Source organism: Centroberyx affinis, unplaced genomic scaffold (genome assembly GCF_046629955.1).
Source record: "Centroberyx affinis isolate AG114_WGS23_722 - 3 ecotype Tasmania unplaced genomic scaffold, CSIRO-AGI_Caff_v1 ptg002144l_1, whole genome shotgun sequence".
NCBI lineage: Eukaryota > Metazoa > Chordata > Actinopteri > Beryciformes > Berycidae > Centroberyx > Centroberyx affinis.
The window spans coordinates 43777-115865 of NW_027280462.1; the positions used below are offsets into that span (position 1 = coordinate 43777).

Genomic DNA, 72089 nt, shown 5'->3' on the forward strand with positions numbered 1-72089 from the left:
ATGGATGAAGGAGAGGAGACATATTAAAGAAAGATTGTTGGACTTTGAGACAAATTATACATGGCTTAGGTGTTTCTAATAATTTGTATGCTGAGTGTATGTCTATTATATTTATTGATTTTCCTTTGTGTCTGGTTACTAATAAAGACAAATGGTGGAAATCATGCTCTGTGTCTGTTATTGTGTCTGAAAGACCTCTTAACACTTGAATCTTGAAACAATCTTGAAACAACTCTGTGGTTTTTGTTCTTTTTAAAATGGTTTCCCTGAGCAATTTGAAGTAATAAAACAAGAAATCTCATCTGCGACTTGTCATATACCATTTCTTTGCATGTGAAGTACTTTTTGCATCGGTCAGTGGCCATATACTCTGTAATCTACACTCCACATGTGTCGACTAATTTAAAGTGAAAGTCATCAAGAAACTAATTGGCAAAGAGCAAAGAGGGGTTTGAGCTGAAAGAAGCTTATATATTATATACTAAGTAATATTACTTTTAATGACTTTAGTGACCATGAACTCCATCTTCCACATTAAGAGCCAGTTGACTAATGAATCACAAGGATGCACCACCACCACACTATTCCATGATGAACAAAGCATCTATATTCATACTCATTCAATACTCAAAGGTATAGCAAATTTACTTTACATGTGTGTAATTATAGGCCTGTTTCAAACATACTTGTAAAAGGATATGTAGAATTTTGTATAAATATGATTTTAAAAGAAAGCAAATGTGATTAGCAGATTGATTTTTTATTCACTATGTATTTAGAAACCAAGGTTTTTGCTGAGCATAGCTGCTCTTTTTCAGCACTGTCCTGCTTCATAATCCTGCAGTTATACACATTATACCTGCCCGTTGTCCAGTACAACCACTGTCTTCCACTGAGCAACTCCCCTGGAGCAATTTAAGGTTATGTGCCTTGCTCAAGGGCACTATAATGGTACTTGTTGAATGGGGGAGTTAATCATTATGGATGTTAATCATTCATTTTCCCTGCCCAGATTCTATTCAGGAAGTAAACTGCATGAGAACCTACACCATGCTGCTCAAAGGAGAGCTGATATGCCAATCAAAAACTAACCTTAACTATAAGAATAATAATATATCTTGAGTATCCAACTTCAAGAGTCAATTGATTAAATGTTGATGACAATTTGCATTTCAAATCATGCTAAATAACCTTTTTTTTTTTAGAGCACACTATTACCATGAGGTTATTGATGTAGATCTGTACATGCTGTCTCAGTTTTTCCTACCTGTCTCCTCTGAATCTCCTGGGCCCAGTTGTTCAAAAAGTTTAATCTGGATCAGAATGATCCGGATTTGGAAATCCCATGTTTTGCTATCCAGGATCAGGTAATCCATCTTACTTTTGTGCCGGTTTTTCAAAGCAGCATTGGATTGGATCACCCTGATCCAGATACAGACTTTTCAAGATTACCAAATCCGGATTACCAGTGCTCTAAATCGGACTACATATCACAATGTAGGCTACTAGCTATGTAAAGAGCAACAGGTAGAATAGCCAGCGTGGGGTCACATGAAGTGTTTTTATTTGAAGAGACAGAAAACAGCACAATAAAACAATACAAACATCCCCTTCCATTTTGAATTTCTTTTAAAAAGTCAGACCCCTCATCTGACCCACAAGAAATTAATAAAAACAAACAAATATACATTATTCACAACTACATTGTGGATATTTTGAACACGCGTTTTAAATCATAAAAAGGCTAAATGTCCAATAGTTAACAAAATAAAGAACGTTCGGAGTTCTTTTGTGGAGAGACCAGCTTTTTGAAGGGATTCAATTGTTAGAAACTACTTTTGACTGGTTCATCTCTGATGATTGTGTCACTGTAATTAATATAGAGTGATAAATGACAGTTAAAATTAAATATATTATTTTTGTTTGATATTGTCAGCTGTTTGGGGGATTATTTTATGGGGATAAAATCCTTTTTTTAGCTTAATAAGTAGCCTAATGTCTACTTTATCCACTTTATCACTGTAACGGTTAAACAAATCAAGTGCAAAATATAAATAAATGTATATATACTACATGATACAAATGTTGTATTATTTGACCAATTTTAAAGTTTTATTACATTTTGTTCCTGCAATCCACCCTGAATCCACCCTTCTGCTGGGATCAGGATAATCCTGATTTTTTGGATCAAAGGTATCCCAATCCTACTAAAAAGTTTTGAACACCACATACTGAAGGTTTGATCCAGATCAAAACCAAGACTGGATTACGTGACCTAATCCGATTTCAGAATCCTTTTTTTCTTTTGAACAACCCATTTTGAAGATTTGATCCAATCTGATAGCCGAAATCCAATGAGATTACTTCTGAACAACTGGGCCCTGGTGTCATTTCCTGGTAGCTGGATAGAGAAAAGGAAATCAGTAGCTTTGTCACATGAGCCTGTTCTCCTTGCTAAATATTAAAGAGCTGAACAAACTCAGTAGCAAACGCTGTAACCATATGTTTAAACATTTAAGATTGAATGAATTTGTATCTGGCCACTATCATTGTATTATGCATGCCATTCTCAGGGTTGTGTACTCTCAATAAATCTGGGCCCTTGCTCTTTTGCAGACTTCTGTCCTTATCTTAAGTGAGAGGTCCATCTAGTGGCAATTTGTAGTGAATGCAGACAACCTAAAAAAACACAAAACAACAGGGGACAATAGCCTCCAAGTTCCAGTCTTCTGAATATTAGATTCATTCTTAATTCAGATTGGCATGGAGCAGAGCTACACTGGTTTATACTATATTATACTATATATACTAGGCTATATTAGATTTACAACCATCACAAATGCCTCATTTCATTCAGAACTACTATCTTTGCCTTTTTTCATAATTCTATCATTCAGTTTGAGTTTTGATTTTTTGATATTGAAATTAAGTGGTACATAACTCTATTTCCTTATGCCTAATATAGTCTATTTGACTATATAAATGTCATGTAAGTCTTTCTCCACTGTCTCGCTTCACTTATGATTCGAGAAACATTATGCATATGTCGTTACACTCAATGTTCCTTGATGCTGCTCATTATTTGACACTTGACTACATTCTAATAGGCGAGACTGATTTGACCAAAATAAACCTAAAACGAGTATGTTTTTGAGTTACTACATTTTTCAAAGCGTTGGATTATTTGGCCGCTTCGTGAACTCCGACAACCACCACTACTATTTCTGTAATGGTGATCGGCTTCATCCTTGCTTCGTTTCACGAACCTCATTGCAATATGATTAACGTTGAGCTTGATGCTAAGAAAATGGCATTATGATAATTTTATAATATATGATTTGGGTGATAATGTCTGTCAGCTAGTGCACGTTATTATGGTGCAAACCCAAGTTTTTAAGAATAAGACACCTTATAATGCGGTTTATATAAACATTGGTTTGCTTAAAATGTTAACATTATGTATGAACAATATATGTCTACGTCTCTACGTGTCTAAATCTCCACCCAGTGATTAAAGGCCAAATGCTTCTTTCTTTAAAGTAGAATATCCTTTTCAGTCAAGTCCCGTTAGTTTGATCAGCAGGCTCCGTACTGCAGGTTTCAGCCCTGGATCTTTACTTTTAAGGCTGACATATAGAAGCTTATTGAGGCATCTTGTGGAAAACGACCCTAGGACTTGGTTAATACCAGGGAGGCTGCAAATCCGACAAATGTCCCAGGTAAAATGATTTGCCTAATTTAATTTTTCTACCAACCTGATTTTGTTTATTTCGAATAATTCCGTTTCCATCTGCTTGTCAAAATCCCCGCAGCTTTTAGCGAAACAAAGTTTCAATTTCACTGTTTCAAGGCTCTTCCAACTTAATTGAACAGTGTAGCGCACAAATTCAAGAATAAGTTTAAACAAGCGACATCAAGCTCAATACTTGGACCTGAAAACATGACTACTAATTTTAACTTCAACTCAATAATTAAGATTAGTCTATAAGAATGTCCTATAGCCTAATACTTTTCGATAGGTGAAAAAGGATTACCCTAACACAAGGAGGTTCAAATGTTTTCATGCCACTGACCCCCAAATAGACATAATTAGGGTACAGACTCCCATTTGATGATTTTCTTGTCCTAGGGACCATACGAGAAGATTTTTGTAGTTTTGGATTGAATTAGCCTAACCGTCTATTGTACGTGGGGAGATAGTGAAACTTATGACCAGAATATTCAGTCTTAAATATTTTCTAACTGCGATGACCTCTAGTGAATTCAATTATAGTGGAATTAAAATGTTCCTAAACTTGCTGTAATCCCAGGACCCCACTTTGAAACCCACTACCCTAATAAACCAGTGGGGTTTTTAACACTTGGAAGAAGCTACCCAACATTTCCTTCAGCCCAGAGAACTTGAACGAGGGTAAAGCAGCAAGTTTATTACCAAGGACAAAAGACGGCGGATAGCTTCCTTCAAAGGGCCTGAAAACAGCCAGACTGTCGCTTCTCTGATCAACAATTTGGCTCCAGCCACCGTGTCAAACCTGGAAGAGGAAGAACAGTAAATGACACTAAAACTGGCACTTCTCTTAATTTTAAAATTCTCACCCAAGGTTGGCGTCAAATCCTTTGACTATATTTTTTATTCTTTAGTCAGTCAGATCTAGTAGCATAGGCCTAACTTCAAAATGCAAAATTTAAATTTTACGTCAAACCTGTCTCGATAGTTAACATTTTAAAAAATAAAATGTATTCTGATTTGAAGAGTGCAATCCATGGCCTTTATTCGCGACCAATTTGTTGTTGGCCTACAATTGCTTTGCACAATTTGTAATGAAAGGAGAACTTTTGGGGGGAACTTGAAAGGTATTGAAAAGCTCAAACACAGACTAAAGTGAGTATATTCTTGGTTTGCAAGATTGGCTTGGGAACGCTGTGGAAAGTTGCATTTGCAATTTACACGCTAGCCTGAGCCCCTTAAAGAAATTCAGGTTATTCAAAAATATTTGAGTTAAGGGATACTCTATTCACTGTTTTGAGAAAATTGATCGTGCATGTTCTTTTCTTATTTCTTAATGCTGCTCACTCTTGCCAGTTAAATGGCGTTTCTTAAGAGGTACAGAATGCAACTAATGCGATTTTTGCCATGTTGTTGTCTTTGGGTAAAAAAAATCGTATTTGATTAGCCCGAATTTCAGTGAACAGACACATCAACTTTATAGGAGAAGCTTTCGAACATCATATGATTAAAAGCGCAGGCTTCCGTCCTAAGCCAAAACAAATGCATCTAAAGCCAAACATTTTTGCAACCAAAGCCTCTGTACTTTACTATAGCTACTGCCTCGTAGACCATTTTAAATACTGATTTCATAAGCGTGCACTTTATAGTAGTTGTTAATGTGTAGGCTAGCTGTCGCTGTTATAGGCTATAATGTGTTTGTGCTAATTTCGGATTCACCTCATCGTATAGGCCTATTATAGCATTATAGACTAGGCTACTTAATATTTGAAATCTTGCTTTAGTTTATCATTTTCTTTTCTAGGAGCCTTCTTTTGAATATTTTGATAATATCAATGTGTATAGCTGAAACACTATGAATGGAAGATTTAAATGTTTGCTTATCTTGTTTGATTCACTATAACATTCTTTGTGACAGTGCGTTACAATAAATAAAGCATATGGGACTTTTTATTTCCATAAACCTTGACTGGGCCATGCTACAACAGGCCTATATGACACAGGCATAGGTCACATTAGGATACTTTGGTTCATCATTATGTCCCAAACACATTTTAATGAGCCAAGTCAACACAGTTCAGATTGGATATGATCATTGTAATTACTGATGATGACCATTGGTACAATTAGTTCGTGCTCTTCCAGAAAGCTGCTCAGTGGAAAGACACTGGACTGCAACATCAGACAGCTGCTATATGTGGATTTGTACCGCCACCTACTGGATTATTGGCGCAACAACTCAAACTGTAAGATAATATCACTAAAATGTTTTTGAGAAACGCAACTGTAATGCGTTTTATTGTACATAATTTCTTATGAACTACTATTAGCAGTCTAGTTGAAATGTCAAGATAAGAGTCATTAGGCTGATGGTTTATTCTATGCTAGACGTTCCCAAACTTTGTCCTTGTAGAGAAAAATTATACGTATTTGACCACGGACAGGATTTTGTCCTTAGAACAAAAATTGGCAAGATTTGTGTTGTTAGTTATGATTTAGTGTAGAATTACGTCACTGTCTATGTTGTAGGTGGGGAGGTAACAGGGATTGCAGTGAAACCTGTAACCAAAGCAGTCATCCTCATATATACATTTACATATAGGCCACATTATCCAACTGTAGGCCAACTAATTTCTAGTTAACGAAATAGTAAAAGTAAACTACACCCCTCCTTTTGCTGGAGATCCCCTGAAACACTAACTGCTCCAAGTCCTCAGTGACAATTTAGGCTATTATTTTTGAAAGGGCTACCTTTAGAAAAAAAGAAAGTAAAATAGCCTATAAAAAAACTTATAGTAATCCTATAGCCTATAATAAATTTTAGAAGGATAATATACAAACGCCACAGAAAAAATATAAGTCCCTAAAGATTCAGAGGAATATTACAGTGATACCATACGAGAGGAAAATACCATAGAGTATTAAAGTCACGATAAACTTACAGCGTATGCTACCACAGACACACTGTAAATCCCCATAAGAATATTATGGGAATATTATAGGAATTTTATAGAGATACCGTAGGAGATTTAAAAAATACCATAAAGCAGTAAGGTCACTATAAACTCACCACTGACTACCAGAGACACACTGAAAGTCCCTATAGGAATGTTATACAGTGTATACAGTATTACAGTGATTCTATTCATTTTTCATTAGGATAGCGATTATCATCTTTGATAGGAAACGTATACACATTTTTGATAATATGCACTTGGACTTGGTTCACTAAATGTAGGCACAATAGGTTTTGACCTTGAACTACAATGGATTTGACTTGGTTTAAAATGCGCACGATATTTCTTGCCTTTTTGTAGGCTATGGAGAACTTTATTTTTTTCTAGTAGGCTACGGATGATTCTAACGTCCTAACATTTGGCTGGAGATTCACGAATGTAGCCTAATTGTGCAACAGGGAGGCCATGCGGGAGCTTTTATGGCGCGCAGAGTGTTTGTAATGGTCTTTTTGTTTTACTCCAGAAACGAGGAAAGTTACTTTTTATCCACAATGCCATAAACTGAGATTGTAGGTCAGGTTTAGTTTTAGGTACACTGCAGAAATTACGAGGAAAATTGGCCTTTCTAGAATAGAAGCCTGCAGGCGGTAAACACGAGGCTGTGAAAACAAATGTTTGCAAATTGAATTTAATGCTACAGGATTGCCCTGTGAGCTTTTAATTGGTTTGTGGTGAAGTTCATTTAGAGAAGGGAGAAGGACAAGGATAAACTGTATCATCTTGGCGGAGGAATTACTCTTAACAATGGAAGAAATGTTTATTTAAATAACCAAGAGCTACAAAATGTGGGACAGAAACTGGAACTGGTTTGCTATAAAAGCCAAATTGAATTGTAAAAATATGGATATGGGTCATGTGTTTCCCAAAGTTGTTTTCAGTCTATTATATGTAGCATTGAGGCCGAGTTTCATAGTTTATCCATAAGGTATACAACATTACATAAAAACTTTGTAAGCCTAAGGTCTCAGCTCATTGCGACATTTGCTGTTTTTTCTTTCTAATTTTCACAATTCATTGAGAATTGTTTGGTATAGGCTAACGTTATTATAAGGATGTTTTTTTGAATATTCTAAGAGCAATGTACTTTGATGGACGTGTCTTGTATTCCAAAGGAATAACTTTGTCGTAACTATTTTAGCTACATAATTATGTTTGTGATTTGTTTATAAACCATATATTTGTGAATTGGGAGTATTTTATGTAGGTGTGGGTCTACTTTGTAAAGCGTATGTATGACGTGCAGAAATACATGTTGCAGAAATAAATGTCTACTTGAGGTCCTGTATTTTCCTTTGTGCCATATGGGTCAGACAGCATCACCTTATTTGTTGTCATGTCACAGCACCATGATACCAAAACAAATTCCCTGCGCATGTGTATTTTCTAATAAAAAGCCCCTGACTCTGGAATAGATATAATTTTCAGCAATTTCTGACGAATCTCTGAACTAGATGAATGAATAAGGCATAACACCATCAGCAGCTTAAGGTTTTGAGCCACGAAATAAATTGTTAGAATTAACCTCCATCCCCCACCCCCATCCAGCAGCCCAATATTTCCTTATATATTTTGCTTTGCAGTATTGGGAGCAAGGGTGGGACGAACAACATAGTTTGCATATCACGTGACGCTGTATTAACAAATCAACAATTACCTACCCTTTATTCTTTAGGAGTTGCTAAAAGGCTTGCAAGAAGCGTTTGAGGAAAGCTCCATGGAAATGTGTGAACGGAATCCTTTAAATGCTGGCTATGTTGGTTCGCTGCTGAATTTTGCTCCATCAGAGTCGCTGTATTTCTCCAACTTGCGGGGCAATGGAGCCCATATACCCGGGCTTCATCAGATCCCATACAATAGGAGAGAGGTGTGCACGCTCCCGTGGACTTCCTCAAGTTCGTGCACGTCGCCACCGCCAGCACCACCACAGAGCCGCGCCTTTGGAGGCTACTGTCCGCCGTTTCTGTCCAACTCGGTGTCTATAAATACTAATCCCTCCGTCAGCCATGGTAAGGCGCATTTGGAGGAGTCGGCTCGATACTGTTTTCAGGACGCAAACCACAAGACGGAAGACTCTGGTAAACAAGCTCAAGTTTACGCTGGAGAGCATGGAGCCAACGGCGCCCGCAGCTCGAAATATGAATACTCAAATCTGGAAAGTCGGTCGCACGGTTCTGCAGCCCAACTGGATCCCAATGCAGCAGGTCCACCCGGTGTGAACGGCACCAAACAGGCGCAGAACCCCGTCCGGCCATCATCCAGTAACACATGTTCCAGGACGACTTTTGCTGACGGTTAAGTAACCTACAGTACTGCATTTTGAACAATGTATAATACTTGTAATCAGAATCAGCCTTTTCCATGGTTTATGCTTTGTTTTCAGCCCTATAAAAATCACTATAATGTTCCTATAGAGACTTTTAGTGGATCTCTAGTACTCAGTTGTGGGGTTTATAATAACATTATCGTATTTTATGGTGTTTCCATCTCCTATGGTAATGTTCCTATAACATTCCCATAACATTCCCATAATGTTCTTATAGGGACTTATAGTTTGTCTGTGGGACTCAATAATGAGTTTATACGGACCTTGTCGTATTTTATGGTCTTTTTCTATCTCCTGTTGCATCTCTATAATATTCTTATGATATCCCCATACTATTCTTATAGGGGCTCCTAGTGTGTCTGTGTTACAGGGTAGCCTACTTTAACCCTAATTTTACTGTGATATTTGTATGCCTATAGTAGTCTTCTAAAATGCATTATAGGGTAGCTATAGTCCAATTTTTTTTTTCTTAAACGGTGTGAGGCATCGTGAGGCATCGTGAGGCATTGTGAGCAGCTATTTCATTTATTTAAGTTGTGGTTTTTGGTGTTAATTTGATGTATAAAACTAGTTTCTACGTATTTTCCCTCCAGGTGTCCCATGGTGCTCGTCACAAGTGAAAACCAGAAAGAAGAGAAAACCTTACTCGAAGCCACAGCTTGCTGAACTTGAAAATGAATTCATGATGAATGAATTCATAAACAGACAGAAAAGGAAAGAGTTGTCAGATAGACTGGACCTGAGTGACCAACAAGTGAAAATATGGTTTCAGAACCGCAGGATGAAGAAAAAACGACTGATGATGCGCGAACAAGCATTCTCCACATACTGATGGCCTTGATCTCCACCACGTTACCTACACTGCGCAGAGCAGCGCAACCCTTAGAAGATGCTGTGTTTTATCAAAAATCTTGCAGCACATCTCGTCCTTTTGCACGAATCGGGTTTCTGGCATTGAAATGTATTTATAGATTTGTGTAAAATGTTGATATTCCTGTTAAACCCTGTTAAAGTGATACGTTATTGATTCGTTGCCCAGCCATGAGACACGAAAGAATAAAGCAAATTAAACAGTGCAACTCAGATAAAATTAAACCTGTAGGCCTGCTAGCCTGTATATAATGAGTTTGACACATGCAGTTGGTCGTTTCTGAAACTCAAATACAGCAGGCCTTGGCTGTTTGTAGGCCTTGGCTGCGGGAAATTATAAACGTGTGGGCATATTTCTTTCTTTTCCATACCAACATGAATGATGGACCTATTTAAACTGACAGTATGGTTGTATACGTTTTTGTATATTCTGTATGATGGCCTGCCCATGTATAACGTAGGCCTAATTTGTTTGTGTGGAAACAGCCAGTCTGAGCTCAAGTTCATGTTTATCGACGGAAGAATTAAACATTGACAAAAATCAATATTATAAAAATGATAATGATAATTGCATGCCTATTGCCTGACTGCTGTAGTTCAATAAAATGTCCGACGCTATTTTTTTCCAAGTTATTTTGCATCTTAATTAAAAAGGTAAAGTTACCTTGCCTTGCTATATCGGTCTGCGGAAGAAGATATTTGCGCCGCAGCCAGTGTGTCCAACGCTACAACATGTTAATTTCAAATGTTTCCAAAAGTAGACCTATTAGTATGTGGATATGAAACATTCAGATGACATTAGATAGGCCTATAACTAAATGGAGTGTGGATTAGCCAAACCTTGTGCTGTGTCTACAAATATCACACATGAAATTAGTTGCATCAGACTACAGTCTATTTTGGCCTGTAGATCCAGTCTCTACATGTACATACATGATTAAAGAATACTTCAATTCGGATTTGATTAATTTTAAGTTTATTACAGAAAACAGGTTACGTTATTGGGAAATGAGAGGACGCCCAATGCTTTGGCACAGCCATCCTTTTACGCACAGACAATAAGGAGTTTTGTAACGTGGACGAAACCTGCAAATCTACATTTGTAAATAAAAATCATTTATAAATAATATATAGCTGAGTTACTGTGCATCATTTGAGTCAGTTTAATTTTTGTTTTCAGACATTCAGACAGGCCGTGGAATAAGTAATAACAAATTGTTTGTGTAGAAACTGACAATTAGCCTACGTTGTAGGTCAGACGTTGTTAGTCTGCACTACGAACTCCTCAACACACCAAAGTCTACTGATGATTTTAAGGGAGACGTAAACTGAGAGGATTGGTGGAAAAAACGTCAGAAACTGATTTTTGTTACCTTCCAATTAAGATGAATTGGATAGTTTCAAATTTTTATAGGCTACTTAGGCGTTGATGGAGAATAATTATTTCTATTTTATGCAGATTATAGGCGCTTTAGTAACGTTATTCTTAGCGACTATTCCCCACTATTTTCGAAACAGCCTACTCTTCATTCACCTATATTAATCTGGCAATTTTTTTTACTTTGCCTTTAACAAACAGCTACAAATGAGGGAATTTAAACAGTAGGCATTCACAGCCAGCATAACAGGACCACCAACCCCTTTAGTGCTACATCGCTGCAATATTATATAGAACAATCTGAACATCCACTTTTACTTCCTCAGCACATTCAATTGCAAATACTGTCAAATGTAATTTTGAACAGTCTGCTTTTAATCGTAAGTTTTATTGTTACTTAGGAAGAGGATTTGTGCACTCCCTCCACCTTTGGCCAAATGTGGGATCTCCTACCCAGCAGAGGCATGACAGGCCTAACTCCTGGCTCCATAATAAATATTCACAGGACAGCAGCAGTTTACACCCTAAGGAAAAGTCCACAGAGCCATTGGAGGTTTCTGTGGTTGTAACCAAAAGGTTTGGTCCAATTTAGACCCCATATAAGTAATCACTCATTTCATAGTGATACATGATACATGTATGAATTCTATGAATGATCGTATACCAAATAGAGAATCATCTGTGCATATAAGAGAATTGTTGTTGGTGTTATACATGTTATATACACATGTTATCCACATGCGCACTGCATAGCACCATCTAGCATCCAAAAGGTTCACTGTTCATATTTACCAGAAACATGGAATTGCTGTTTTGACATTTTTGTGGAGAGTGTAAGGTTCAAGCCTAGGTCATAACGTGTGAGCATGATTCTAAAGGCAGATCCTTTGACCTCTTCACCCACACATGCTGCACAGTTTCTTGGCCTGGTGGGGTTAAACACTATCAAAGAATCCTCAAAGCACCATAGCAGATGATTGCAAGCAGTAGTGGTTACACATGAAGCATTACAGAAGAGGATCTATTCATGGTTCCTCTCATTACATCATCACATCCTCATCACATCACATCATTACTACTAACTACTGATGTTTCTCTTTATATCTATTTGTGAAGAGCAATGAAGAACCATAAACAATAAAGAACCATGTTGAGGTTTCTCAAAACAAACCAATCAGTTTCACTATTTTGTGAGCTTGAGGTTCTATCTGAGTAGAGTGCAGTTGTGAGATACTGAGCATGGACAAATTGACACACATATTGTTATTTACTTTCTATCTGTTTTAAATATGTAACCCCAAAAGGTTCTTTAAGAAAATAAAATAACACCACACAAGCATAGGGTAGCATTCAAAGATCATGAATGTGTGTGGAAAACTTAATTTTGATCAAAAAAGTCAGATAGAACCTTCAAGCTCACAATTTGTGTTGAAGAAACGTTTAGAGTTGTAAGTGGTTCCTCCATTATTAATGGCCATAGGAAACACAATTTTCCCAACCTTTGGGTAGTGACAGTATAGATCTAGCTGGGTTTTGAATAGGGATGATTAGGCTACATGTGCCATTTCATACATATACCTATGATGTAGGCCTATTGCAGTTCACCACAAGGTTTGTCTGGTTTTACTCATCTTAAAACCCTTACCACGCAGCATGTTTCACCTACTCTTAGTTTTTATTGGGTATAGACCATTTGGAATGGCTACTTCGAGTTCTCAACGTGCAATAAGCAACATTTTTCCCCTCAGTATTTATGTTTCTTTTTTGCCCAAAGTCCTTTCTGCCAAATTCTCTTTCTCAAACCAGACAGCGTTATAGCTCAGGCTCTCCCAGATAGTGGGGGCGCCAAAACAAAGTTAAGGTCAAGTTAGTAGGCTATGTAATGCTGCTTCCCAAAATATTAGCACAAGGCTACTCCGTTATGAGTATATAACATTTCCATCATTACCTTAAATGTCTGTTTTTCTGTCTTCCCATTTTAAGAACTTTAAAATAGCTAATAGTCATTTAGACTTGGCAAAATGGTAAGGTATAATTACGCACAACAAAACAATCTCAGCAACGCGCCAATTAAAGTTTAGTTCCTCAAAACCTCTTGCCTGCGGACTAAAGTAGTTAGCTTTTATCCTGGGAAAATGTACCTCAGACTCACCAGACACAACTTTATTTGCCAAACACGTCGCATGAGCAAAGAATGTGACAGTTAATATGCTCAACACCTTACAACAGTGCACATTACACAAGTTTTCATATGCAACATTCACATGGATGCTAAAGTGCAACCAAAAACGGTTGGACAGGTGATCGCAGACGTAGTATAAACGATTTGCAATGATGATGATAATAATAATAATAATAATAATAATAATAATAATAATAATAATAATAATAATAATGGAAGAAAAAGCATTATATCAGTTAGCTAGGATCCTGTTGACTTTTAAGAGTGAATACAATGAGCAACAGGTCTGCCAATGAGCGCATCTATTCGAGAAGTGAAGAAGTTTATGTCCACCGTATTCTACGAAAATGCAATATTGTTGGTAATAGATGAAGTAATAGTTAAATTTGCAACCTTTATATGGGCAAATGCTTCGCATGAATCAGAGTGGTTTGTTTTTATTTCCCTAGTTTTTTTTTTAGTAGCAGCCTAGTTAGTTTTATAAATCAAGACTAAATTTTCTTTGCGTCTAGCTTTGTTCACTGCCTGACGTGTTTCAACTTCAAGGGTGAAGAAACTAGTTTTAGACAGAGAACACGAGTTAACCATAGTTCCAATAATAATAAGCTTAGTCGACGTTGAGACACTTTTCATGACAGTACTTTTGCAATGCCTATGGCCTACAAGCTTGCGTGAATAGACAATTGACTTAATCCTCGAAATGAACCATTCACAAATGTTGCATTTAATGGATTTATTGGATTTAATGCATAATTTGCAGTGATGCTTTCAGATAGCTGTGTCTAGTGTAGTCAGGCCTTAAAGCCTATGCGTTCCCATTTTTCTTTAAATGTAAGCTTTTGAGTTTTTCTTCTACTTGGATGCGAATAATAAACAACAAAAAACATACTCACGGAGGCAAACAAAAATATTGCTCAAGGCTTGAAGACATGAGGTATCCTTTCACCAGTGTTTTAACTCCGTTTTTCCCCGCCGAGGAAGGCCCACACACTACAGGCGTACACTTCAGCCGGATGGCTGCCTTTGTTTGTGCAATAAAATGATTTGGGTGCAGAGGCTTGTTGGTGAATGCTTGGTGGACATCACCTAGACCACAGACGGTCAAAGCCAGTTGTTTTGTACTTGGCAATGCAGTGCATCGGTTTGCTTAGTCAATCATATGTGCAGCTGATTTTTAGACTATATTTTTGTGAAGATTATGTGCCATCTAAAATCAACGATGCTGCAACACCGTGGGCTGTTTTATTTGGATATTTTAAAACCCGTGCTTCTGCAGGGGATATTAAGGTAGGTCAAATTACAAGTTGGAACACGCAGCAATTAAGATTTACATTTCTAATCCAAATTGCCACGAGTTTCTATTTTGCTAGGTTTCTAATCCAAAAGTGAATTAGTTTGGATGCTTTTTAGTATACAGAGTTTCTTATAGCTTGGGTTACCTAAACTGGAGCTTTTTACGCAGGCTGTAGGCCTCGAGGCTTGTCTGGCAGTGAATTCAAGCATCTTCCACACTGGCTTTTGTTTGCATAGGTTTAATTCTCTCCACCCTCAATTTTCTATCTAGTGATTATAGGCAGTGATGATCTAAATTTAATTTGCATCCAAAACTGATTCAAATGTTTATTAATCGCCTGTGAATGAGATTAGATTGATGTAAAGTTATGATCAACTGCCCAAATGTGCAAGCTGCCCATTTAACCGGGTAGTAGCAGTGCAGGCACGGTGGCCTTGGTGGCCATTCCTCCAAGTTCTGTTTTAAGTGTGGAGGTCAACTTCAATGCTTCCAACCTAACTGTTGCTACAAACTCACGATGCTTATACTCCAAACAGAGCAAAATACACGGATGAATACATATGAGCGTGTGTGGCTGCCACTGCATGATGAAGATTATGTTGCAGTAAACCTTTCAATGATAAATATTCCAGCGGTGGTTCACAAATTTCTTTTCCGTGAGCTATAGGACAAGACGACTAGAGAGGAGTTGCCTCTGCAGCCTGAGAACCAATGAAGTCTCTTGCATGCGCCCACATGAGTTTCTCTGGACAGTTTTTAATGACTGATATTGATGTATGGTAATTTCTTTGCCGGATCACATGACACAATTACCTCAAGAATCGATCAAGATGAATTGCAGGTCTGCCTACGTTTCCGATTTTTTCTCCCTGGCGGGGTCTTTCCACACGCCTATGGTGCAATAGATGGACAAAGTTTAACACAGTCAAGCTGCCAATTCCTTTCCTCTATTGCTAAGGGGAAAAGGGGAGAGATATGACGGAATACGATGATCGCAGCAACTGTGCGTCAAATATGTATTTACCGAGTTGTACTTATTACGTTTCGGCGCCTGATTTTACATCAGTCTCCTCCTTTTTACCGCAGACTACTTCGTGTCAGATAAATTTCCCTTATTCTCCCAACATAGCCCAAGTCCAACCTGTTCGAGAAGTCGCTTTCAGGGATTATGGACTGGACCATCCCAGCAAATGGCACTACAGGGGCAATTACGCGTCTTACTACTCAGCGGACGAGATAATGCATCGGGACTTAATCCAGTCCTCGAGCAGCAGGGCGGATGTGATATTCAAAAACGAGTCCTTGTACGGCCACCACGGAGGGACGAGCTCGCCGTGCAATTTCTTCACCAATGTTGGCCGAAATGGAGTTCTTCCTCAGGGCTTCGACCAGTTTTTTGAGACTATCAACACGGACAAGCCCAACCCTGAGCTCCCCAAACAAAAGACAGACTCTGCTGTCCCGGGAGATGCTGCAAATAACAATCAGACTTCAACCAAACCAGAAGAGTCCAAACCAGACCCAACCGAGAGCATCGACGAGGATTCATCCTCCAACTGCGGCGACAAGAACAACCAACAGAGTAGGTGTTTTTCTCATTGTACAGGGCATAAGGTGTGTAAGGTAAACCATTATAGACAATGGAGTGGCTGGATAGCACTATATGTCCACTAGCATGTCCGTCTAGGTTTATATGCCTCTTTATAAGCATGCAAAAGCTTTTATATCCCTATAAGATTTACTTTACGGTTGTAAAGGTATTTACAATGGGAAACAGTTTAAGTAACCCGAACTTGTTGTGTTCCTTGTGTGTTAATAGTATTGATAGTTTGTTTAATCACGGGAATTGATAGCTATTGATAGGTTTCTTGAGCTACACTGGCAAAGACGCAGACAGTTAAAGAGAATCACAGAATCAGGTTTTAGCTATTAGAGAAACTTATATAGGCTATTGTAGTGCATTCTATACGAATAGACTATATCAGCATTGTGAAAGAAAAATATGTAATTTGATAACCTACCTTCAAACCCTACCTTATTCATAAAAATCAGTTCAGTGAAGTTCATTTCAATGCAAATCTCTCAGTTGTTGCATTGTTGGGCGCGCGTGTGCGTGTGTGTGTGTGTGTGTGTGTGTGTGTGTGTGTGTGTGTGTGTGTGTGTGTGTGTGTGTGTGTGTGTGTGTGTGTGTGTGTGTGACAGAGAGCCTTTGTGCTGGAAAAAATCAGTTTATTTGTCAACCTGTTAACTGTATCATACTTTTTACCACAACAACTGTTATCACCTGGTGTTCCTTTCAATTAAAAACCTTTTCATATTGTTTCCTTTGCAGGTTCAACAACAAAGTCCAGAAAGAAGAGGTGCCCCTACTCCAAATACCAGATCCGAGAACTTGAACGAGAGTTTTTCTTCAACGTTTACATTAACAAGGAGAAGCGACTTCAGCTGTCCAGGATGTTAAATCTGTCTGATCGGCAGGTGAAGATTTGGTTTCAAAATAGAAGAATGAAAGAGAAAAAGCTCAACCGCGACCGCCTACAGTATTTCACTGGGAATCCCTTATTCTGATATAGCCAATCTGACATGGTGGAACAGATAGACACACACACGATGTGCGAGTAAAATGGGAGCTAAACCCAATATTTTTTACAGACTGGACCCTTCAGCATTTTTTGAACCCTGTCAAGCATTTTTTGAACCCTGTCAAGCATTTTTATCATTCATTTGAAACAATTTAATTTACAAAGATCTCTTGCGTTTGTATAATCAACGTGCCATATTTTTGTGAACAATATACAAGTCTGCTTTTATTTATTTGTGTTCATACCTCTTCGCGTTATTGGCAACACGTATTTCAGCACAGTACAAGCTATGCTATGGAATTATTTATAAAAGTAGGCTGCCTTGTGTATGTGCATTTATAAGACGCATGTGATGTACATTGTGGTGTGAAATAAAGTAGACACGACAAATGGTGTATCATTTTAGTCACGAAACCTTTATCTTACAGGAGCTCGTCAAAGTCTGTTAGGCCGCAAATGTTGCCTGTCCACAGAAAACTGAAATTATATTGGAAATTGTGCGAGGATTCATCAGTAGGGAAGTTTGGCGCATACAGGCCTATATGTTCCCGTTATTTTCTTTGCTTTCTAACACTGGATTGTTTACTAAACCTTGAACCGTCTAGACAGTATAATAAAAGTAGCTGTAAATGTCTAAATAGGGGGCTATTGGACCTTTGGTGTCCCATCCCCCAGACTACAAGAGGACTGAGTCTTTTTCCTGTCTGAAAGTAGTTGACTCCAGGCTACAAATGTTTTGGAGAATTGTACTCATTTCAACGCATTCCCTCTCTATTTAGCTCTATCTGACATCATTTGTAACGCTGCCAGTGTCAGCTGGAAAACAATGGGAGATATAATTTCATATCAGGCCTACAAGCCAGGACCGTCACCTCTCATCTAATTGAATAAGTAAGTCTTTCAGGTAGATCTGCTGCAGTACTACGCGCCCTTATGTTAACCTTAGACGCCCTCTAAATCTGCAAGGACAAAGGTTTCTAAAAAGGCAGTGAAAAAGTTGGTTTTCTTTGTTGAATTAAAGCACGTGAAAAGTTTCCATTGCTGTCTAGCGGGGATTAAAGCCCCAAACTGGTACCGCAAAAAGTGAAATAATCAGTGCGCGATGCTTTAATTTCAATACTCTGTTTTCCTCTCTCTTAATTTTGTAAGCAATTGTTGGATCAAGAAAAAAGACAGATTAAATGCATCGGTTCCACTAAACTAGTTACTTTATTGATAATTCATGTGACGACTAGATGATTATTTTCACTTTGGGCCTGTGCAGTTCACCCCTCGTTTCGATGTCCTTTATGAAAAACAGGAGGGGGGGCGGGTTAATTACGTTAATTTGATTCGTGAGCAATCAAATGTACAATTATTCCCCTACCCCAAAAAACGATTACAAAACTGAGATTTCATTAAGCAACCGTTTAAATGTGTTGTCAATAATGGAATATATCAGGCCCATAGAGAAATTACAGAGTCGTTTCCTTCTCATTCTATCCACATGAGGGCAGACTTGTAGCTTTGGTTAACAGGGTAAAAATGCATACTTCAGCCAAATTTAACATGTATCCTTGTCTTGAAAATCAGTCAGTGGGTGTAGGGATAATCCGTTTAACAGAAGTTTTGTTCTTTTATTTTTTTATTTTATTTTAATGGTAACTCCATCTACTAGCCTGAATTCTGTTGTCTTAAACGTGGCAACTTTTTGAAATCTTTAAAAATGTCCCAAACTATCTCAGGGTGGTTTTATATCAAACCACTCAGTAAACAGTTCCTCTGATGAGTTTGTCGCTATTGGTTTTCTGCAGTATCTCATATTTCATTATACTTCCAAGGTAGGCCTATATAGCCTACATGGGATATTGCCTAATTTAAAAGCATGTAATGGGCGGTTTGTTTTATTTGACAGTACAAACACAGGCAATAGCCAACTGAACATAAACATTATTTTTCAGCGTTGAGGACTACATGGTTTTCAGTTGAACTGATATAATAGGCTAGTTGTTTTTTCTGGTGTCCTGTAGTTGCAGCATCCTAGTTGCAGGCAGTAAATGGGTTTGAAAGTCATGTTTAAATGATTTCGACGTGACTTGGGAAATTGACATAACCCAATTTTAGTCTTTATTCATAAGACCCTTTAGATGAGGCGATGGAATAACATGTAAACAGTTTTGTCATCTGAACCTTTAATTTCCAGACTGCGATCTTTACCTGTAGGCCACACAAGCTTACATTTCTTTCTTTGTGTTCAAGATATGACGCAGGAGACTGTTATTATTGGCAAAGATCTGCTTCGTATTTCACCTGTTTTTTAACCTGTTTCATTTTTACCTGTTTTAATCATTTTTTCTATGCAGTGCATAATTATTATTATTATTATTATTATTATTATTATTATTATTATCGAAACCATTTGCCGCTCTCTCAAGAGTTGTACCCGGTAGTAGTTAATTTTATAGCCATTCCGCAATCTGTTTGTTTTCCTGTTTTAGACTATTTCATTTGGCAAAATATCAGACACAACATCTCACAATCTGAGCCAGGATTTGCAGGATTTGTTGAATTGTGCAGCCTTTTTTTTTTGAATGTGTGTGTGTGTGTGTGTGTGTGTGTGTGTGTGTGTGTGTGTGTGTGTGTGTGTGTGTGTGTGTGACTGGTTAATTACACCTGATTAATAAAATATATTAAGGATTTTGTTTTTTTCATAAATTTCATACGTCACAGGCTATTCAGAATACTGAGAATATTTTGTAACCAATTATTCATATAGAAAGTAAAATTTGATGTCGCATGCCTTTTAGTTAAATGTTATTTTTCTGCATTTAAATAATGAGATGTGGATAATCGACAAGCGTAATTTCCACGTTATTTAGCTATTTCTGCCATAACCAAAACTAGGTTATTGTAATATATTTTAGTCTTTGTAAATCATGTGTCATTGAGAGAATCTGTATATATGTTTACTTACAGCCAGTTGTAAATATTTGATCTGACAACCATGAAAACATTCAATAACTATATACACATGCTCTCAAATTGTATTATTTTAAGCTTGTCGCCTAAATACCAAAGATATAATGATTGCAAACTGCGTTTTTCTGTATTTAATTGTTTGTTTGTAAAGACCTGTAAAGACCCAGATCTCTGCCACAGCAATTATTGGCTCTGATTGTGGGCCTCTGATTTTGGGTCGATTGATATTTTGAGGCACAAAGTGTTTTTGTTCCTGGGTTTAGCAGGCACAGTAGGTGTTTCCCTTGCACACATTTCCATACCTTGCAGGCTAACACAATGGAGCCCCGAGCAAAATAACCCCTGCTAAAAAAGGCATTATTTTGAACTTTACACTTGAACATCTTATCTGAAATACACCAGTGACTACAACATGCAAATAAAGATATTGTGCTTTATGATTTGTGCAAATAATAAAGGACGATTTTCTATATGTCTGTCTTAAGGTGAATTTATTTGACAAAAGAAGTCTTGCAAGAACAATACATTTTAGCCTATATACATACACAGAGTTTATGGCAAATCCTGTTCATTTAGATTTGTGAAATGTTGACCCACATTTTACTTTCTACAGTTGCCTTATTTGATTGTTGATATCTTTCAGGAAATCTAAATAGGCCTAGGTGTTGTCTGGCTATCGACTGGTTTGGTCCTGTATAATTACGACAATGAAGCTTAGTTCAGCTAAATTCCTATGCAAATTGTAAAAAACGGAAATGCAATCAGTGCAGAATTAATAGTGAAACCAATAGGCTACATTTAAATATAGGCCTAATCATCAGTAGGCTAATTCTTTTTTTATTCAAAGATATTTGGGAGAGTACTTACAAAATACAGTTCATATGGGCATAAAGTCATGTGAATAGTTCATTTCATCATCAAAAACTAAATAAAGAAATGGCATTAAATTAAATAGAGCTGGTTACATTCTTTTAAATAGGCTGCAGTTGTCGCCTATGCGCAATGTAGGCTGCACACACGCGCGCGCCCATGCACACAGACACACACACATATACACACTCTCTCACACACACACACACACACACACACACACACACACACGAAAGGCATGTTGTGCGGATACATTTCACAGTTTTGGCTGTTGAATAGCCCTTCTGTGAAAGGTGCAGTTGAAAGTGAACTATTTTCGGATATGTTGGGTGTCATTTAGATCTGATTCCTTTTATTTTGGGAAACTCTAAGTATAGCCTATATGTGCTCGCGATGCCTCTTTGTGAGTCTCTAAACCAATTTCAAGTCCGTGTTGTAGGTGTCGCTGTTGACCACGTCTGCATCCGAGGTATGAGTCAGTGAGTCTGTGTGTGCAGGGAGAGGAGGCTGCGTCTCAAGGCCATTTTCAAATCTCATTGGTGGGCTTGTCATGTGGTCGGGAGGCATCCTGACTTACACGGAGATTGTTTTTCCTAGATATGTCAGCTTACAAAGGACATCTCTCTCCTCTATAGAACTTAACCCCAAAAAATGTCCTTTCCCAGTAGCTCTCCTGCGGCAAACACCTTTTTAGTGGACTCTTTAATTGGTGCTTGCAGGACGGACAGCTTTTACTCCAACAGCAACATGTACATGCCGTCTGGCTCAGAAATGGGAACTTACGGAATGCAAACCTGTGGACTCCTGCCGTCTTTCGGCAAAAGAGGGGAGGTCAACCACCAAAATATGGGCATGAATGTCCACTCGTACATACCTCAAATAGATAACTGGACTGATCCGAATAGACCCTGCAGAATAGAGCCGCCCAGCCAGATGTCAAATTGTACATTTTCACAGAGCATTAAGGAAGAGAGTAACTGCTGCATGTACTCCGATAAGAGAGTACAAAAAGTCAGCTCGTCAGAAGTCCCCGCATATCCTAACATTATTCCTGAGTCTTGTCCAGTTGATGGCCCTGAGATCCCTGTTCCGGGCTATTTCAGACTGAGTCAAACGTATGCGAGTGGGAAGCATCAGGAAAACTACTGCCATGAGACGCCGAGCCCAAACCCAACACTGATGCAGCTCAACCGGGTCACTCCCAAATCGCAGTCGTCGTCATCTTCTACTTTTGCAGAGGTGGATAAGAAAGCTGAAGATGTTCCGCAAAACCCCGAGACCTCAAGGACACCCGTGCCCATAGAAAGTCCAGATCCCAAGTCCAGCTCGGAGGAGAAAATCTGCTCCATTGAAGCCTCTGTCTCCAGCCCAGAGTTGCCACAGAAGGAAGGGAAAGGTGGGTTGCCTACAATAAAAGGTTTTTATCGTGTGGCGCTGTAATGCGAAGGCTCCAGCATCATAAAACCCAGTATAAAACACAAACAACCCTAAAGTCGTAATGTTTAATGAGAGCCTTTCTCAGGTTGCAGTAATAGGCAATAGAGAATGGTTTTACCACGCAACAGACATTAGGTGTCTTTTTTCCCTGATATTTTTTAATTAGAATAATTTGCCTTTCTTGAAATTATATTCTTCTATTGCTTTATTTTTAGCAAAGTATTACACCGTTTTCAGACTCCAAAAAGTTAATATAAGTAGCTCAAATTATTCTAAAATTTTGCAAATTGTTGCAGAAATACAAATTGCAATCTCTCTAATGTTCCTTACATTTAGCCTACATTTGAAGCTGCCCTTTATACCTGATGGCCACCGTGTAACACTGGATAGTTTGGTCTGCATGTTAACAAGTTAGGGAACGCTGTAAGCTATAATATGACATAGGTAACTACATTTCAGCTTAAAATTAACATTGGCAACGTAAGCAACTAAACTAGGCTTCATAATTCCTTTAAAAGCCATTGTTATCTGCCATAAAGATAAGTAGAATTCATATAAGGTTTCAAGCTGCATAAAGGTTTCGTCCTGGTGTGCGGTTTGGCTGTTTGGGGCCTAATTTCAATTTTATTTTCCTGCTGATTGCATGTAACCCGTGTAATAACACCCCCTGTATAGCATTTATTTTGGGGAAGCATTTAGTAGCCTATATTGTGTGTTATTTCCCAAAGGTGAAATCCATAGCACCAGGTGAGATGTGTTCACACTGATGCTCACTGCCATTCTGAAAATGTATCTGCTCTGAATTTTACAGACTGCAAGACTGACACGCCAACAAGCAACTGGTTAACTGCAAAAAGTGGGAGAAAGAAAAGATGCCCTTACACAAAACACCAAACCTTAGAGTTGGAGAAGGAGTTTCTGTTCAATATGTATCTGACCCGAGAGCGCCGCCTAGAGATCAGCAGGAGCGTCAACCTGACTGACAGGCAGGTCAAGATCTGGTTTCAGAACCGCAGGATGAAACTGAAGAAAATGAGCAGGGAAAACCGCATCCGGGAACTGACCTCAAATCTCACCTTTTCGTGAGCTTGCATGTATTAGTGTTTTGTTGTCCTTTTCTTCCCCTGTTCAGTTTGATGCTATAGTGGCATTGGACGTTTATCTTCAATTTCAACGAAACTGTGACTGTATGCCATTTTTTTATTACTTTGTGTGGCATTGTGTATTTGTTTTATTTTATCACAGGGTAACACTTAGGTCTTAAATTATTGGAGTAGTAGATATTTTTCCCTCTGCCAGTAGACATTGCTGTTTTATTGTGTCTGAAGATGTCGCAATGACGACCTATTTGGAAAGCATTAGTCTATCTCAGACATGAAAGCACATTTGGTGTCATATAGTGCAAAATTTGTTCTACAGTGAGCGCAAGCCAGTTGCTCAATAGTGAACATGTTTCTATGGGCCTTTAAGTGGCAGCAACCAATGTTAATCTGTGAATCTATTGCATGTTTGTGGCATGTATCCTGCAATAAATAGATTGTCAAGCTATCATGTTTTGTATTTGTTCATCCTGCCTAAGTCTATAATTATCTCTACAGTTACCGGCCTTACGCTTTCAAATGCTACACCTACATCATAGCATTGTGTATAGGCGCTATTTGTCTTGCCCTAGTTCATATAGAGTTATAAGAGCAGGAAAAAGCAAGAATGGAGAGTTGTTCCAAATTGTCGTACTTCAGTGTAAGAAGGTAATGGTATTGCAAAATGATAATAATAATAATAATTCTAATAATGTTCCTTAAGTGTCTCTTATCAAATTATTTCACTGAATATTTACAGCTATTGTTTGTCTTCATCTCAGAATGAGCCTGTGCGTATTTTTTCAAACATTTACCAGCAATAGTTCACTTTTTTAGTTGTAAGATGGTGTGAATTGGTTTGCCTATTGTTAACTGCACTCCAGCTCCCCAAAACGAGTAGTCCAATTGAATATTATAGGCTAATATTTTTTTTGCCTATAACATCAAACGCAAAAATATGCTACTGTCTGAGAATCACGTAGGAATCAGTAGGCCTAATCAGTAGCCTAATAATAAGAGTAGGATAACGGACAATCTCCAGTCACCTCCGCCGTCCGCCTCCCATCTTCCAATGTTTTCGCATAACATGGGTCTACATTGAAGATTGTTTAGAGTTTCTGTGCACAGGCCTACTTCTGTGCATAGTGACAGACACAGAGAGAAAAACAGAGAGAGAGAGGGAGAGAGAGAGAGAGAGAGAGAGAGGCTTAATCAAATAAACATGTTGCTTTATTTTCTGGCCTGCCCGTAACAAAATCGATAGCCTGTACATGGCGGTGTGCAGGATTCAATGTAAATTTTGACGTTCAAGCACAAATTCACAGGCATTGCAAGAATTAGCTCTGCCTTCCCTCCGCGCAATATAGGCCTGGTGCAATGGCCGTTTACTTGTTTGTTTGTTTTTTCTTTTTCAGTATCTGTTAATATAAGATAACATAATGTTTGGTCATTATCTATTATAAGGTAAAATAGAATCGTCAGTCCGATCTGGCTTGCAGGTTTGGCCGATATCTTGGCTATTTCAACTGAAAATGGTTGTTTAGATCAACTGAAGGTCACCAAATTCTGCAGTTATAACACGCAAAAAATAAAGTTGTCATTTTTACTAAAAAATAAAATAACATAGGCTACATTACTCTTATTACTTTTAAATTCCACCTTTCAGACAGCTATCTACAGATGGACTTTGTTTCTCCGAGTCTGTTTTATTAACGGCATGTATATTCACACGCACCTCATAAAAAATTTATTGATACATAAAGCTTATTGCTCTGCTTTGAGTGAATACAATCATTTCACAAATGCTATTTCCTGATTAAGTTTAAAAAATGAAACCTAATCCAGAAAATATGATTCTTCACTGGATAGAAATTAACAATGGATACACCGCAGTGTGAACGGAAATGGCGTCTGTTATTTTACAACATGTTATTACATTTATTTTACGAGGACTCCGTAGTCTATAAACCATTTTACTAGCATTAGGGGTATCATGACGATATTATAAGAGTTTTCTGAAACATCAAGATACAGGGCATCCATGTTGATAGGATGTGTGGGGGGAAATGTGTGTAATAATCCTGTGTGAACTAGTCCGGCATCGTCCTGCAGCCACACGCACATGTATGCAAAACGGAAACAAAGCATTAACATTCATTTGGGCGATTGTTTTCTCCCTCCAGTCACGCCTGATGGGGCTTTTTTATTATTTCTGAAATGAAAAGCTAAATTAAACCTCAGGAAAAAAAAAAATCAGCAAGGGCAGGACTGATTTACTCGCTGTATTGGTAAATATGACCACGTGATCTATGTAACCAATCCCTGTAGATGCAGGCCAGCAAAAATACTATGATTGTTCATAGAGGGACGCTTCCCGTAACAGTGTAACCCTTATTATATGAGTAGGAAGAGATCAAAAAATGTCTACCAGTGGCACTCTCAGTAACTGCTATGTGGACTCTATAATGGGGCAGGAGCCAGATGATGTGTACGGTGCTCGCTTTATTCAGGCTCCACACACGGTGACCCCAAGGCCATCAGGTGCTGGGGACAACGCAGATTTCTCCTCTTGCAATTTTGCACCAAAGTCCGCCGTTTTCCCGTCGTCTTGGTCCTCGGTTCATCCGCAGGGGATTTATCATCCGTACGTGCACCACCACCACCACCACCACCAGTCCCATCTCGCCGCCTCGGACGGCAGATATGTAGGCGTCCGCTCCTGGATGGACCCTATTTCCAACCACGTTTCTTTTTCCGGCTTTCACTCCAGCGGTCGCCAATATGGGACAAAGCCCGAGGTTTTGCCACCGAAAAGCACCGAGTGTGACACGTTGGAAGCGGAGGCTCGACCGGTCGCCGGTGATTTTGCGTGTGGAGTATCCGAGTGTGCAGAAAAAACGGCTAAAGAGCACATTGGAAGTGATCTTTCGAGCCACAGCGAGCCCAAAGAAGAGAAACAACAACAACTTGACCCAAGTAAGTAAACGAAATAGCCAGCCATGATTTACAACCCTAAGAACTGTACGAGCTGGGTGTGTAAAACTGGAGGTTTTACTAACCTATAAAAGTGTCTCGTACTATACCACGACTCGGAAGGGGAAAAAACCCGCCCTAGACGGGTTATTGCAGGGGTTCCCAAACTTTTTAATGTCACGAACCCTTAAAATAGACACACATTCGACCGCTATTCGATACGATTTTGTCTGAGAAGATTTTCTTGTTCGATATAGGCCTAATTTATACAGAATTATATAACTGTCTATAGGCTACTGTTGGTGGGGAGGTATCAGTATCTACAGTAATACCTATGATCGAACTAGTAATCCTTATGCATTCTCTCATTGTACCTTCTTCAAATGAATTGTATTGAGTATTGAAATCAAACTATTCCTAATTTTGATGAGGATCTCCTAGAACCCATTTAAAGACCCCTGGAGGTCCCCGGACCCCACTTTGGGAACCGCTGGCCTATAGCATAGGAAGTCAAATACCCCCAAATTGCAAAGTCAGTGGTTCAAAAACATAATGCACAATCACTCTCACATTTATTTTTACTTTGTATCTCCCCCTTTTTTCAGACAACCCTGCAGCAAACTGGATTCATGCACGTTCAACGAGAAAGAAGCGGTGCCCGTACACAAAATATCAGACTTTAGAGCTAGAAAAGGAGTTCCTCTACAACATGTATTTGACAAGAGACCGACGCTATGAAGTTGCCCGCATACTCAGTTTAACCGAGAGACAGGTGAAAATATGGTTCCAAAATAGGAGGATGAAAATGAAGAAGATGAACAGAGAGAGGAGCAGCAAAGACCAGCTATGAATTACCTGCTGGTGCCATTTCACCCATCTGATGTTTGTACTAAAGAAACCATCAACATAATGAAATTTTGGTCGTTTTTTTGGTAGGAGTTTAAGTAGACAAACTTATTTTATTTTTCTAGACGTCCTAGGTAGCCTATATGAGTGGAAAGGTCAGAATCAATTCATTGGCCAAGTGCATTAAATGTACTGGAATTTGTATTGGTGAGATTGGTGCAGACACAAGCCGAGAACATTATGTCTCCAGCTATCTGATTTTCTCTCTGGCTTCTGTTTTTTTTTACACATGAAACTTGCCTTCATTACATATTGGGGGTATTCAAGCAACTTCACTGATAACCATTTGTTAAGTATCCCCACAGTAGGGAATATGCCTGTGTGTACATTGCTTTTCTAGCTGTTTAGAATTTGGAAATGTATATAAACTGTTTCTCAGACAAACTACTTTGACTGCTTTTTGTGTCATATGAAAAGACGGAGTTACTGCATCAGTAGGCTGTACATTTACCTATTTTCACAAGTGTTTTTAAGACTTGTAATTGTGAAGAAATTGTTGTCCATGAGATGTTTGTAAGGCTAAAAAGCTTTCTGCTACACGCCTGCGTTTTGCTCAGAGACCACGTTAAGTCAGTGTCAGATCTGGGGAAAGGAAAATGTCGATTTTACTCTAAGCATCAATAAATACACTAAGGTGCTATTCTTTTATTAGTTTATTTCTACTGTTTTTACTATGCAATCGCTGGTACAAAGTTATTTTATGTAATTTTTTTTTTAATTCACTGACATTTCACTGACAAAATCGTGCCAGACTCCAGAATAACATTCCCAATTTATTAAAATAAATTCCCTGTAACGGGGATGCACAACGCAAAATCTTAGCTAATTAGAATCATTATTAGACTTAAACTGTTGAGTTTTTACATCTTCTTATTTGCAAAGGAAACAAATTAATCTGTTTGGAGACTCAATGAATTTAAAATGCAATCCAAGACTGAACTGCATTGAAGCCTCTTTGTTGAAGAAGGCTACTGTTTTTGATTTGCACTGGTCCTGTAAGTTCAAAATAGTGGATTTCATTTGAAATGTAGAGGAACTAGTAATAAAGTGTTTACGATTGGGAGAGGTGTTGCGCGGATTTCGAATTTATTGTCCAACTTGTACGTATAATTACTTTAAAGCAGGAAGAAACGCGGTCCAATAAAGCTATAGAAATGGCTAGACGTCTGGCCTAAATGAGTTTATGGGCCAGGCCAGTAATTACACTCTCCTTTGAAACTCTCTTTCTTGGGTGTTTGCGTCTGTTGCTGACAAACAGAAATGTAGACACTTTTCTACAGGGTGTCTGGTCGATGAATGGTCTGAGAGGAAATCACCCCCACCTTAATGGTCACGTTTATTCATCAACTCCATTTCCCATTGATGGGACAAAACTTAACTTTGACTGCAGTCCGATGACATCTTACCTTCAAATCAATTTCATTTTTGTTTAAATAATTCATGAAGAACTTGGCTATGTGTCCTAGTTTTACCCTACAGACTAAAAATATGTTAATTAGAGGGTGAAATACTTTGCAAATTTCTGATAGCCTACGTCTAAATCCTGCAGAATCAAATTAATTAGCTACGGTATTTTTTCCTAAACACATACAGGCCAAAGCTACTGAAGTAGGTTGAAGTCTTATCCATTTACTTTATCTCCAAAGCAGTCACCTTTATTAGAAAAGTCACGAGAGCGCTAGAGGGCGATGTTGTTCTTTTAGAGTCAGTTTGCTATCTACTCACAGTTGGAGATACATAACGGATCTATGGACCATACCGTAATCCATTAATTCATAGCCTATATAATATAACTATAGCCTATGGGCAATCATGTAAAGCGAAAACAAACAAACAAACAAACCCTGAGGATCCTTCATAAAACTGGAGCAATCTTTCAAATTGTCATCCTCAAAGAAAATGTACTCAACAGTCTAATGGGTTTATTTTAAGTCTTTTACAACAGCATTAATAATAATAATCATGATAGATTTCGTCATGATTGTAAAACTGTTCAAAAGTTCGAACAAGGAACTTCTATAACCAGTAGAAAGCATTACAGTCCCAATCCAGGAATTTTGAAGTTTCTTAGATGTTGGTACATACAGATTCTTAAATCTCGTCACAACTTCCAGACCCCACCTTTACTCAAAGTACCAGTCCATTTTCATCTCATGGTTACAGTGATGGGAAAATAAAAAGGCGAGGGGGCTAAACTTACAGTCAAAGCGAACAACAACAAATAGATACTTTCAGAAATGCATTCATTTATAGTTTTCCCCTAAAATAGCCTATCCTCATATAGCCTACTATGAATTCAGATATTGTCAGTCTAAAAAGGTGGGCAAACTGGCTCTAGGTGGATTTACCGTCCAGCATCCCTGTTTAAAGACAAGACCAACATGAACAGTTAACTATAAGACAGCCCTCGTCTAATTTCCGGCAAAACCCATTCAAAGCCACACTCAGCTGCCCTCCTTATCTTTTGGATAAGTGTAAGTGCGTTCCCGTAGAAAAATACATCATAGGCCTATTCTCCCTGCGAGATAATGATAATAGTGAAACACAAAAATGTTGACAGCATGATATTTTATATGTAAGCTCAGTAGGGTTTCCGGGGCTGTGGAAACATTAAGCCGACACTATGGAGCCTGCTAGTTCTCCCAGGATTTTACAGCATCAAAACAAAGGTAAACCCCATGTTTAACAGGAATATTTTGCGCATTCTCGCTCAAATTCAGCGTGGATGTTTTTTATTCCAATCCACTGAAATAAACAAAGCGTGCACCGTGGCACCAGAGGTGGCGCTATATTCTTACTGCACATTGGGCCTTGAAAAAAGAAAAAAAAAATAGCCTACTCACCAAAAGGAACTATATAATGACTTTTAGAAAGATACTATACAAATATCACAGTAAAACTGTAACATTAACTATAATAGCCTACATGAACATTATAAGAATACAATTAAGTACAATAAAAGGGAATAAAAGGATTTAAAATGCAATGAAGTACAATAATGTCATTGTAAACCCACAAGTGAGTTTCACAGACACTCTATACATCCCTGTATTATAAGAATATAGTGATTTTCCGGTACGGTTCACATGTAGGGCAAATTGACTGGAATTAATACCGGTGTATTGAGGTAGGCTATTTGATATCCATCAAGTGTTTTTTTACATTTCTGGTACAAGGGAAAACCCGCTTTAAAGAGGTTTAAACAGCTTACGAGTCCATTTGAGACATCTGATGAAAATGCCATGCGAACCGCATTATTTTGTTTCTCAGAAGTTGCTCCGTTGTGTTTTGATCCATTGTCTGCAGAGAAAGAAGATGAGTCGCCTCCTCTGTGGCATGTCATCTTCATTAAATGTGATGGTTGTCATGAGGTTACGAGCTGTTAAAGGTAGATTTTCAGATACACTGGGAGCCTATATGGCAGCACTCAGAAGATGGATATACCAAAGATGAGCTAAAGTGATGGTTTGCTTCATGATCCACTGAGTCCTTCATGAATTAACGTGTACATAGAACTCAACTGTAAGACTGGTGACTATATGGTGGCTGTCACGGCTGAAAACTTGACCCACGAGTGACGATGTTCAACTTGTCGTCATTTGAAACAAAGCCAATGATGAGGCTGACGCCGTTTACACGCAATAATCGGATTATAGCTCTTTCTTTGATAATGAAAGTGATTCGATTAAGATGTTCGCCATGCATAGAGGAGCTATGTTCTGTTAATATCCTCATTTCCATGCAATCATACACACTGCTTGATTATTGAGTACATCGTCATGTGCCTCTTCCCCTATAGGTCATAAGTGAGGTCAACTATTTCCCTCCTCTCACGAACTGCAGTCATGTCGCTCCCATGGATTTGCTGTTGCTCCCATGTAACTTCCAGCGCTTTACACAGTGCTGAGACTTGTGTCAGGGAGGCTGGGCGTATAGCCAGGCAAAGATTGTAACTGTAAAAATAAACAACTAAAGATGTTTGACATGCGTCGCAAATTGGGAAAACTGTGATAGATAGGCTTTCACGGAACGTGGTGTTAACATGTTCAAACAGTTCCTCAATAATGTGGAAAAACTGTTAATAATATGAATGTCCTTCAAAGTAGCATAATTACAATATAAAATACATTTTTAGGGAAAATGTGTAGGCTAACTGGAGGAATACTAACTGAAAGCACCTAAAGTAAGGATGAAGTCTGAAGTGAGACATATTTAAGAGAATATGAGTTTGTGAGTAGAAGCCATTTTAGAGTATACTGCCTTCCTGGAAAACAATGACTTTTAATTTTGTTCAGATAGTGGAAATGGCAGCATGGTGAGCACCACTGCCTTAGATCAGTGCCCTCAATCAGTGTCCCATATTGAGTGACCTAATTTGCTAGTTTGCTAGTTTTTGGAATAGCCTGCAAGTTTTCTATTTGTTTATTTATTTTGTAATCATTGACTGAATTAAAGAAGGTTTGGGAAGCACCTTGACCACCATGTATTTTATAGCTCCCACAGTGAAATAGTACTATCATGAGACATTACACACTGGATCAACTTACATTGCTGAGTAGTTTACAATTTCAATGGAGCTTCTAGTGTAAGAGTTAGTTATAAATAGAAGCCCATTGACGGATTACTACAGTGGCTCAGCATATACATCCAGTGACTGTGCGATTTTACAATATTGACATACAAGGTGGTATGGAACTGGAATGGGATTTCTAGCATGAAGGTTGAAAAAGGTCAAGTCTCCCATTGTCTACTATTTGTTTTTGTTCATTAAAAAAGCAACAGAATTGCAATACAATGGAAGTGTATGATGCACTTTGAACAGCAGGTATTCTATACATCCTAGAGTGAATTGTGACGTCAGCGGCCCCTCACACTCATAACATGCCTGAACATTCTACCATTAATTTCTGTGGAACAATGATTAGGAAAAAAAATCTGAAACATTAGAAGGAGTGTTAAAGACGTGAGTACAAAAGTATGCTTGAAGTATAAAATAAAAATTGGATCAGTAAAGTATATAGTGGCTATACACTTGGACGTTATAAAGAATTCAGGGGTAGATAGCACATAAAGAGAGAGAAGATGTTATATATTGTTAGAATGAACAGTGGGAATAAAATGAGTGTGCTGGCCCACTGTGTGAACTGTTGCCACATCTAGATCGCAATAATCTGACACCAAAGGTGTTGGTGTACATGTAAACAATATTTCTAATAAGCAGCCATTTTCTTGATGATACAATGCTATCTACTATAGGCCTATATATAGGCTATAGTACTATTCCATATACTTGATTCAAGGTTGTTAATCTGATATAGACCAATGAATGTTGGCAAAAGCAGAGCTATATCAACTTCTTTGGTCCTAAAATTATTAGTGCAAATCATAAAGTGCTTTAAGAATACATTCTCAAATTAGTAAACAATTTCTGCATCGCTTGGTTGATTGGGTGAAGAATTAGTCCGGGTGGGCCGTGCAGAAAGGAGAAATAAAGCTCCGTAATGAAAATAAATAAATTGTAACGACATTTAAAGAATGCTCTAAAATGTTAAATGTTACTATTTTCTAGGCAGAAGTTCTAATAATGACTGTATTCCATATAGACCTATAGAATTCGCTGTATTTAAAAGTTGCAGTGACAATTTTAGCTTGGATTTTTTTTCAATAGGCCAATGTTCTGGAACTCAAAATATAAAATATGAAAACGTATTTAACACACACACATACAGTACACACACACACACACACACACACACAATCAATGGCTAATTTACTGAACGGCTATGAAAGGTTACATGGAAAGGAACATTTTGGCGGAATGCTTGAATGGAATAAATTGTTGGAATAATAACTGACTGTGAGAGAGACAATCAGACTAATTGATGTCAATAATGTAGTCATGGAAACCAGCTAGGGTGCTAAGCTACCACAAACGTCCTATATTCTATTAGTTAAGAGTTTCTTGTTCTATCAGTTAGAAATTGGGCTAATATCAAACCAATAGGTGGAACAGTAATAGACTGAAGAACCTTAATCGTAATATGCCTATTATGAAAAATAATTTCCTGTTTAGTTTTCCTTTCTTACAGACTCGTGATGGCTTCAAGGAAAGTCAGATTATTCATTTCCCCTAATTTTACTTCAAGAGATCAGTTTGTGTTTCAGCCCATCAGTCCATATTCACATTTTAAAAAAGCTTAAGTCGCTTTAGCACAGTTTAATTATATGATCCTTAGCTTTATTATTAGCTTGTAAACCTGTAGCAGAGACCCTTTGCTTTCCCTGATCAAAGGAAAAGGCCAATATGTGTGAGTGTGCTAGATTCATTTTCAGCCCTCCACCATTCACTTACCGTGGACTGGTTCACCACCATATCACATACTGGGGCTACTGGATTCCTTTCCAGTGCAAGCGTTTTTGTTTTTGTTTTTTTTAGACATCTTAATTAAAAGGCAGTAACATCATGCAGTAAAGGATGTCCAGAGAAATAATCCTGCATTTTAACACTGACACTAACACTAATTCTACTGTGAACTTCATCCTGAGATTGTTTTACAATATGACCTTGTCCTGATGGACTATAGTGAATCAGGTTACAATAGTTTCATAGTTCCGGTGTAATGCAGCAATTCCAGATCGCTTGCATCACACACACACAATAAGATAGGAAACCAGAGACTGGGCCACAGTGGCCGGACTATAAATCGCCCAGCGGTGAGTCTGGCATGCGACCAAATGAACGAGAATGAAATGAAAGCAATCCCTTCTCATATAATCACATGGCTGGAACTTGAATTTCAAATGTTGGCTCTTCTCGTGGGTCAAAAAATCACACATTATCATATCAAAATGCCTGTTAAGTTTTCCCCAATTTGCATATTTTGGAATAACACTGTGTCCATATAAAGAGATAAATTATACTTTCCAAGCAGAGTGTTCATAGAATCTCTGCTTCACACGAGCCTGCACATATGCAATAGGCTATGTTCAACAGTGAGCACACGCACGCGCACGCGCGCGCGCACACACACACACACACACACACACACACACACACACACACACACACACTAAGAGACACAGACAGACACTAGACACACAATAAACATCTCCTCTCATCTAGAATTAAGCAACAAGACAGAGAAGGCCATTGTAACAATACTGTTTTTGATTGAGATTTAATTTTCTTTTTTTCACATCAGTAATAATAATAACCACCTAATCCGGTTTATGCAATATCCTGTCAACAGTTGGTGCACATATTTCAATAACAAAAACATGAATCTCGTCCGACCATTGGTGCAATACTGATCGAGGCAACAACCACAAAGGTGGATGACAAAGGCTTTAATTCATTTAGATTAGGTGTTATGTTTTTGAATTGATTGCTGGACATAAATATGTTTCATTCAGCATTTATCAGCAAAACTGCTATCATAATTTTGCCTTAACTAAAACGAAAATGGGTAAAATGCATCTACCCCTAATATTCTGTTTTCTGTTTTATTGTAAAACAGAATATAGCCTATATTTTTTTCTGTGAATAATTACCATGGCTTATATAGGAAATGCAGCGAAAGGGCAAAACAGTTATGCAAAGGATGTAGGCTAGTCTAACTGTACTTTTGCAAGATACTGCATTTGTTGATTTAATAATGGCAGAATTCCCGATTCTTGGTAGGATTTCAGAAACAAAAAAAGCTCTTGTTTTTCTCCAGAGGACTTGGAAGGGCCTCAGCTATTATGCGCAAAGATGGGAAGAATTGCTGCAGTCGAAATTCCTTTTTGTAAGAGGACAATTTACAACTTGGTAATAGACCTTTTTATGTGCCTCCATCGCCTGTCATTGGATGCCACTGGTCATGTGTGAGAGGCAAACGTCTTCATGGCCCTTTTCCTGATTTCCCAGGCGATTTTTTCCCACTGCATTCTGCCTCTATGGCGTTCAAACCAATACGCCCCGGTCTCCTTTCTTAAAAATTGCCAGTCATTCGTTTCATAAAAGTCTGGTCAGCACAAGTTTGCGGCACTAGATTGCTCATTCTCCTGGATGGCCAGAGGATCGATTCCACTTTCTGCAATCTGACTTCAGAGAGGAGCATCGGCTCTTCACAGCTCTATCAGCATGCAATACATAGGTGAAGCTAAAACAATAAACATGGATTACCTACCGCCTATAGGTAAGCTTTCTGTGTGATAATGCATTTTCAACATTTCTGTGTTTGCCTGTGCAGTTTGATCGATAGCTTCCTGTTTCATTCGTCATGTAAATGAGCAGCAGCTTAGTAACTTTCAGGCATAATGATTCGACATGTTGCCGGATGTATTGAAATAAATTGTTTGCATACTTAACAAGCAAACTTATTTAAAATAGGTGTATTGTTGCAAATTAGCTTTGATTGCAATTATAATGTAAGAATCAAAATTAAACCTTTTAAGAACGCCATTTTTAATTTTATCAGCTTGATTTTCAAATTGACATAAAAATGTTCAGTGTTGTTTCTTGGAAATACATTTAATGTTTTATGTGGCCTACTTGATAACAATGATGACATTCTACCTTGTACCTCCAGCTTTCATCTGCAGAAATGTAGGCTGTGTATTTGTTCATTGATGATGGAGTCAGAGAGGTCTGAGCAGCAGTTTGACATGCAGATAATTGTGTGCACTAATTTTCTCATAGCTGTGAAATGAATCCCGTCTTTTGTACAGAACTTTCGCCGTCAGTCTGAGGCAGCATAGAGTTGCTTGATTACAAAATGTATTTTAAACGGTTCTGTATTCAAGAGCAGCTTGTCAGAGTGAGCAGTGAACAAACCTAACTTCATATTATCTTATTTTGGATTTCTTAACAAACAAGAAAATCTGCAGTGATGAACCCACTATATAGCCTATTTGTTATCCTAGTATGCACATGCATAAATGCTGCAATATAACAAACAAAAAAACAAATCTGCTTCACTATTTTGAAATGAAATGCAAGCTTGCCAATAGAACTTCAGTTTTCATAGCTGTTTTCAGCTGCTTGGAGAAGGGGCCAACTGAACAAAGACAGTATTTCACTGTTGCCTGACAGGCAGCTGCGAAAGTATTTACAGCCTTACTGCAATGCGGCAAAATGGATCCTGGAAGACAGGCACAAGTGGGAGCCTGAGAGAATTAGAAAGGACTGGCTTTAGGTTATTCCTGTCAACAATGCCCATAGCTTACATATTCTACATGTGTTTGGTATATTTAATTAAATCGAGCAATGTCAGTAAGCTGGCTACAGGCCCTGCACACTATTTAATAGATATTTCCGTTGAATGGACTGTGGCTTCCCCTGGTCATCCTTGTTTGTTTAAATCTAGACAAGGATGTAGTCTATTCAGATATTCGGTTATTTGGGATTATCGTATGTCAAGACACATGAGAACTTTTGCAGACTAATATCTCTTCATATCAAACTGTATAAAACCTAATAAGCTACCTTATTTCTTTAAGCCCACACAAGACAAAATACATGTTCTTTTTGTTTGGTTAGGTTATTTACTGTTTGGTTTCTCAGATGGAGAAATTGATTCGTTCTTTGATTAATTTTAGGAGCAACAAGTTTATCTTGCTCCTAAGTTAGTAATGAATAACATCCACACTGCAAAACATGTCCATCTTAACAAGTCAGTTAGCCTCATATTCGTCTTAAAATCTTGTTTTCCCCAAAACAAGAAAAAAAAATCTTCAAAAGGGGTGAGATAATTATCTTTGTTTCCAACGCAGTTTCACCTAATTCGAGAATTTTTCTTAAAACAAGTGAGAATATCTTGAAATGAGGCTAGTCACTCCACTAGTATCAAGGAAATTACACTTGAATAAGCAAAAACGAAACGAGTTGATTTGCACATGGAACGTGATGGATTATTCCAGCCCACTGACAGATTTTTATCACTTTGTTTTAAGAAACATACGATTTGAATACTCAATATTAGGTTAAATTACTTAATAAAATGGACACTTTTTGCAGTGGAATGGGGAAGCTGTTAAAATGCCAGCAGAAGGCGCTATTGCCCAACAGTCAGTCCCTCTGCTCTCATTCAGCAGCCTCTGACTGAACAGTGTGATTGGCTGAAACACGTGGTCATGTGATCTAGCTAATTTTTGGAAGTGGTTATGGAGCATTATTGGGTGTGTGGCTCCGGATGTGACATATGAAGGCGAGCCTCTGTTTAAATGGCAGATAGGGCTCAATTCACTGTTTTTGGGCTGTTGTTGGGATGACAAAATGTGTTCAACTAGCCTACTCTATTTAATGAGGTTTAATATGTGCGTTTGGTGCTATGTGGGGTGTTTGTGTCTTCAGGTTCTATACAGAACCACACTCATATGCCAGGCTATACTATATAGCATCAGTTTAAAACCAAGCCGTTGATTATTGTTATTTATTAATCTCAAGCGCTGTGGATACTTTGCAGTGTGAATCTGGGTCATCTAACGCCAGTTCTGGTTAAACTGGTTGAAGATGCCAACTTCAACATACTGTGCAAGTTCTCAAGAAGTTGCTCTCCAACTACAACAACAATTTGAATATTTTCACACAAACTGATAAACACCCCACGTGACATAGCTTGAGCCCGTGATTTGAACCTCCTTTTCACTGGGATGATGATGTCAATGAAAGGGGTCTTAAGGAACCCATAACAGATACAAACAGACCAATAATCATAGGTGGACCAGGAAGAACAATGACTATACTGTATACCGCATTTATGTAGGCAAAAGACCACGTACAAACCATTAAACCACTGAAAGAAAAACAGTAGGTGCCCATTAATCGTTCTTCAAACAGCAGTCATGTAGACTGATACTTAGTGATGGCTAAACACCCAGGTGGCCACACAGGATTTTTGCCCTCAAAGCATCTCCGGGGAAATAACTTTTTTTTATGGGCCATGCATGTAAAAACGACAAGCCCCTTTGATGTCCTTCCATTTTTCATACCTGTCCCACAATGATAACCACCCAAATGTCAACATCATCCCTTACTAGTTTGGACAGGGAGGGAGAGGTGGAGCAAAAATATGCATTGCACTCTGGGATTGGCCGGGAGGACTGAATGACATCAATCCTAGTGGCTGGTCCACTGGGGAGCGATGTATTTGAGCACAAGATGTTGATGCACGCTCGATGTTTTTGTTATTAGGCTATAGAAGTCACAAGGCCTCAGTGAAGAAGGAGCATAATTAGGCTTGTCTTCATTTTAAATAATAGGTAGAAGAAATTGAAATGTTTCAGTGGAATAGAAAAGAAAAGAAAGGAACAACTTACTAGTTTTGCTTTGTAGGACAAGTCATACCGTTTTATTATCATTAATAGGCCTATTATTGCTTAGAGAAACAGGAAAAGTATCGGTTTATCCTAGACTGTTTTTTTAGTTACTCTTAGGCCTAAGTTATTCAAAACCAATATAACACACACAAAAAAACAAAACAACAAAGTGTTTTCTATGTGTAGATTGACAAAGTTACAACCACCCTATCAGCTTCTACATTTCAGGTTAGGCGCCTTTTCCTCGGTGACATCAGTGTAATCGTCGTTATTGAATAAGTGCAACTTTGAGGGTTATTTATGGACCTGTGCGGTGTTGTGAATGGCTGTGGGGGAACACGTGATGCCATTAAAGTTTGTTTTATGGCCTGGGACTTGACAAGCCAAAATATAATTCTCATTGTGTATTAGTAAGACCGTCCAGATGGGTTGGAATAGAGCTTGAATTGGCAGGGAGCTGTAGACTACCAAGCTGACTTTTTCCTCAATATGGACGCATTTGTTCGACGCTGTCCGATGTGTTGCGATCTTGGTGGTAAGCTGTGTTTTATCCTTTGCCGGTGGTATGGGCGTGTGATGTCACATGCATGGTGCTATGGACTATACTGTTCCCCTGCCTCCAAACAGGGCCAGTGCTGCTCAGGACAGAAAGAGATATCTGTACGTGTAGATGGGCTGCTGAGGGGGGAAAAAGTTAATCTTATTATATCTGCCTTTGGTTTCAACTGGATGTACGACGATCTTGCAAGGTTAAGACTCTATCAATGCATTTTTGGGTGACTGATAAGTTTGCACCTACTCATGTTATTCAATTTGTTGGTTTGATTGACTGCTCCATGGTAGCTATAGTGACTTTAGGAGGCAGCATATTTGCTTGGGGTGACAATTCAACCTGTTGTCTCCAGACTCATCTTTTTGCAGTTTTCTGAAGTGCTTGGTGTACTGGATTATAGGTCTATACTGCGTTAAAGTAATGCACATTTTTGTCCAATTACGAATCTGGAGATGTCTGTTGTATCCGTCCGCTATAATTCCTATAAATCACAATTCATTTGTAGTAAAATATAGTTAGGCTACAGTACAGTTTGATCCATAATGATGTGAATTAAGCACACAAACCAGAAATAGGATATGGGATTAGCGTTGGGCTGCCAACAAAATAGGCCACATTTGCTCTTTTTTCATATTTGCCTTTACTCCTTTCCTTCCATTCACTAGGCCTAATGCATTTCCTCTGGGCCTATAAATAATTTATTGCGTCAGCACTCCTGTAATAAATGTGGCCTACTAATAGTCAATGAATATCTTCATTCAGAGTAGAGAAGGGACTAAGAATTTAATTTCCATTATTGTCAGTCAGATAAACTCTCTTTCACCTGACCTGAACATGAGGGTATTTATTAGTAAAAATATTCTCGATATTGGTTTTGATCTCAAATATTCAATCGGGACAAAACGGGTCATTTCTGTAGATTAATTTTGTAAAAAGACACAAGCTAAACGAGTTAGCCTTTCAATTAACACAAGCAGCGAGGAAACGCTGACTTTATCATTCTTTTGTTCTCCAGAAGCCTGAATCTCGGCTTTGACCCGTCTGAACGAGTAGCAGGGCAAGGTGAAAGACAGGTCAGGCTGTCTAACAAATATTAAAATGTGATGTGCAGGAACGAATTTTTACAAATAGGCCTACTTTCATCTATATTTTAACTGCGACCAACGCTAAATAACGAAAATTTTATGTTTTTGTTGAAATTTAAATTGGAATTTTTAGATTTTTTAGACTTTTGTACAAGGAGGGTCAACAAAAGCGTCAATTCTACAGCAGAGTATTGCACAAATAATCCTGCTTTCAGTTTAAATGTGATATACAGTACATTCACATGCTGTTTTAGGCCTGTACTGGAACTCACAATTGTACAATATGTATCAAGCTGAAACTGTTACACTGTAGCCAAAATGTTACAGAACACCAAACTAACATCACTTAAACCAGTTAAAATAAAACCAGTTTAATAAATAACCACATGCAAAGAAATTGCTCTCCTATTCAATTAATTCCACTTATTAAGGAAGAGTGGCCTGTAGGCCCAGCTCAAACTTTTTCAGCTTGTACTTGTTTAACAATGTACTATGAACCCAGTCTCACATGTAGCCAAGTGTTCTAAACCCAAAATTATATTAAATCAAACCTGAGATTGTCCTATCGTTTAATTTTGTTATAATGACAGAAATTCACTGAAAGCTGTATGGGTCTAGTTGTCCTCTATGCTCTGACAAAACGTCATGTAGGTCCCATAAGACATTAAAACTGACACTGTTGAGCGTCTGTCGTATTGACGTACAGCTTTGTTAGAAATGTATAGGTAAATATAAAAAAGAAACTGCTGAATTTGTGTAGGCCTATTGTTTCCCTTCATATAGGCGTATAGACTTCTGTCGCTCCATACACGCTATATTTTCATTCTACTTTTGCTCGTATGTCCTTGATCTAAAGGGAAAAAATGACGACCAGAGGGAACTTTTGCTGGTCCAGCATTTGTAATAAAACAAACCAAGTATTCACAATATTAATGCGCTTGTAAAGGCTGTTTCAGAAGGATTTGCAATGGCCTCCGTGGTGGTTAGTTAATGGATCATGAGGAATTGGTAAACTTTTGCACCCTTTGAGCTGTCAACAGGACAGAAAATAATTGAACTTTTTGATATGTTTGTAAATGATTTTGTTTGACCCCAATGGCCTTTAGCCTCATCTTTTGGGCAGTGGTGATAGTCTATCTCAGCACCCGGCTGGTAAACTAGCATCTACCGGGATCTGTTGCTGGGTTAGGGTTGCTCCTCCAGTTTGGTATATCTTTGATTTTGACCTGACAACTTGCAAACGTAGTTTCTATTCTTAGTCGGAAAGAGAATTATTGTTGTTGTGAACTTGAACTGTGATTGATGGAAGTGGAATAGCCTGCAGAAACTTGAAGTGACCTGAGTTAGCCTACCTGACTCTGATATTTTATGGCTTATGCTTGTCATTTACTGCTGAAATTGATAGGATTATCCTGTACAGAGGTGGCCTGTAGAGGGTTTTTTGTTTGAGAAGCTGCATCTGACATCACGTTTTGATTTAAAGGTTTCAGTTTTTGCATCAAACAACACAAAGATGATATAAAAACATAAAAGTCAATATTTAGCTTGTAACAGAGAGATACATGATAAAGGAAGAATTATCACGCAATGAAATGAACACTTTCTGCTTCAATGAGAACAGAATAGGTTAGGACTGAATTTAATATGGAAATATAACTAATAACACCTGAGTCAAATATTATAAAAATAAATACTTTTGCAGGTTTGTTTTACCCCACATGGGTGCCAGATGTGATATGCCTCTTCTTTTCTTGTGTAACCTTATTTCTGTGATTTATTTTTTCTCTTTTTTTCTTTGTCTTGATTGCGAAGCACTTTGTAAACTTGATTTTGGAAAAGTGCTGTAAATAAAGTTATGATTTGGGACTAAAAGTGGGGAGTCTTGCATCCCGTCGTCTATATATACCCTGTAGAACCGAATTTGTGTGATAAAACCACAGTCACAGATTCGATTCTAGGGGAGTATATGGTCGATGAAAAAACTTCGATTTATTGACTTTTTGCCGTCTTATTAGGCATTTCTTGCTGGATATAGCCTAACTGTCAAGTGCTACAGTGACATTTAAAGTGTTTATCAGCCTTCATATATTGAATGAATGTGAGATTGAATGAACCAGAGTGAATCTGAGAACACCACCAAAATTCTCATTAACAGGGGCCACGTGAGATGATAAATATTGAAAACTAACACCAAATGTGTAGGCTTCAAGGAAATCTGATCTGAATCTGAAAATGTTTAACAGCTTGAAAATGAACGTCATCATTGGCAAATAGCCAATATTTTCATATAGCTAAGTATGAGGGGATCAAATATCCAAATAACCAAAAACAAACTAACAAAACAACAGCATATCGCACCCAGCATTTTCACTCGTGAGCCGTTTCTGTCTCTACATTATTGATTCCCAGACCGGCTGCTGGCCAATAGGCTTCTTAGACACTTTTGAAAGGGATGGAGCAGATGAAGTGATGAGATTCGTGTAACTTTTGGATGACCCCTTCTTGACAAAGACAGTCTCCATCAATTGTCCTCCGTCATTATTCCCTTCTTTTATGCCAAGGGGCTTTTTGTATCTTTTGTTTGTTTCTCTGTCGAACTCCATGCCTTTAAGTTTGACTAGTGCTTTAAAAACTTAAACATTGACATTTTGTTGCATAAAACAATCAAAAAAATGTCCAATCAAGGCTTCACAATGCCCTGGTTTTATTTTCTTAGATATTGATAAAGTAAGATATTCAAGTAAGATATTGCATGATGCTGTTTTTTCTTTCTTTCTCAACGTGACTTCTTCTTTTTCAAATTTTCACTCAAATGCTTTGCTGGAACTAGGGCAATATTTGTTTTTCAACGTGGGTTTAATTTGGGCATATCTGAAGTTAGATGAAATCGCTTTTAGGTGTATGTTTACCCGTTTATGGACCAGCATCACCTCTATTGGCCAATCTGGTCACATGGTTCGCTAACTTTATTCAGTTGACACCAAGTAGGAGGGCTTTATGGAGGGAGGAAAAAAAGACAACTCGAGAAAAATTAGTATTTTCTACCTTCAGAAATTAATGGCCATGAGTTCGTATATGGTGAACTCTAAGTATGTGGATCCAAAATTTCCTCCCTGTGAGGAATATTCACAGAATAACTATATACCTGATCAGGGCTCGGACTACTACAGTCCATCGCAGGACACAGACTTTCAGCATCCAGGGATCTACCCACGGTCAAACTACACGGAGCAGCCCTTCAGCTGCAACACTGTGCAGGACTCCACAGTGCAGCCACGGGGTCATGTGCAGGAGAGATCCAGCCACACCACCCCTTTTACCGCACAGACTGAGCAGGCCCCCCCGGTCCAAATGGCCGGACCCCGGACTTGTGGACAGCAGCAAAACACAAAGAGCCAAAATGGGATACAAGCCAAGCAGCCTGCAGTAGTTTACCCCTGGATGAAGAAAGTCCACGTAACTACTGGTAAGATTTCTTCTTCTTCTGCTTCTTGTTTTATGGGACCAGCTGAGTGCTACTGTTTTAGTCTAGCACGAAATCATTGCGTGTAATATTTATGGGAGTCTTTGAAAGGCCTCACCAATTACACAAGTCATAAATTGTTATTGCTCAGGAAATAGGCCGCTAGGTGAGCGTCTCAAAGCTCTTGAAAACACCTCTTGACCGACTGTAATGCTGCTTATATGTTGCAGCAAAATCTGCTTAAATTCATTGAGAATCCGTGGACGCTCATTCACATTTATTCCCTGATCTCGTTTTCATGTGGATTGTCTTAAAGTTTGAGCGCCCCGTGTAGAGAGCTGCTCTGCTGTTGTGCTGCTCTGTTGATTTTCCTGCTATATTGGTCACATTTGGTCACTTTTTTGTTGTTTTGTTTCTCACAGTGAACCCGGATTACACAGGACCTGAACCCAAACGGTCCAGAACAGCGTACACCCGGCAGCAGGTTTTGGAGCTTGAAAAGGAGTTTCATTTTAACAGGTATCTGACCAGGCGGCGACGGATTGAGATTGCCCACACTCTTTGTCTCTCCGAAAGGCAGATCAAAATCTGGTTTCAAAACAGAAGGATGAAATGGAAGAAAGATCACAAACTGCCCAACACCAAGGGCAGGTCGGCACCAGCCTCCAGCCATCTGCAGAGTATTCAGAAGGATAACCAGACTGATATCACAACTTTATAGGGGAGGAAGGTGTCTCACCTCTACAAATTAACTGTACATAAAAAGACAAAGGTTGCATTTGACTTTTGCATGGACTGATGTCGTTTTTACCCATTTCTATTTAACAAAAAAAATGACCCAAGAGTGTTGACTCACGACTGAGTCAGAAAATCAATCAGTCTCTAGAACTGAGAGGTGTACAAGTTAAGCCTCTCGTTGTTTAATTCCTCAAAGAGACACAACACATCGAAAGAAACTTTTTTTTTTGGACAATACCCACTGAAGACATTTTCCGACCGACCTCCACTGATTTCATGGATTTAATGAAAGTCTCTCTGTTCTTCTCACGTGGATTCACGCTGGTTTAAAGATGAAATGTCTTTATTCAAAGCGGGGGAAGCCCTTCTTCCAAATAACACACACAAAAAAAATTTGGTTAAGATTTTTTTTCTCTTCATACTGAAATTACACATAACATGCACAAAATATACTTGAAAGAAACATTATTTGCATATAGCACGCCTAACACAACTCAGTAACCTACTTTCGTAAGTTGCAAATACCCCGTTGAAATATTCAGTTATACGTTTCTTTGTGACTTGTATATGTTTTAACTTATTTTGTACAATAAAGCTTTGAAATTTGCTTAGCCTAAATATTATTCCCAAAAGCAAGACATTCCTGTGTGCATACTATTCTGAGTGCCCTTATTCGGTTATAAATCTCTCTTGACATCTTTGTAAACAGTGTACATTTTCAGAGGCTCTCTCATGCCATTTGAAACCCTTATATGAAAGATCATTTGTTTCTGCATGGCATCAAATTGATATTGGTTAGATGTTTCTCAAAGGAAATAATCTAATCCAGAATATTTAGGAGTATAATTGTTTATTTTTTTTCTTGATATGAATTGTTTCTCGTCATTATTTATTTGATCGAAAAAATTGTAGATTTTCGTATAGCACACATACGAGTTTAAAACTATTCGATTAACTTTATTAATCTAAAATAAGTTTGAACTCTTGTGCATTTATTAGCATGGCTTTATGCAAGGTTTTAGTCAGTGTTCTTAGTTAATGTCGGAATCTTATCATAGGCATTCATTTACACCAAACTAACCAGGGGGGCTTTCACGTCACGTTTCAAGACAGATATTTCTTGTTTTATTCCTTCATTGTCCCCGGACAAAAAAACCCCCCAAAAAACCAAGAAGCTCTTCCAATACGAAGGGGTCTTCTCTCTGAAGTCTTCACGATGAGAGGGTTGAAAAGGTATTTCAACTGAAGGTCGACAAAGCAGCAGTGGCAGGTTCATCCAGGGGACACATTTCAGCCGCAAGGACTGACCCCTACACCCCTGACCCGCCGGACCTACAGCATTTTCTCTCCCAGGCGCTATTCGCTTTGGTTTGGAGGATTTTCCCCCACTTAAAAGCTAAAGCATTGAGGAAAATTGTCAATGCGTAAATGCCATATTTTTACACGTGTTAGAACAGTATTTATTATATTAGGAGCAGCCCCCAAAAGGTTCTGATTTGTGCATTTGTCTCATGTCAATATGCAATCTCTTTGGTTTTATTTTTGTACATGCTTTTTACCTTGTATTGTGCATCCAGATGTGAGAAGTATATTGAAAAAAACAAAATAAAGATTTCTACCGATTATGCATAAGACACTTTGTCGCGAGATGCTTTTCTCTGATACTCGAGGAGCATTTGGATTAACAAGAATTTAATATTCACAGATCCACTGAGGCTCTAATATTATAGTTTTTTTGTAGCCTAGATGTTTTATGTTAATCTTTACAAAAATCATTAGTATTTTACGCATTTATAAGAGGATCAGTTTTGGTGGCAGAAGAGTTGTTGTTTTTTTGTTATTATAGTGGCAATAGCATATGGAGCCATATGGATCTAACACCTTTAAACAAACGATACACAATTGCACCAAATGTTCCATGCAGGGGGAAATTCAGCCTTTTCTCACGCCAGGTTGGAAATTTGAGAGAATAAACTAGCTATTAGTCTAGGATGAGTGCAACTTCAAAAATCATGATAAAGACGGAGGCTTTACTCTGGCCTATCTTAATTTCCACTGACAAGCTCTCGGACATGAGCGCGTGGTTTGCCCAAAAACACGCATCCTTGGAGAAAATTGTTCCAAAGCGGCCAGTGAATCGTTTGGAGGTTCTTTATTTGTGGAAAACCACGTTTGGGTTCATAGAAACTTTGAACATTCATGCTTTATTATGAAATAGAGCCACAAATGCAGTTTATAGGCATTTGACAAAGTCAGATTAAATTGCTTCATATATAAAACTTTTCATAAGTGGTTTTCCTGCTCCAACAAGCGAGCACCACAAACTCATCAATGGCTGATTTAGCATGTAAGCACATAAATAATACGACAGTCGGACATGGATCACTTTGGCTTAGTATTAAACCTCTTTGTGCCTCACTGAGAGAAGTTATTTCTGAATGACCCACTGTAGCACTGCATGGCCCTCGACTTTCCACATCATAAAATCAGATCTGATACAAATATGCTAATACTTGGAATAAACAGACATGTGGAAAGACAATCTTCAATCAGTTGCTCAGCAGTGTTTCCATCTCCATGTCCACTGTAGTTCCACTGAGCACAGGCCTAGGCTTGCACAAGCGTTTGTGTTTGTGTGTGTGTCAGGCAAGAGTGAAAATACAAGCGTGTGCCATATGGATTCAGAGAGGGAAGCCTAGACAAAGTGATGCTACCAATCCCCCATTCTGCCATAAATGCACACTCGATTTCCACATAGATGCTGAAGAGAGGGAGAGAGAGAGGGAGAGGGAGAGAGAAAAAGGGGGGAGGAGGGAGGGGGGGCACAAAACTAACCTACCTTATAAGCATAATTCCTTTTGCATAACAAGTGATTATAGTTCCTTATATCATATTAAAAGAGTCATTTCATATCATGCCTGCTCAGTTTTATCCCCCCTCTGACATGAAAACTTGAATTGAAAAATATATTTTATAACACAGGGTGCCCAATGCAATCAGGTCAGAGCAGCCCTAAAACGTGCAGTGTGTAGCCACGTTGACCTACATGTCTGAACAGCAATAAATGAGAGCCAAAGGCAGTGCCATTTTCAATGACACTGCACCCGATGTAGGAATACAACGTCGTGGCTCTCTATACGGCCATATTTGATTTCCAGCTGTTTTCGCAGAAGCCTCTCCGAGCCAGACAACCCCCCTAAGATATATTAAAGTGCGCTGTCTGCATTCAGAGATATAATCCAGAGACTATACCACTCCGCTCTCTATTCTCGACCACGTGATTGTCTAAATAATTAATGCAGCACGTCCCCCTAGAAACACGGCGTCGTCATTAATCGCAAGGACTCTATCAGACTTGAAAACTGAAGAGATCCCCCAAGAAAATAATATCCGATACCCGGCGCAACCGTAGCCCTGCACTTTAGCAACACATCCGAACCGATGGATGCTTTGGTAGGTAAATATTTCAGCATTTTTCTTTTTGACCGAGCTGGTAAATGACGATATCAAGTGTCGTGATATTTGATGAATTGCACCCTTTGATGTGTGCGCTCTAAACAGACTTGTAGCCTAGGCTGTAAGGGACTAGTCGCTGTGTGGGTTTCTGTTTTTTTTTATGAAATGCTTTGGTAATGCAGGGTTTTGGGGGTTTGCAACCTAAGTATAGACCTTGAAATGATCCATAGAATAAATCGTAAAAAACTAACAGTCACTTTTACTAGAGGCAAGGCCAGTGACATGTATTTATGGATGCTCGTATTGAATAAATCCAGCCTGTCGGACACATAGCTCGGTCTCGCCGCTTGCACAGTAGGGCCCACTGATTCCTTATTCTCAGTTTAATTCAGACTGAAGTTTGTAAGAATACTAAAATGCTTTTTAATGAGACCAAAACGAACATCGGAACAAAATATTTCTAAAATGACACCGCATTAAAATAATTAATCGCCGTGTCCTGTCTGTTAAGTAGACTAAAAATATACCTAGTTTGTAGTCGAGTCTTTGGAAAATAAGATAAATAACAGGTTGTTTATCTTGCCTTTTTTTTTTTTGCTCAGCGTCCAGTCGATTTCTAACGGTGTTGTTTTTTATTGTTAGTGGGGGATGATTTGATTTTTATTTCGAAGAGTCGTGGAAGTTTTGGGCAGGCTGACAGTTCTGCCTCCTTGTAAATCATTCTCAGTAATTCCTGAAAGGGTGTGAGGCTGTTGGGGGCCGGGCGAAAACTGTAAATCTTTCACTTTTATTACCCTCTGAACATATGCTGCGACGCTACCAGTCCTGCATCCCTTCCTCGCAGCGAAGATAAGCTTCTCCTGGACAGCCAGCGATCTTTGTGCCTCCAAATCTTCCTCTTCCAATCCATTCTGAGATTTCAAATTAATTTATATTTTATTCTTAAACCATGCCATGTCTTAAATTTATATTGAACACAATGCAGGGCAAAACACGGCTCTCACTCTTTGTGCTTCTTTGTGTTTCTGTGGAAAGTAGCCTACCGTATGTTTCAACAATGTGTGAAGACAGACACAGCAAACAAAAGAGGGTTAGCTGGTTTATTTTAATACAATTGCAGTCTCAGTAGGAAAATATCCCAAACGTCCATTGTTTCATAAATCATCCTAAAATGTAGATCTCAGGCCTCTGCAGTGATTGGCGACTAAATAGAACCTCAGTAGAAAGTAGTATCATTCTGCATTATAATAAGCATACTACAAAAAACCATGCCGGTGTATAATATTCCTGTGTGGTGCTTTATAGGCCCACTGTAGCCTGCGTGTTTTATCGTGAAATATCTGTTACAGTTTCTGTTTGTGGCCATGGTGACCTCAAAATCTCCCAGAAATTGTTGGAAATTGCTACATCAAGATATAAAAAATGCACAGAGCAATACAATAACATACGCAAATAAACTGTACTCTTCTAAGTGTTGCCCTGACGGAGTAGGCTATAAGAATCTGTAAAGCTTTATTAATGGCTAAACAATGTGATATTGGCCTATGTTTAAATGTTCAAGTGTAGTTGCAATGCTCGCAATAGGAAGAGATGAAAAGAAATCATAGGCAGTGGAACATTTTCACACAGTTCAGATGAGGAAATAAACGCCACCCTTTATCAAAATGGATTGGTGAGGTAAGGCTTGGTTGAAGAAGCAGCCTGAAAGAGAACAATCACGTGAACAAATATGCTTGTATCTTAAGGCAGCGCCTTTATTTGTCATCATAAAGCTTCCGAAACACCAAAAATCCTAATGTTAGCTCCAAATCTGTAGGCCTATCCGTTTCTGAATTCCTGTATATTTCAATGGGTGATTGATTGCCAGGGATTTTTTTCTTTTTTTTTTTTTTTTGGAATAAGGATACCTTGTTCGCTTTTTATTGGTAGTTGAATGCGAGTCCTTCCACTCTTTCGGGAATACTGTCTGCATTGGTATATGGAAATGTCTGAAAAACAGCAAGATCAGGTTTAGGACAGCATTGTCTACAGACAAAGGGTGAAGGATTTATTCTAGAGACTGCGTGGAAAGGAATTGAGACTGAGGGGAACTGGTATATGATGAATTGATTCACAGGTAAGCAAATGCATGGCAAAATGCAACCTTTAACCATGGCTTCATATAATGCAAGGGAATAAATATGATTTATTCCATTCAAGAAGGTGATGCTTATTAATGTCGCTCTCGCCGGTAACTGTTCGGACATGGACACCACAGCTACCTTTCCAAAAGCAGGTTCATAATTTTGAGTAACCACTTTCAAATATTATCGACAGATTCAGTCTATGCTGCCATGGGTTTTAAGTTGATTTTGCATTTCGATGAAAACTGACTCAAAGGAAGAAGTAGTAGAGGAACTTTTCATTTTGTCTCTTGGATCGTAAATCACATTAATTTGTTGTCTTATCGTCACAGTGGCGTTAGTCATGATTTATGTGGTTTCAACTATATGGCTTTGTTAACCTGCAACGTTATATTATACATGTATTCATGTTGGATATTTGGGAGGATTTACCGTGCTGGATAATGAAATACGACAAAGGCAAATCCTTTATTTTATTGAAAGACTATTTGAATTCTACATATTTTATATTCTTTTTATTTTTATTTTGTTAATTCTATCCTATATCAAGATTTTGTCATTGAGTGTTGGCTATAGGAATTAACATTAGCCCTAACTCTCAAATACAATATTATATTTAAGTTGATTATTCCCGTTTTTCTTCATATTCTAACAATGTTTGAACAGTGTTTGATGGTGGAATAAGCCTTGATTTATACCCGCCTACATGTTTTACAAACATTGAGGAGACTAAACATTATTTATGACTGTGCGTCTTTTACATTTTTGTAGAATGCTTACAAGCTACTGAATAGCTATAGGAATCCACTAAAATGAGCAATATGGCAATATGGCAAAAACATTCACTTATTAGAAAACCTTGGTGCCATTGGGAATGCTACATTTTCTGAATAGCTTCTATTTTAGGCAGAGAAAAAAAAAATATTATAGATCAACATTTTACTGCCGTGCGTAGGGTAGACTAGGCTATTGTTAGCTTCTATTATTTCTTGAATGTGACAAACATTTTCTAGCAATAACGCCTGCCAAATTATTAAATAAAAAATGTTTTAAATGTAAAGATTACAGGATTCGCAGGGATAAGCAGGACACATGATGAAGTGAGATAATAACACTTAACCACATAGAGTCCGGCCCATTGTATGAACCAAACTTACCGTAACAATGCGTAGGCGAAAAACATTGTGGTTTGAAAAGAGGACCATGTCTGGTACTAGTAACACTGTGTGCTCAAAAGCACTTGAGACTCCTAATGCGAGCAGTTTTAGCAGATCCCAAATATTCCACATCGAAGGCACTTAAACTTAAATCTCCATATCTCCATCTCCATATTCATATTGGGAGGCATTATCCTCAAATTAAAACGAGAAAATGATGCAACTTTTCAAGTTCGCTTTAAAGGCAATTTAGCAAACATTTCTGAGGTTTAATTTCTACTTTAGTGTTTGATCCAGCCGCTGTTCGAGCATCTTCTCTGTTTCAGGCTGAGAGCAGCGCTGAAAAGCTGCTTGGGCTTTCCTTCAGGCTTACTTGAACCCAAACTGCTCGTTGTTCATTAAACTTTGACTTAATGCTAAATGACCCAAAGGTCACCTAAAAAGCTTATGACTGCTAAATATTTTGACTAGCTCTTTGTGTAAAAGTGCACATGTAGGACTTTTCACTCTAAAGCATTGCAAGCAGTGACTTTTTTTTTTTTTTTTTAAATCTATATCTCATATCTTACTCATAGCAGTGACAATGTTAAATGTCCCCATTTTGCAAAATAAATAGGCCTAAATAAGAATAAGAAAAATAAACAGTTTATCATAGCCGAGAAATCATTTGAATTGGATTGTGTTTTTGTCCTGCCAAGAGGAACTTTTTTTAATCAAGAAATTAAGTGTAATGTTGAATAATATAATAATGTTGCCTAACAGCTTTTTTTTGTATAAGACTTAGGCATACAATACTAGGTCCATGCTTGGTTCAAACTGTATTTAAACTAAATAAAAATGTTGTGTTGTTTATTTGTTTGTTTTTTCATGTTTTGTTTTTTGAATGGGAAGAAAATTGGCTTGTATAACACATTTGGTTTCTCTCTCAGATCGAGGTGGAAGCAGTGATGAATGCGTGAGGGATACAAAACAGATTTACGCAAATTTCGGTGAGTAACATTTCTTTAATGAAGGCAATGGACAGCAGAGCAAACTGATAACAAGGTGGAAGGGTGATTGGTCGTTAGGCAACATATTAACGCTCTCTGTTTCACGTGAGGATCTAGACCTAAAACACGGAAAAAGGCTTGATGGATGATTAACGTGTAATTTAGGCTGCAACATGCAATTATTTGCGCAGGCCAATCCACTGCAGATCAGAAATCCCATTGCAATGCCCTTTTTTGTTTGCAACAGTGCGGACTGAATAAAAAGCAATGGGTTGGATCACACCAAACAATCGTTTTTAAACAGATAAAATTAGAAACATACATGTTTACATTCTTGCATTTTTTTTTTACATATTCTCATACATTACTGAAATACATGCATATTATAAAACGTAAAATAAGACAGAATTTCACCACTTTATCCCACGATTTTCCACATCTTAACCGGGTTACCAGATGCGCCATCGCCAATATTCCCGTTTGTTTTAACCAGCAAAAGCTCCAGTCACTTCGGTTACTTCGGTATGGCTGCAAACTTGCGCTTTGCCAGAATGGAGGCATCATTTATAAACGGAGCCTCTATATGGGAGAAGTCGCCGAGTATGAAATTCTTTCCCTTGCCTTCCACCTACGCTTAGTTTTACACTTCTGAGGGCTTCGAGTCTTGAGCAGTGTTTTGCTTTTCATTCCTCTCTGAGGCCGTTTACAACCATAACATTTGCGGTCATAAATTTTGCTGCGGTCCACAATGACAGGTGCAATTGTTATGCACGACGCAGACTGCACCTCCTTAAGCCACCAACATACAGTAGCCTATAGGCCTCTTCATATTTTTTCTCCACTCAGTTAAAATGTTTACACGCTTTCTTCAGTATAAACAATTATTTTCTGAATTATTCACCAGAATATTTGATAATTTCTGTCTCGATCTAAAATTGCTATAGAGGGTTTTCAGAGTGTAAGAAGCCACTTAATGCATTTATACTGGGGCAGAGCGGGTAAGCTTATTGGGGAAACAGGCCAACCAGCCAAATACTGGGTTGAGAAATGGGTAAGCATAATGAAATATCATATGTAGCGCCCAATCCCACCCAACCCCCACCCAAGTAAACCAAACACAACTCTCTCTCTCTCTCTCTCTCTCTCTCTCTCTCTCTCTCTCTCGCTCTCATAGACACACACACACACACACACACACACACACACACACACACACACACATACACACACAAACACACCACCCGAGACCAACCTATACCATATACCTTTTGTGTGAACTGTGAAACAAGGAAGGCTACAACAAATTTGGAAATTTACATCCATCAAAATTAATCAAAGAGTGTGTAAAACGAGTACAGGGCTCGTGTGTCCATAAACATGTGATCCAGCCTTGGTGGGCTATATTTCTGCTATGGGGAACAATGCATGATGGGGTTTGTCAGGTCTTGTGATTAGTGAAAGGGGTATTGTGTGTGTGTGTGTGTGTGTGTGTGTGTGTGTGTCAAATGCTGATTCAGCTTATGTCTGAGGGATTCCTACAGCCTCCCAAGGGGCTCTTTTAGCACAAGTTAAACTTTAACTGTTTTGTGCCAAGAAATGAGTCAGAAGTGTTTGAAACTGGAGCTGGGAGGTATACTACTGTTGTAGACAGCTTGTTATAGACAGCTGGTAATTTTATAATTTCACACTACAGCCCATAGCAATTTGAGTTTGGACTGGGAACAGTTGGAGTAGGGTTTTTTAATGCTTAAAAAATCTGCAAATGCCTCCTTTGGTGTATTTTGGAGTCGTTAGTTTACCTCTTAAACCCTGTATAGAAGAGTCATTGGAGTTATATTAGGGAAGGTGTAGCCTAAGCTATAATGAGTAGGCCTTATTCATTCATTCATGTGCCCAATGAGTCTTATAGGCCTTATTCTTCTCTTTATAGGTCACAGACTAGAGCGACGGTGGGAAACACCAATCACGTGAAAAAACAACACCCATGCCATTGGATAGAGTTGCACTGGCTTCTTGGCTTTGAATCCACAAAATGCAGAAAGCTACTTACTACGATAACTCTGGACTTTTTGGAGGCTACACTTACCCCAAACCAGACTCGTACAATTACGGCCCCAGTCATCAATCCTACCCCACGTCTAACATCGAGAATGATTATCAGGGCACAGTCTGTCCCATACAGACCTCCGCTGTCCGGCCACCAACTCTGAAAGACAATGACCTGAATGGAGACTGCATGCGGCAAAGCAGCAGTCAAAGCAACAGCCAGGCATCGAGTATTGGGGAGCAGCAAGCACCTCCACTGTCCGCATCCTCTCCCACTTCCAACAGCTCTGCTTCCCAGAAGAAGAAATCCCCGTCCAACAGCGCTTCAAACACTGCCACACCAGTCATCACTAAGCAGATCTTCCCCTGGATGAAAGAGACCCGGCAGAATGCAAAGCAGAAAGGCAACAGCTGCACACCTGCAGGTAGTAATAATAATAATACTAGTAGTAATAGGTGTGTGTGTGTGTGTGTGTGTGTGTGTGTGTGTGTGTGTGTGTGTGTGTGTGTGTGTGTGTGTGTGTGTGTGTGTGGGAGGGGGGGGATGGGGTACAGGGCCCTATCATGCTTGTAGTTTTCCTAACCTTTGCCTTTTCTTTCTCAACTCGTGCGCTTATACATTGAGGTGATCATTGCACTTAAGGTGTGTTTTTTGTGGCATATCTGAAAAACAACCGTGGCCTAATGTGCTGTTGTTCATTCATTCACAGGTGAGGTTAGTGATGAGAAGAGCCCGCCGGGACCGGCCTCTAAACGGGTCAGAACTGCTTACACCAGCGCACAACTTGTCGAGCTGGAGAAGGAGTTTCATTTCAACCGGTACCTCTGTCGCCCTCGAAGAGTGGAAATGGCAAATCTATTGAATCTCACCGAGCGCCAAATAAAGATCTGGTTTCAAAACAGAAGGATGAAATACAAGAAGGACCAGAAGTCGAAGGGGATCATGCACTCTCCCCTGGGACACTCCCCAGATAGAAGCCCACCGCTGAGTGGCCCAAATCACATTGGATACTCTGGTCAGCTCCCAAATGTGAACAGCCTCAGCTACGACGCGCCCTCGCCCCCGTCATTCGCCAAACCCCAGCAAAACATGTACGGCTTGGCCGCGTACACGGCGCCCTTAGGTGGCTGCATCCCGCAACAGAAAAGGTACCCGGGCTCCGAGTACGAACACCACAGCATGCAAAGCAATGGCAGCTTTGCCAACGCCAATTTGCAAGGCAGCCCTGTTTATGTGGGTGGAAATTTTGTTGATTCCATGCCAGCCTCGGGCCCCATGTTCAACCTCGGCCATCTTCCCCATCCCTCATCCACCAGCGTGGACTACAGCTGTGCCGCTCAGATCCCAGGAAACCACCATCATGGACCCTGTGATCCCCATCCCACATACACAGACCTCACCTCTCACCAAGCGTCTCAGGGAAGGATTCAGGAAGCGCCTAAACTTACGCATTTGTAATATGTGGTTCCCGTGTGTGTGTGTGTGCCAAAATTATGTTGCGCTCTTTTTATTACCTCACTAGTCTAATAACTACACTCCAAGCGAGTCGTGTGTATTATTACAGTATTATTGATATTACTATTAATGCTATTGTGTAATTATTTTCTAAATAATACAGCTTTGTCCATTTCTCTTGACTATTTGGGGATGCGCAAAGGCAGACTAGCCTGGTTGTCAGTTGTTCCTTTTTTTTTTCAAGTGCAATGCGCAATTTTGGGGACTGAATATGTCATGCCATTACTTGAAGGTAAGTCTTGTAGATCACGACAGTAGATGCTCATCTTTAGAGAGAAGGACTTTTAGGGAAAATTTCGTCTGTTTGTCAGTATCACATTTTCCTCACGAACATCTTATTTATTTATTTGTATTATTTTGCATTATCTCTCTTACTAGCATATAGCCTATTTATTATTTAACTACTTTTGTATTGCACATTATTTATCGTTTATATGCGAGTATTTATAAGTGTGGATTTTTTGTAAGATTGGACAGATCAATGCACTTCGAAGGGTAGGCAATACAGGGTTTGGTAAATGCTATGACTCGCAGTGTATTGTTGGAAAAGAGCATTTCTAATTGTAAATCTGGGATAAATGGGGCATTTTATAGTGTATAAACACCACTATATGTCCATGGTTAATCTTGTGTCAAAACCTCTATGCTAAGCAAAACGTAGACTATCGAAGTATCGAATATTATACAACTTTAACACACCAGCATGTCATTTTGTGTAGTCCATTGCTAATTTTAATTTGACTGTCATTGTTATTTCAGTCGGTTGGATATCCATAAATTTATGAAACCCTAATGATATTGAAATGTTATATTTTATTGTGTTTAACATTTTGTAAATAAAGTGCTCAAATTTAATGTTGTATTTTTTTTATTGTATTTATTTGTTTGTTTCAAGCAGCCATAAAACTCCACAGCCACCAACAGCAGTGAATCATCAGCATCAGCTGACTGTTTTAATGCCGGTGGAGAACACATGCAGCTTGCTGCTCCGGATGAAACTGAACAGTAACAAGGTTTTATTGACTTACAGCTATACTGTACAGTCCAAAGAGGGAGAACAAATCGATAATTAGGCACCGGGATATCTAAAACTAATCAGAAGGCTCTGCTTTCAATGCAATGTGCATTTGAATAGGAAAAATGCTACAATATGAAGGTTATTGATGTATTATTGGTATGGGGGAAGTGAGTCCACGGGCTTATTACATCTTCCACGTCACCTCAGTATCATTTTTTAGACTCGGCAACATGATTACTTTTCATGTTGCCTATACTCTTTTGGGACGAGGGAATAAGCGCCATTTACCGGTAGGCCAAAGCCTAATCACTAGTTGTCTAATTGATTTGTGCGTTGTGAGACGGATTACCAAAATCTTCTTCCAGTGATTTGGCGGAGTGATACAGAAAAAGGCCCTAGGTAAAATCTAGTGATGGGAAAGGCAGTGCGATTGGTGAAATAAAATATAGGAAGAAAAAACCTGCTGCTTTGACATTGGAAATGATGCAACGATAGATGTGCGTGTGTGTGTGTGTGTGTGTGTGTGTGTGTGTGTGTGTGTGAGAGAGAGAGAGTGTGTGTATGTGTGTGGGGGAGAGAGAGAGAGAGAGAGAGAGAGAGAGAGAGAGCAGTTCATCCTTTATTGCTCCTGGAGAGCCATTTCAAAGCTCATTAATCAAAAACTCGTCGCTTTCAGACTCCTCGCTGATCCCTCCTCCTTGTGAACAAAGCATTTGCATTCCAAATCCAAGTAACACATTTCAAACCGGGCAGGCCAATCTTTTGGGCGAGAGCCAGAAAACCTACTGTGTTCAAATGTTTTAAGATGATATCCTCGGGTTTAAAAGCACAGCGAGGCAAACGAACCGCATCTCAAAATAAATAAGCAGGGATTTTAAATCCGCACAAGTCCCACAGTGAGCACAAAAAGTTTGATCTCAATGTGATTCAAGCCCCTCAAGACAAAGGTATTATCTTATAGCTCCTTTAATAATAGCTCACAAGTTTATTTCACCTTTCCCTAAGTAGCTCTGTACTAAATTAAACTTGTACTGATTCCATTTATCAGAGGCTGGCAATATAGCCTACAAATCATCTCAGTATTCAGTGGATGGCGGCCATTTTAACCCTGGATGAGCTCGTTCTTTCATCTTCCCCACCGCCGCTTTCAGCACTGCAAAAAATATCCATAACAAGTAATTTAATACTGAGTCTTAAGATCTCTTTTCCCGTAAAATCTATTTTGAAAAAAAAGCTCAATTTGATGAGAAAGACTAATTTCATTTATTTCCAATTAAAGTAGGCCTAGGCTAATCTTGTTTCAAGTATTGTGACATTTTCTGCGATCTGCCCTATTGTGCCTCCTGTCAAGATACTGAGACTTGTTTCTAAAGTTCCCAAAAACAAATGAAACTGCATTGGAAACGACATGAATAATTTCATCCTATTCATGGAATATGAATATTTAAGAAAATTATTTGAGGAGTGAATATGCTTAAATGACTTGTTAAGGTGGATATTTTTTGCAGCGCGAATCCTGATCGTGATGACGAAGATAGGCCGCTTGACTAAAGCGCCCATCAAAACCGGCTAGGAAATAACAGTCAAATTCTCACTGTTGAAGCAACGAGTTGACCATTCAAACGGATTTTTACATTTTATCCTTTGTCATTTCGTTTGGAAAGCGGGCGATTTATCTCACATATAACCATCTGTAAACTGGATGTGGGTGTAGCTGAGGTCAGATTCAAGAAGCTTTATGCAAAAGGAGGTTTCAAATAACGGGGATAGTCCCTTTGGTTAGAGCGGGCCTACAGAGAAGCATATACCCAATGAGCTGAGGAATGGTTAGACAACTAGATATTCATATGTAGGCTATGTTACATTACTGGGTTGTGGGTTTGAGTGTACATTTGTTGCATAGGTAGAACAAAATTTGCCAGCGTGTCAGTGGCTGGCAATTAAATCATGGGGCAATTGCTTAGCCAACGCTTTAAATGTGTTGTTTTGATTAACAAAACAGAAAAATGTGTTAACAATATCGAAAATACAACCAGGAATATGAAGTATAAAGTCACACTTAAACCAAGAAAGCTCTGCTGGGGAATAGCCAGAGCAGCTGTGTGCTCATTTTGTGCTGCTGATTGGATGAAAGCGGAGCAGACCACGCCTGCCCAGTGGAGGGTAATATTTACATATGGGGAAGTAGCCTACAGTAGGCTAACTAATGAGAACAAGAGGTGCTAACAATCATTAGGCTCATCTCTCCTGAGGACCTAACTGGACACGACCGGAATTTGAATTCACCTTCTTTTTCCTGACAGGCAACATGATAGCATGAAAAGCAATTCTTTTTCCCAGGCGTCTATGATGGAAAGATATAGCAGGGGGGATTTCATCATCAGGTATGCTGGACCACCGGGACAGCGCCAGCCTTTCCCTATCAGGAATGCATCAAGGTGTGTTTGAAGCAGAATGTGATAGGCTGCAGACATATCTCTTCCTAATATGATGTAAAAAATAAAAATCCAGCATTTCACTTGACATTTGGATGCTGTTGTAAAGTGATGGAGGCAAGATACACACCCAGTGCATGAACACAATGCACGCATCACATGGCTTTAATCAACCCTCGGAGTTGGTCTGCTGCAAGACGGCATTGGCAGAACATATCGCGATGATTCCTCTCTGCAAGTGAACAGGATTAATCTCCATCCCAAGAGGGTTTTGTTTTTTTGTAGGCGCTAGCTCGAGAGACACGAGGGAACAGCAGTCATGAATACATGGCAGTGTCCGGAAAGCAGAAGAAACAGCCTCAAAATCAGTAAGAAAACGTATATCATTACCTTTGCATTTCACCTGCTTTACGATTTGCATCTACTAAATGTAGCCTATCCTGTTGCTTTACAGGCATCGAGTCAATTGATTATGGATTATCAAGCATCGGATCAAGATTGAGTTTCACATCAAAGCAATTAACGGAACCGGGGGAAAGGATTTTCACCTCAACAAACAACACCACATGAAAACTAGAAGGCTTGGCGTGGCTCGTAGTTTAAACTTCACCGACAGTCAGGTGAGGATTTGGTTTCAAAACTGAAGAATGAAGCAGAAGAGGATAGAGAGAGAGAAAGAAAGGCCCTACTGTCTGCCTGGCCAAGTAAAACAGACTTGGCTTCATCACAGCTTCCCACCACGATTACAATTAATAGTCGGTAATGGAGGAATGTAGTCTGCAGGTTGTCAGGCAGCCAGTGGGATCTACTACAGTCTTCCTCATAACTGCATTTTCCACGTTTAAATTGTCTATTAGGCGGCTGGTGTATTAAGTTTATACCCTGTGAGTTTAGATGCGTTTGATGAATCTGTGTCAGCAGCTTATTCATTGTTGTTGTATGTTGTTGACCTGTGACTCAGGGCTGAGCTGTTGTCTGCAAATATTAAACCAAAGAGAGCAGCTAATTTTCCACGGCAACTGGCTTAAATATATTATGGAATCAAGTTTCATGAGATTTCTCTCTAGGCAAAATTGTGCAATTATGTTATATCTGTGTAATGATGGGAATCAAGAGGAAAGTTACTTGATTACATTGCTCAGGTTTACAGCTTTGTTTTTGTTTTGTTTTTTAAGGTGTGATAACTCACTTTGATGTATATTCTGATATGAACTACCAAAATATTTAAAATGTGAAATCAATATTTATGTATTTATTTATTATTATGTTGTATATACAGTGTATATATATACAGTATACAGTATATTAAATTTATTTTGTGGCTTTTGTCTTCAAAGTGCACTTACTTCTCAGGTGGACCAAAATGAGTACCTAAATTTATTATGTATATCTATTATGTTGATAATGCAAAATACCAAAGACCACCTTGAATCTTTAATGTATTCTGATACCAAACTGAATTTATGCATTTCTTCTAAACCCTCATTTTTCCAAATAAAACAGCACTTTATTTGACTTGAGATGATGTATTTCTTTTTCATCTGATGCTCATTCACTTGCCATTTCTCTTATCTAGGCTACTCACACAAAATGCAAGACAGCTGCAGCAGCCTTAATGGTTTATTTTCTGAAGAAGGAACCGTCCCTCCCCGCACTGTATCCTGCACATCTCTAACCAATGTTTATGCACTATACATTTTCTTGTTCTGATGTAAAAGGGTTTCATATCCCAATCAATATTTTTTGTATCAGCCCATTCAGTTACGGACAGGATTTCAGCTCTTTCTCTTCAGTTTTATTATGCAGAAGCCTGTCTGGAGTTGCTCAGTTCAGCCTTTGGACTTGGACTTCGACAAGGAAACGTGAGCTGCACCACAGCCTGACCAACTGTAAACAGTGACACAGAATGTGAATGTTAGAGGACACTGTTGTCTTTAAGTCCTACCTCTTCTCCAGCCTCTGTTGTCATTAGAGATTCACCACACTGTACTTGAAGCAGAGTAGGCAGACAGTACTCTGTTGTATGTCAACACATAAAGTCTACATAGTATTTCTTCTTCAGAAGGTACCCAGTTCTTCAGGGTTAGATGAAGTCCATGTAAACGCCCATGTTTTAGGCCTAATATCTATTGATTGCATTAGGCTACATTTGTCTTCCTGTGAGTATATTATTAAGGTAGGCATATTGCAGGAGTATAGGTCAGGTAATTTTGACTTGTGTGAATGTGTCATCATCACACACAGTGTTGAAGAAGCTACTCTGAAAATGTAGTTTGTCAAACCTCCGCCTCTACTTGACACCGAGTTAAACCAACCTTCATCTGCCATAAGAATAGTTTGTTAAATTACAAGAACTGTGAAAAAGACATTAAAAATTCAGATGACTCTGCAGCACACGGCGCGATACACTCAGGAACACCTGACTAAAGTCGGGCTGCTCTCCCTTTTGCACGGTCCATATCTCAACTGTCTTAAGGCTGAGAAATCATTCTTTAACTTGTCTCCTCCTATTCATCTGCCACTGGCCTTCGTGATTGAAGTGGATTTCCTGGAAAGAGCAGGTGGTCCTAATGTTTCGCACACTCAGTGTAGCCTGACAGCTCTGCATAACAGCAGGATCATGGATACCCGGCTTTGGGTTTTGGGAGAAAAAATAAGAACGTGGAAAAGATGAGCTGGAACCAAGGAGAATGGTGAGAAGTGATGCAAAATAGGGATGACTCTGAAACTTGGATCTCATACTTTTCTTTTGATAAAATATCTAGTTTCTGTTGTCAGCTAGCTGGCATGCAGTTAGTTTGTGAAAACACTGCTTTAACTGCAAGTAACCTCCCAAAAAACTACTGTAAATAACTACTATGTAGCTGAACTACTTCCTAACATTGATCATGAGTATTGTCACAGAACTTGATGTGCGTGGATTTATTGAGGCTCTTATGTGTTAGTGATATTGATATAATTGTAACTATAATAAACGACTCACTTCTCTGAGTATGATTTAGAGGGCTTGACCAGCAGGCTCATCTCCCCCTGACTTGTGTGAAAGATAGCTTACTGATATGTGGAAACCTGAAGTAAGCCATATATTACCCGAGCCTTGACTGTAATGCTCTGGTAGTCTATATCAAAAAGTATTAGTGCCTCTCCTCTTTACTGATGCTCATATGGATTTCTTTCATGGCATTTTCTGTATGAAATTATGACTGAATAAATTGCATCTTCATTTATCTTCGAAAAACCCTTCTGTGCTGACTGCGATACTCAGCTCTCAGCGCTTTACATAATTATATTAGTCTTCTGCTACACCAAGAAATTGATTGCCCAGGAAAATGAACCTGGCTTTGCTATAAATTACACCTATGGATCATAAGAAATGTGTTATTTTGTTTAAAATAGTACCTAATATAATTAGAGTTCTAATTCATGGCAAGCTACAAGTGTGCCTATTACAGTAACAGGGTTTGGAATTTAATCTGTCTGCTGGATAAAGAATGATCCTGTGTGGTTTTCATTTGTAATCCTAGACACATTATTTCAGTAAAATAGTCTGTGACTTTTAGATATGAGAGATGGATTGTTGTATGAATAACTATATTCATAGGTTTTAGTTTTAAAGTTAACAATTCATCCAAGGAAGCAAGTTTTAACATTGGGTAATCCAACAACCTGTCCCATATGACTTATCCTGTATAACTTACTGCAGCTCTGAAACTGAAGCCTTGAGGTTTCAGATGGGCTCCTTCGTTGGAGGTCTCACCTTTGCTCAGGGAGTACTGTCGATCTCCATCAGTCTAATGTACACTGTCTATACAGGGAGGAAGCCAAAATAGTACAGTATGTTGTTAAAGGAAAATCTGCTGTCTTGACAAATGACATCTGATAGAATAAGACGGACATCAAAGAACAAATTGTGACAAACTTATTTAATTAGTACCAAATCAGCTTGAGGCTATTGCTGTATTGAATTACAATAGAGAACAAGCCGGTTTACTTAAGTTCTTAGGGTTTGTATCTATTTTCAACATTAACAATAGTTGACTAGCATAAACATAAATTCACCACAGAAAATGTAAATAATACAGTTTCTATAATACAGGACTATGTAATGTGATACAGTATGAGTTACTATCTAGTTGAAGATGAAATGGTAAGCTAGTACCAAAGTTTTATCTGTGTTATTAGCCATTTACTTGTGTTTCTGCGGGCCTAATACTACATCTGGTTATTGTTTACTAACTTAATACAAGGTACAATTGTGAATTTAGTATCCATATTATTTTCCTATCATAAACCAACACAGGCTGTCCACTATTCTCCCCAGATTCCCCCTCTGAGTTTCAACTTTGAAAGATGCTTTTTTTTGTACATTTGTTTAGGACTTTCCAGCCTGTTTCTGTGAACACACAGTAGTCAGAAACAAGAGAGGAAAGTTTGTTCTGGTCCTTAATCTGTGGTTTCTCACTTCATGTACCGCTCCTCAGAATATGAATCACATATCATATATAAGGTAAATGTGACAGAATAGAAGGTGAACCGATGTTTGGAACCGATGGTACGACTACTTCACTATAAAATTTAGACACACATTTTCTACCAAGTCTAACTTGTCTCCCATTCACACAGACTACAGTTTTGGTAATGTGATTTCTGACTTTGAGGGAGTGTTATTTATATTCACATATACATGGACTGTCCCATATACATATGAACATTTCAACTAGGTGCTATTCTCCTTTAAATCTCAAGCATCTTCCATCACATTGAGCACAGTCATAATAATCTCATATGCCAAGTGAATCTTAATTATCTCAATGACCAATAAACTTAAATGGTCAGATTCATGGTAGTTATTATATTCAGTGTAAGATTAGAGTAATGTTTGAATCACAATGTGCTGAACCACAATGTGAAGCTTACAGTTTAAAATATTTCCGGCCAAAAACAGATAGATCTAAATGCAAAGGCACAATCCCTACCTCCATTGTTCTCCTTACCTATAGGCCTCTGCATTAGAATCTGAAATCCAAGAGCACAGTGGCAGCATGCAGGGTTAAGTAATTCTGCACCATTGAGAAAGACATTTGATTTCATTTGTAGTGTGTCTTGCAGCGGGCGGAGGTGAGCCCACCTTTGGCTGCGGGAGGAGTGAAGCGGCACACATATCTAGTGTTCGGAGACACAAAATTGACAATGCATTTATCTTTGAATAATGTAAATGTCCTGAGAATACGGTGGCAGTGGTCCTGGCGTGTCCACCGAGGGCGCGGGGCTGTCAGACAGTGAGCTCTCTGGCCCTGCTGCAGCATAATGTGGCCTCCGGCTCCCCTGGAGCATCCGGCTGCTCTGTTCTGCCTGCCTCAGGCCCACATTCCTCCTTCGGCACACTGCACTAGCTCCCCACTTAATTTACACTCCTGTTGGAGAGGGAGTTAATGCGGAAAAGCCTGCCAAGAAGAATCTTATCTGCTCTCCCTCTTTTCGGGCGAGGTAGTTTAGAGCACACATATCAAATAAAGGTGTAGAAGGTATTTTTCCAACACTTCTTGTCTGCTCAGTGGATCATATCATTGGATGCTATGTCATTTGTGCTTGTCCAAATTCATTATGCGGAAAATGGAATCAGACATATGCTTGATGAGAATCAACTTTTCCAGTATATGAATAGCTTCCATTATTTTAAATAGCTGACATAACTTAAATGGATCTATGAATGCTGTGACTTACTGCATCCAAACAATGTGTGGGCTTGGTGACTAAAACATGTATTGTTTAAAATGGATGGTTCCTGGCAGACTGACAGTGCTGTTCAGTGAGGCAAAGTGCCAGTAAATTGTTTGTCTTCTGCAGTGCTGCCCTATAATTCTTCTGGGAACCAATGGCATTGTGTTTGCCAAAGAGAATAATGATAGATGGGATAAAATCAAACTGGAGGATTTTTGGGATGCACTCTGGCCACCAGGCATAATCTGAATACATTTTTACCCCAAGGAACAACACTGGCAATCATTTTCCTTTTTTTTTTTTTGTAAGTCTGTGACCTGCATCTTGTCTGTGCCAGATGGGACGAATTATTTTATTTTGTGAAATAATGCTAAAAAAAATATTTATTCATTTAAAATGGCACACATTTTGAGTGTGTCCTCTTTCTAAATGATGATGGTTGTTGTCACATTCACTACACCAACATTTCAATTTTGATATTGCATGAACGGCCATGTTTAATGCCTGCATCAGTGAATGAGTGACCCTAGTTTATATTCATGCAGTAACAGCACTGTCTGCTGCGAATGTAGTGGACTATATGTTGGATGCAATGATGCATGCTGCTCCTGCCTGTATTAGGCAACGGCTCTTAATGTCTCCAGTTGCGAGGCGTAAATGTATATGTGCAATCTGCCTGTTCAAGTGTCCTGTTGGCCCAACAAAGAGAGCACGTCCCCATCTGTTCTCTCCCCCGTGTGTCGGGACAATACATTTCCACCTTGCCACTGCCAGACCTTCCCATTTGCTGTAGCAGAGGTTTCGTAGCCATTTCTAAGGTTACAGGCAGGGTAACTGCTACCGCCGTGTGTCCACAGTTCCTGATTTGGACCGGTTAGTCCTTATTTGCGGACATAGTTGGGCTAAATTCTGAGGCTGAGTAATATTTAAATGTTGCTGTTGCTCCACAGGATGGGAACAGCTAAAGAAGAGCATGGCTGTCAGTGGAGTGTGATTTGTTGCAAGCCCAGCCTTGCCAACTGTGAGGCACTGAGGTGTGACCACAGAGATGCCTAACATCTCTCAGTTGCCTCGGGGCCAGCCAGTCAATTACACAATACTGTCTACCCTGAGCAACGATATGTACTCAGTAACAGACCAAAGGCAAAGAGGACAACTCACAACGGTTCATATTGATGGTCACACCACCACATATTCATGCTTTATGTTGCCAATATATTGGCATACACAGTCATTATGATATAACTAAATATTAACATTAAATCATGCAGTGATGTGGTCAGTCCTGAAAATAATTGTGCGTCTGTGTGAACACATGTGAGTATGTGTGTTTGTAATATACGTAGTGAGAATCAACAGGATACATTAAGTAGTAGTTAAATATATCTTCTACAGTCTAGCTCAGAGGATGAGCATTTTGGTTACTTCTGGACCGTAACTGTTTATAAGGACCATGTGTGGGAAGCTCCAAGAGGGTCCTTGTTCAAAGAAACCTGCTTCTCCTTTGTAATACACTTTATCGTGTGGATGCAGATGTGCTTTTTGTTGGAACCTTGCACCTCATCCATTACCCTCGGCCTGCCAGAGAGATAGTGGAGAGTGAATCCATTCAAAAGGACCATGACAGAGCCTGCTGCTCAAGTGAACTTTCCGTGAACTAGGCTCAACAGCAGGGTCCATGCATCAAAAAAATAAGTAATTTCTCTTCACTGCTCTGGCCTGTGTTCCATACAGATTGCTACTATCAACACGTTCAACATCCTCATGTATCAATCTGTCAATCTGATACTTGTTTGAGCACTGTATCTGTCTCAGCAGATTCCATCGAACGGTGACTAAGAGTGAGCCAGGGATTTTGTGGCTTTCTTGTCCTGTTGAATGGAGATTTCACTGCAGTCTGTTATGATATTAATAAAAAAAAAAAATCTAATGGCAGTCATAGTACGCTCTGTCTTCAGTGATGTAGGCCAGATTCTGCAAGAGGCAGTGCTTTCATTTGATATTCAAAAACAACAGACACATTATCTTTACATACTCACACAGGACAGATCATCGCTTTCTGCTGGAATCATATTAATTTCTCCTGAAGAGAAAGGACATCTGCTCCATAGCTAGATGATCAGACAGGCTATCAGTGATATGCCTTGCATTCCTGGGCCCATTTTGTTGTTTCGTGGTGTATTTTTCTTATCAGATAAGTGGCCAAACATGGAGGACATGATGTCGCGTCGAGATATTTACAGCGCAACTACAATGGAATTTAATAGCAGAAAAATTTTAAACAATATAAAGCATAGACTCATCATTTTGCTCCAATGTTGAACAATCATACATGGAGAAATCCATCGTAGAAGAGGCGGAGAAACCAATTTCTCCACCAACAGTAGCCTCAATAGACCAGAATGCAATGTAGCCACAGTTTGCGTCGTTGTGGATCTGTCGTCGGCAGCGTGTGAAATACAACGGCCTCTTTTTTTTTAAAGATTTATTTTAGATTGAGACAGGTATGGTAAGGTATGGGAGAGAGAGAGGGGAGGACATGCAGCAAATGGCCACAGGGCGGATTTGAACCCGGGTCACTGACTGAGCCTTATATGGTACACGCTCTACTCAGTGAGCCACCGGGGCTTTTTTTTTCCTAATTTAAACAACTGGGCACAGCACACCATGGCATTGTTCTCTCTCCTCTCTCACTTTTTCTCGACTAGAAAAGCTTTCAACGCTATCGTTAACGCTATCGCTCTCTCCACCAACACATCTACAGCACAGAGCCTTCTCTGCGGTTTGTCGAAAGTCAATGTAGGAAATGTAGGAAATCACAAACTGAAGTAGAAGCTGACAAGACAGTTTTAGGGAAAGTTGGTACACCGAAAAAGTTAATTGCAACATTTCATCACAAAATATCTCCTGAAATGCCATGAACATCACAAATCGATGATATCTAACAGTGTAAGAGTATCTGAGGTTGATTTTTTCCCTCAGTGAGCTGTAGACCATCAGACATGCTGATGACTGATGAGTAGATAGAGCACTAACACAGAGGGTGGCTATAGTAAGACTCCTCTAGACACTAACTATGACTCTGGGCACCAAATTGTACCGTTGTTAAAAATACAGAGTAGAAAAATACAGACTACATACACAGAAAATACACCTTTATTACTAGCTATGGAGCATTAATTACAGTTTAACAGCAAGGTTAGTATTTTGACTGCATTAAAGAGATGTTTCCCAGATGAAATTGTGATGTTTTTACTTCAGATTTTGCTGTTTATTACGGATTTCCGTTCAGAGAGAGATAAAGGAAACTGAAAAGTCGACATGTTGAGCACAAACAGAAAGGCATTTTTTGCCTGCTCAGTAATGGTACCGAGACTCTGGCAATATTGACATAGACCGTGTGTTGCTATATGAAAAGTCATTGTACACAATTTAATTTCTGTCAGCAGTCAGGCTCCACAGCTACAATTGATTTCTTTTATGCCCTAGCCTCTGACTCTCATGAGCATCTCTCTGAGCTAGAAACCCACTTTCTGCCCGCCCCTTCCTTTCCTGCACCCACTGCCTCTGCCCTTAAGGTGCATTTCATCCACATAGAAAATAAAGTTGTATCTGAACTTCGACCAATACTCTCGCTTACTTGGGCAAAAGCACTGCGAGAAACCCGCCTCAGTATGACCAGGCAGCAGAGACCGCACATGGCTACACATCTCCATCAATCTCCTCCCACACTGCAGGACTTAATGGCTGCATAATGTAACCACCTTCTCTCTCTGAAAGTTGTGCTGTAACTTGGTTATGAAATTCAGCGTTTCCTTTGTAATATTTGGTGTAATTTCTTTATGTTGTGTTAAGTAATGTATATAGTAAGTTGCTACATATACAGAATTAATTTGCTGTGTTTGAAAATGCCTCTAGCTCTTCACTCTTTCATCTTCAGTATCTTAAACAAATCATGGAGTCCACATGGTGTTATGTCCCTGGACTGCTGGTCCCAAAGCAACATGTTGAGGGCTGGATTGTGTCCAAAAGGCTAAGAGCAGCTCTCTCATGAAAAATGTGTTGCTGACAACCTGGGTGCAGTAGCTCTTAAAAACGTGACCGTTTGAGATCCTAATGGTATGTAGCAGAGCAGTGTGTTCATGGCTCTTTTGCTTATGGTGATTGACAGAACTGTACTCAGGCCTGACTGACAGGAGAATAAATGATACGATTTTCTCCTTGTGAGCAGTGCTGAGACTAGACTTCTTTAGTCAAGGGTTGGAGGGATGTGATTTTGTGATAATGTGACTCATGTTCAGAACTCTTTCTTCATAGTGAATCCATGCACAGAGCAATATCACATTATTTTGTCTCATCGAGCCCAGCTATGTATTTTGTTTCAGACAATCCAAATGAAACGAAAAAGCAAATCAGCAAAAATATTTTGTATACTTGCCTCTGAGTGACCTTCATTAGTGTATTTTACTTGAATAGGCAATGAATCCTGAAAAAACAGACAGTACACCATATACATACTGTATATGGCAACGCAAACCTGTCATAGTTACAGGAAAATTCAGGTGGTACCGGCCATTGGTAATCAATATAAAGACGTACCTACAGTATATACAAACTGGGAACAATAATTTAGGATGCCCATTTACTGTGCCACTGTGGAATCTCAGTAATGACATGTTGCTAATCTTTTATCATTGCAGTCATCCCATCATAAATCAAACCACCTGCCAGTGAGATATTCCCTCACACACAATTGTCACCATCATCTCTGCTTTTGCTGTTTCTGGTCCCGGTGTCTATGTGTAACTTAATAGGAAACTCACACATTCATTGTCGTCCGTTTGCTGGTCGCCATCATTCTCTGTTCTTTCTCTGTATGTTTGGATGCTCATCTCCTCTTTCTGTCCTCTGCAGCTGTGTCCAGCCAGTTACCATGTGATGTGGGAGAGCCACCTAAGAGATGGTATGCTCTCTCAGATCATTTATCTTAATTAAAATTTAATGAAATGTGGCTCTCTTTACTATTGTGTCTTGCAGCTCATAAATGAAACATTGTACTTTGCAGCATTAGTCACACAGTGCTCCATACACTGTTCATTTAAGCCTGCTGCACACACATCCTGGAACAAATAGTAACGCCAGTTACAATAGTATATGGGCCCAATCAATACCTTTGAAAAAACTGCTGGCCTCATAAAACGATGCTTTTGAAGTAGAGGTATATGTTTTTAGGATTGTTGCACTGATGTTGCAGTGAGTTATGCATGTGAGAGATAAGGTATTTGTGTTCGACAGAAATCTCCCAGACTGCTAGCAATCACTCTTGCAGCCTGAAGTGTGCAACTGAAGGTTACAGACCAAATGTAAGATATAATTTGGGTAGGAAGCAGCCTGGAACAGATCAGACTTTATCGCCTGTTGTTAAACATACAGCATATAGCTTCCATAAATGTTGTGGTAGACCTTTGTTACCTTCCCTGTTCTCTGGTGGGAATTAGATTTGTAAAATTCTGTCACTGAAGAATAGGACACTACTGTGTTTCTAGGCCTCATCCAAACAGGATTTCTGAAATGTTTTACATTTTAGTAATTATTTATCTATTTGATATTATTAATTGCAAATGTTTGTTATAGACGCACACTCACACCTACACCCGGCCTCATCTTGCTGTATTTTGACATCCATGTCCATGTGACCCAAGATGACGATATTCTGAGTTAAATTTGTTGGGGGAAAGTTTATGAGGTGCAAATTACCAGTGAGTGTGAGTTGGGGATGATTAGGGGGATTAGGAGCTCTTGGCTGCAAACAAGAAAGTTCTGAGTCTAATGCCCACCTTTCACTAATATTGGCCTAATATTTTGACTTACCCTAATCATATTGATGTTCTGAATCTCGCCTAACCTCAGCCTTTGACAGTTAAACCTCCCCCAACTTGCTTTAACCTCAATTGGACCTTGAATGAATAGCAGCTAGCTGGCTGACCTTAGCACCTTTGCATCCTTGTAACATACATGCAACATGATGTTTACATTCAATCACTGTAGACATTGCTGAGTAGCCTACAGCAGTTATAGTCTTTTAGCTACATTAGTGCTACATTATTTTCCATAGTTACATTAGTTATGCTAATGCTATGCTAGCTTGGTTCTTTACCATAGGCTTTTGTATGTTTGTATTTGATATTTTAAGCAATGTGGATGGAGCAGTTTAAAATGAGATAATGTGGCTATAGACTGTCAAGGGGTCAGGGAGAAGCAAATTCAGTTCAGCAGAGTATCTGCAGCATAGTACCAATGTAAGCAAAGACATAGCCACATATCAGGACACCTCAGTAATTTTTTTTCCTGTAGGCTAAATTTGCAAATGGTCACTCTGCTGCAAGCATTGGTAAAGCCATATAATGCAACAGAGCCTTTAGCTTGTGTAACTAGCATAGCTAACATTAGAGGTATAGCTAGCTAGCATAACTAAAAAATATTTCCATAGCCTATACACTGTGCAAAATGTAAACAGCTTCCAGAGTTAATGTCAAACAGGACTGTTTACCCAGTATGTCTTCTTGACATTTTTTGTGTGCCAATAGAGTCTAGTTGTGACTTTCTATAATGTAAATAGGACTTGATCATATAGGATAGGCCTACTGAGGATTGACAGGGAAATATGATATCTTGTTCAAGTACAGCACTTCATCAGTGTTTCAGTGTTCAGGCTTGTAACAAAGCAATTGTGACCAATTGGAGCAATAAATTGTTGCAATAAGTACAATAATACAATTATACCTTCTAAAAGATTCCTCTGCTGTGCCTGCAAATACAGACATGCTTCGTAAGCTGACTTCAACAGGGCTTAAAACACTGAATACCCAGTAGATCTTCAGGTGCTGGCTTT

At 38.9% G+C, this 72089-nt stretch overlaps 6 protein-coding genes across 7 annotated transcripts; all 6 read left to right on the top strand.

Moving 5' to 3' along the window:
• Positions 1-8458: 8458 nt before the first annotated feature.
• Positions 8459-9899, top strand: hoxd12a (homeobox D12a). The gene is made up of 2 exons (XM_071531872.1): positions 8459-9035; positions 9661-9899. Exons 1-2 carry the CDS (start codon positions 8459-8461, stop codon positions 9897-9899), a joined length of 816 nt encoding a protein of 271 aa, XP_071387973.1.
• A 5852-nt stretch (positions 9900-15751) lies between these two features.
• Positions 15752-17439, top strand: hoxd11a (homeobox D11a). The gene is made up of 2 exons (XM_071531860.1): positions 15752-16373; positions 17124-17439. The coding sequence occupies exons 1-2, from the start codon at positions 15767-15769 to the stop codon at positions 17357-17359; spliced, it is 843 nt and encodes a 280-aa protein (XP_071387961.1). The 5' UTR covers positions 15752-15766; the 3' UTR covers positions 17360-17439.
• A 4361-nt stretch (positions 17440-21800) lies between these two features.
• On the top strand, positions 21801-23724 carry hoxd10a (homeobox D10a). The gene is given in 3 exon segments (XM_071531859.1): positions 21801-21848; positions 21850-22597; positions 23450-23724. Coding segments are annotated over 3 exon segments (1071 nt in total).
• Positions 23725-26115: 2391 nt separating this feature from the next.
• hoxd9a (homeobox D9a) lies at positions 26116-27868 on the top strand. Its single transcript, XM_071531870.1, is given in 3 exon segments — positions 26116-26133; positions 26135-26693; positions 27296-27868. Coding segments are annotated over 3 exon segments (822 nt in total). The 3' UTR covers positions 27541-27868.
• A 15709-nt stretch (positions 27869-43577) lies between these two features.
• Positions 43578-46350, top strand: hoxd4a (homeobox D4a). Its single transcript, XM_071531858.1, has 2 exons — positions 43578-44001; positions 44421-46350. Exons 1-2 carry the CDS (start codon positions 43593-43595, stop codon positions 44717-44719), a joined length of 708 nt encoding a protein of 235 aa, XP_071387959.1. The 5' UTR covers positions 43578-43592; the 3' UTR covers positions 44720-46350.
• Positions 46351-50190: 3840 nt separating this feature from the next.
• hoxd3a (homeobox D3a) lies at positions 50191-56859 on the top strand. Of its 2 annotated transcripts, none has more exons than XM_071531857.1 (4): positions 50191-50308; positions 52402-52461; positions 54392-54935; positions 55218-56859. In XM_071531857.1, the coding sequence occupies exons 3-4, from the start codon at positions 54494-54496 to the stop codon at positions 55964-55966; spliced, it is 1191 nt and encodes a 396-aa protein (XP_071387958.1). In that variant the 5' UTR covers positions 50191-50308; positions 52402-52461; positions 54392-54493; the 3' UTR covers positions 55967-56859. The 2 variants fall into 2 exon arrangements, with proteins under 2 accessions (XP_071387958.1, XP_071387957.1); XM_071531856.1 differs by having other exon boundaries at positions 54392-54932.
• The last annotated feature ends 15230 nt before the right edge of the window (positions 56860-72089 follow it).

Coding starts and splice junctions, on each gene's coding strand:
- hoxd12a (XM_071531872.1), top strand. CDS start 8,459: ATGGAAATGTGTGAACGGAATCCTTTAAATGCTGGCTATGTTGGTTCG. Junction 9,036..9,660: donor CAGGACGACTTTTGCTGACG/GTTAAGTAACCT, acceptor TTTTCCCTCCAG/GTGTCCCATGGTGCTCGTCA.
- hoxd11a (XM_071531860.1), top strand. CDS start 15,767: ATGACGGAATACGATGATCGCAGCAACTGTGCGTCAAATATGTATTTA. Junction 16,374..17,123: donor CGACAAGAACAACCAACAGA/GTAGGTGTTTTT, acceptor TTTCCTTTGCAG/GTTCAACAACAAAGTCCAGA.
- hoxd4a (XM_071531858.1), top strand. CDS start 43,593: ATGGCCATGAGTTCGTATATGGTGAACTCTAAGTATGTGGATCCAAAA. Junction 44,002..44,420: donor GAAAGTCCACGTAACTACTG/GTAAGATTTCTT, acceptor TGTTTCTCACAG/TGAACCCGGATTACACAGGA.
- hoxd3a (XM_071531857.1), top strand. CDS start 54,494: ATGCAGAAAGCTACTTACTACGATAACTCTGGACTTTTTGGAGGCTAC. Junction 54,936..55,217: donor CAGCTGCACACCTGCAGGTA/GTAATAATAATA, acceptor ATTCATTCACAG/GTGAGGTTAGTGATGAGAAG.